The sequence below is a fragment of the Pipistrellus hanaki genome (assembly GCF_964339955.1).
Source record: "Pipistrellus hanaki genome assembly, contig: scaffold_36, whole genome shotgun sequence".
NCBI classification, from domain to species: domain Eukaryota; kingdom Metazoa; phylum Chordata; class Mammalia; order Chiroptera; family Vespertilionidae; genus Pipistrellus; species Pipistrellus hanaki.
In genome coordinates, this window is record NW_028182296.1 from 88,921 (window position 1) to 161,009 (window position 72,089).

Sequence of the window (72,089 nt, forward strand, 5' to 3'; positions counted from 1 at the left end):
GTGGGTGTGGGTGTGGGTGTGGGTGTGGGGGTGTGTGTGGGTGTTGTTGTGGGTGTGGGTGTTGGTGTTGTGGTGGGTGTGGGTTTGGGTGTGCTTGTTGGTGGGGGTGTGTTGGGGTGTGTGTGTGTGTGTGTGTGTGTGGGTGTGTGTGTGTATGTGTGAGTGTGGGTGTGGGTGTGGGTGTGGATTTGGGTGTGTGGTTGTGGGTGTGGGTGTGGGAGTGTGTTGGAGTGGGTGTGGGTGTGGGTGTGGGAGTGTGTGTGTGTGTGTGTGTGTGTGTGGTTGTTGTTGTGGGTGTGGGTGTTGGTGTTGTGGTGGGTGTGGGTTTGGGTGTGCTTGTTGGTGGGGGTGTGTTGGGGTGTGGGTGTGGGTATGGGTGTGGGTGTGGGTGGGGGTGATGGTGGGTGTGGGAGTGGGTGTGGGTGTGGGTGTATATGAGAGTGTGGGTGTGAGTGTGGTTGTGGGTGTGGTTGTATGTGTGAGTGTGGGTGTGGGTGTGTGTTTGTGGGTGTGTATGTGTGAGTGTGGGTGTGGGTGTGGGTGTGTATGTGTGTGTATGTGTGTGTGTATGTGTGAGTGTGGGTGTGGGTATGGGGTGGGGGTGCATGTCGGGTTGGGGTTGGGGTGGGTGTGGGTGTGGGTGGGTGTGGGTGTGCGTGTATGTGTGTGTATGTGTGTGTGTATGTTTGAGTGTTTGTTTTGGTGTGGGTGTGTATTTGTGTATATGTGGGTGTGTATGTGTGATTGTGGGTGTGGGTGTTGATTTGGGTGTGGGGGAGTGTGGGTGTGGGTGTGGGTGAGGGTTATGGTTATGGTTAAGGCTAACATTAGGGTTAAGGTTAGCGATAGGGTTAGGGTTAGGGTGAGGGAATATTGTCTTTCAACTCTGTTATAGAGTTTCATGCTACTTTTTCGTGATGTGTAATGGTTTCCAAAGCTACTTAAATATGGTAAATTTTCTATTTCATGGATTTCTGTATTGTATGACATACATTAGAGTTATGTGCTCCTTTAAGTACATAATATAGTTTTTATACATTGTTTAATGATCTCTTTAGTGTAATTAAGGTTTTCCTGGATCTTAGATAGCTTTTCTGCACTAACAACTGACTTGGAGCATTGTTTTTCTACATGTCTCATGCGAGTTCTTCCCTATTTACTGTTTTTATTTCTCTGAATTACTGTTTTCTTGTCGTTTCCAATATTAGTCCTTCCTGTCCAAGTATAAGCATTGGGAACATGGACAATCAGCTACCTAAACACTGTTTTGAACCTGAGAACCTCTGGAACATTGTCTCACAATTATGTTCTTGAGTTTAATGCTACGTTACAGTGAAGTCAAAAGCTTTCCAAAGCTGCTTAAATGTGCTTATTTCACTATTTCAAGGATATTCTGCCTTGCATGACACACATTTACAGTTCTACGCTCCTTTAAGTAAACAATATAGGATTCATACAATGTTTCATGTGATTTTAACTCTAATTTAGGATTTCCTGGATCTTAGATACCTTTTATAAACTAACAACAGACTTGGATAAGTGTTTTATACATGTTCTATGTGAGTTCTCATCTATTTACTGTTATTTTCCTAGAATTACTGATGTTTTCTCCTAGTTTCTAACATTAGGCTTTCTTGTCAAGGTATAAGCATTGGGAACATGGACAAACAACTACCTAAACAGTGTAATGAACCTGAAAAGCTCGGGAACATTGTCTCTCAACTATGTTATACAGTTTAATGATACATTTCAGTGAAGTGTAAGGCTTTCAAAAGCTACTTAATTTGCTTATTTCTGTCTTTCTAGCTTTGTGTGACATACATTTAAAGTTTTAGGCTCCTTTAAGTAAAAAATAAAGGATTCATACACTGTTTAATGTGCTCTCAACTCGAATTAAGAAATTCCTGGATGTTAGATACCTTTTCAACACTAAAAACTGACTTGGACAATCTGTTTCAGCTGTTCAAAACAAGATCTCATCAATTTACTGACATTTTCTTTGAATTATTTATGTTTTCATGTAGTTTCCTATATTAGGCCTTCTTGTCCAAGTATAAGCGCAATCCACATATAAAAACAACTTCCTACACACTGTTATGAACAAAAGAAGCTCGAGAACATTATCCCTCAACTATGTTATAGAGTGTAATGCTACATACAGTGAAATGTAAGGCTTTCCAAAGCTGTTCAATTTGCTCATTTCTCACTTTCAAGCCTTGTTTGACATACATGTAAAGTTCTAGGCTACTTAAGTAAATAAATGAGGTTTCATACACTGTTTAATGTGCTCTGAACACTAATTAAGGATTCCCTGGATCTTAGATGCCTTTTCTACACTAAAAACTGACTTGGAGAATCTGTTTCAGCTGTTCTAAACGAGTTCTCATCTATTTACTGACATTTTCTCTGAATTATTCATGTTTTCATGTAGTTTCCTACATTAGGCCTTCTTGTCCAAGTATAAGCACAGCCCACATATAAAAACAACTTCCTAAACACTATTATGAGCAGAAGAAGCTTGGGAACATTCTCTCTCAACTATGTTATAGAGTGTAATTCTACATTGCAGTGAAGTGCAAGGATTTCCAAAGCTGCTGAATGTGTTTATTTCTCTATTTCAATGGTATTCTGCCTTGTATGACACACATTTACCGTTCTAGGCTCCTTTAAGTAAACAATATAGGATTCATACCATGTTTCATGTGATCTTAACTCTAATTTAGGATTTCCTGGATCTTAGATACCTTTTATAAACTAACAACAGACTTGTAGAAGTGTTGTATACATGTTCTATGCAAGTTCTCAACTCTTTACTGTTGTTTTCCCAGAATTACTGATGTTTTCTCTTGGTTTCTAATATTAGGCCCTCTTGTCCAGGGATAAGCATTGGGACCATGGACAAACAACTACCTAAACACTATTATGAATCTGAAAAGCTTAGGAACATTGCCTCAACTATGTTATACAGTTTAATGATACATTTCAGTGAAGTGTAAGGCTTTCTAAAGCTACTTAATTTGCTTATTTCTCTCTTTCTAGCTTTGTGTGACATACATTTAAAGTTCTAGGCTCCTTTTAGTAAAAATTATAGGATTCATACACTGTTTATTGTGTTCTCAACTCGGAGTAAGGAATTCCTGGATGTTAGCCTCATTTTCAGCACTAAGAACTGACTTGGAGAAGCTGTTTCAGCTGTTCTGAATGAATTCTCATCCATTTACTGTCATTTTCTCTGAATTATACATATTTTCATATAGTTTCCTATATGAGGCCTACTTGTCCAAGTTAAGCATTGCCCACATATACAAACAACTTCCTATGTGAGTTCTCATCTGTTTACTGTTATTTTCCCAAAATTGGTGATGTTTTCTCGTGGTTTCTAACATTAGGCCCTCTTGTCCAGGTAAAAGCATCGGAAACATGGACAAACAACTACCAAACACTGTTATGAACCTGAAAAGCTCGGGAACATTGCCTCCACTATGTTATACAGTTTAATGATACATTTCAGTGAAGTGTAAGGCTTTCCAAAGCTACTTAATTTGCTTATTTCTCTCTTTCTAGGTTTGTGTGACATACATGTAAAGTTCTAGGCTCCTTTTAGGAAAAAATATAGGATTCATACACTGTTTAATGTGTTCTCCTCTCAAATTAAGGAATTCCTGGATGTTAGATACCTTTTCAACACTAAGAACTGACTTGGAGAAGCTGTTTCAGGTGTTCTAAATGAGTTCTCATCTTTATACTGTCATTTGCTCTGAATTATACATGTTTTCATCTAGTTTCCTATATTAGGCCTTCCTGTCCAAGTATAAGCACAGCCCACATATAAAAACAACTTCCTATGCACTGTTATAAACAGAAGAAGCTTGAGAACATTGTCCCTCAACTATGTTATAGAGTGTAATGCTACATTACCGTGAATTGTCAGTTTTTCCAAAGCTGTTCAATTTGCTCATTTCTCACTTTCAAGCCTTGTTTGACACACATGTAGAGTACTAAGCTATTTTAAGTAAATAAAAGTGGTTTCATACACTGTTTAATGTGCTCTTAACACTAATTAAGGATTTCCTGGATCTTAGATACCTTTTCTACACTAAAAACTTACTTGGAGAATCTGTTTCAGCTGTTCTAAACGAGTTCTCATCTATTTAATGACATTTTCTCTGAATTATTCATGCTTTCATGCAGTTTCCTACAGTGAAGAGTAAGGCTTTTCAAAGCTAAGTAATGTGCTTATTTCTCTCTATCTAGCTTTGTGTGACATACATTTAAAGTTCTAGGCTTCTTTAAGTAAAAAAATATAGGATTCATACACTGTATAATATGCTCTCAACTCGAATTATGGAATTCCTGGATGTTAGATACCTTTTCAGAACTATGAACTGACTTGAAGAAGCTGTTAGAGCTGTTCTAAAGGAGTTATCATTTAATTACTGTCATGTTCTCTGAATTATACATGTTTTCATATTTTTTCCTATACTAGGCCTTCTTGTCCAAGTGTAAACATTGCCCAAATCTCCAAACAAATTCCTATATAGTTGGAGAAAATGTTTCACCTGTTCTAAACGAGTTCTTATCTATTTACTGACATTTTCTCTGAATTATACATGTTTTCATGTAGTTTCCTATTTTAGGCCTTCTTGTCCAAGTGTAAGCACAGCCCACATATAAAAACAACTTCCTACACACTGTTATGAACAGAAGAAGCTCGAGAACATTGTCCCTCAACTACATTATATAGTGTATTGCTACATTTCAGTGAAGTGTAAGGCTTTCAAAAGGTACTTAATTTGCTTATTTTTCTCTATCTAGCATTGTGTGACATACATTTAGAGTTCTAGGCTCCTTCAAGTAAAAAATATAGAATGCGTACACTGTTTAATGAGCCTTCAACTCGAATTAAGGAATTTTTGGATATCAGATACCTTTTCAACACTAAGAACTCACTTGAAAAAGCTGTTTCAGCAGTTCTAAAGGAGTTCTCATTTATTAACTGTCATTTTCTCAGAAATATACATGTTTTCATATAGTTTCCTATATTAGGCCATCTTGTCCAATTATAAGCATTACCTACATTGCCCCTCAACTATAATATGTTATAGAGTGTAATGCTACATTACAGTGAACTGTAAGGCTTTCAAAAGCTGTTCAATTTGCTCATTTCACGATTTCAAGCCCTGTTTGACTCCCATTTAGAGTTCTAGGCTACTGTAAGTAAATAAAAAGATTTCATACACTGTTTAATATGCTCTTAAAACTAATTAAGGATTTCCTGGATCTTAGATACTTTTCTACACTAAAAACTGACTTGGAACATAAGTTTCAGCTGTTCTAAACAATTTCTCATCTATTTACTGAAATTTTCTCTGAATTATTCACTTTTTCATGTAGTTTCCTATATTAGGCCTTCTTGTCCAAGTATAAGCATAGCCCACATATAAAGACAATTTGTTTATTGCTCTATTTCAATGGTATTCTGCCTTGTATGACACACATTTACCGTTCTAGGCTCCTTTAAGTAAACAATATAAGATTCATACAATGTTTCATGTGATCTTAACTCAAATTTAGGATTTCCTGTATCTTAGATACCTTTTATAAACTAACAACAAACTTGTAGAAGTGTTTTATACATGTTCTAAGCATTGAGAACATGGAAAAACAACTACCTAAACACTGTTATGAACCTGAAAAGCTCGGGAACATTGTCTCTCAACTATGTTATACAGTTTAATGATACATTTCAGTGAAGTGTAAGGCTTTCCAAAGCTATTTAATTTAATATTTCTCTCTTTCTAGCTTTGTGTTACATACATTTATAGTTCTAGGCTCCGTTTAGTAAAAATATAGGATTCATACACTGTTTAGTGTGTTCTCAACTAGAATTAAGGAATTCCAGGATGTTAGATAACTTTTCAACACTACGAGCTGACTTGGAGAAGCTATTTCAGTTGTTCTAAACGAGTTCTCATTTATTTACTGTCATTTTCTCTTAATTATACATGTTTTCATATAGTTTCCTATATTAGGCCTTCTTGTCCAAGTATAAGCATTGCCCACATATACAAATAACTTTCTATACAGTGTTATGAACAGAAGAAGCTCGAGAACATTGTCCCTCAACTATGTTATACAGTGTAATGCTACATTACGGTGAACTGTAAGGCTTTCCAGAGATGTTCAATTTGCTCATTTCTCACTTTCAAGCCATGTTTGACACACATGTAAAGTTCGAGGCCAATTTAAGTAAATAAAAGAGGTTTCATACACTGTTTAATGTGCTCTTAACTCTAATAAAGGATTTCCCGAATCTTAGATACCTTTTCTACACTAAAAACTGAGTTGGACAATCTCTTTCAGCTGTTCTAAAGGAGTTCTCATCTACTCACTATCATTTTCTCTGAATTATTCATGTTTTCATGTAGTTTCTTATATTAGACCTTCATGTCCAAGCATAAGCATGGCCCACATATAAAAACAACTTACTACACACTGTTATGTACAGAAGAATCTTGGGAACACTGTCTCTCAACTATGTTATAGAGTGTAATACTACATTGCAGTGAAGTGTAAAGTTTTCTAAAGCTTCCTAATGTGTTTATTTCTCTATTTTAATGGTATTCTGCCTTGTATGACACACATTTTCTGTTCTACTCTCATTTAAGTGAACAATATAGAATTCATACACTGTTTCATGTGACCTTAATTTCAATTTAGGACTTCCTGGTTCTTAGATAACTTTTATAAACTAACAACAGATTTGGAGAAGTGTTTTATACATGTTCTATGCGAGTACTCATCTATTTACTGTTATTTTAACAGAATTAGTGATGTTTTCTCGTGGTTCCTAACATTAGGCCTTCTTGTCCAGGTATAACCATTGGGAACATGGACAAACAACTACCTAAACACTGTTATGAACATGAAAAGCTCAGGAGCATTGTCTCTCAACTATGTTATACAGTTTAATGATACATTTCATTGAAGTGTAAGGCTTTCCAAAGCTACTTAATTTGCTTATTTCTCTCTTTCTAGCTTTGTGTGATATACATTTAAAGTTCTAGGCTCCTTTAAGTGTTTACTGTGCTCTCTTATTGAATTAAGGAATTCCTGGATGTTAGATAACTTTTCTACACTAAGAACAGACTTGGAGAATCTGTTTCAGGTGTTCTAAACCAGTTCTCATTCAGTTACTGTCATTTTCTCTGAATTATTCATGTTTTCATGTAGTTTCCTATATTAGGCCATCTTTTCCAAGTATAAGCATTGCCCACATATACAAACAACTTCGTACACACTGTTATGAACAGAAGAAGCTCGAGAACATTGTCCCTCAACTACGTTATAGAGTGTATTGCTACATTACAGTGAAAAGTAAGGCTTTCCAGAGCTGCTCAATTTGCTTTTACTCTCTTACAAGCCTTGTGTGACACACATGTAAAGTTCTAAGCTACTTTAAGTAAATAAAAGAGGTTTCATACACTGTTTAATGTGCTCTTAACTCTAATTAAGGATTTCCCGAATCTTAGATACCTTTTCTACACTAAGAACTGACTTGGAGGATCTGTTTCAGTTGTTCTAAACAAGTTCTCATCTATTTACTTACATTTTCTCTGAATTATTCATGTTTTCATGTAGTTTCCTATATTAGGCCTTCTTGTCCAAGTATAAGCATTGCCCACATATAAAAAAAACTTTCTACACACTGTTATGAACAGAAGAATCTCGGGAACATTGTCCCTCAACTATGTAATAGAGTGTAATGTAATGGAGTGCTACATTGCAGTGAAGTGTTTGGCTTTCCAAAGCTGCTTAATGTGTTTATTTCCTGGATCTTAGATACCTTTTATAAACAAACAAATAATTGGAGAAGTGTTTTATACATGTTCTATGCGAGTTATCATCCATTTACAGTTATTTTTCCAAAATTACTGATGTTTGCTCGTAGTTTCTAACATTAGGCCTTCTGGTCCAGGTATAAGCATTGGGAACATGGACAAACCACTACCTAAACACTGTTAGGAACCTGAAAAGCTGGGGAACATTGTCTCTCAACTATGGTATAGAGCACATGTGTCAAACACAAGGCCCGCAGGCCAAATCCAGCCCGCCAGGCCTTGCAATGTGGCCCGCACCGCGCTGTCATCACTGCACTCCGCTGTCAGTTTATGACATTGTCAGTTTATGACTGTTCAATAAACCATTCGGCCCACGATTTAGGCTGGATTTTAGATTTTGGCCCCTTCTCTGATTGAGTTCGACAACCCTAGTATAGAGTTTAGTGATACATTTCAGTGAATTGTAAGGCTTTCCAAAGCTACTTAATTTGCTTATGTCTTTCTTTCCAGCTTTGTGTGACATACATTTAATGTTCTAGGCTCCTTTAAGTATAAAATATAGGATTCATACACTGTTTAATGTGCTCTTAACCCTAATTAATGATTTCCTGGATCTTAGATACGTTTTCTACACTAAAAACTGACTTGGAGAATCTCTTTCAGCTGTTCTAAATGAGTTCTCATCTATTTACTTATATTTTTTCTGAATTATTGAAATTTTCATGTAGTTCCTTATTACGCTCTCTTCTCCTAGTATAAGCATAGCCCACATATACCAACAACTTCCGACACAGTTATGACCAGAAGAAGCTCGAGAACATTGTTCCTCAACTATGATATTGAGTGTAATGCTATATTACAGTGAAATGTAATGCTTTCCAAAGCTGCTCAATTTGCTTATTTCTCTGTTTCAAGCCTCATATGACACACATGTAAAGTTATAGGCTACTTAAGTAAATAAAAGAGGTTTCATACACTGTTTAATGTGCTCTTTATTCTATTTAAGGATTCCCTGGATTGTAGATACCTTTTCTTCACTAAGAACTTACTTGGAGATTCGGTTTCAGCTGTTCTAAACGAGTTATCATCTATTTACTGACATTTTCTCTGAATTATTCATGTTTTCATGTAGTTTTCTATATTAGGCTTCTTGTCCAAGTATAAGCATAGCCCACATTTACAAACAACATTCTACACACTGTTATGGACCAGAGAAGATTGGGAATATTGTCTCTGAACTATGCACATGTGTCAAACACAAGGCCCGCGGGCCAAATCCAGCCCGCCAGGCCTTGCAATGTGGCCCGCACCGCGCTGTCATCACTGCACTCCGCTGTCAGTTTATGACATTGTCAGTTTATGACTGTTCAGTAAACCATTTGGCCCGCGATTTTGGCTGGATTTTAGATTTTGGCCCCTTCTCTGATTGAGTTCGACACCCCTATTTTAGAGTTTAATGCTACAATGCAGTAAATTCTCAGACTTTCCTTGGCTGCTTAATTGTGCTTATTTCTCTCTTTCAAGTCATGTGTGGCACACATTTTAAGTTCTAGGCTACTTTCAGTAAATAATATGTTTCATACACTGTTTAATGTGCTTTTATGTTTAATTAAAGATTTCCAGGATCTTAGAGATCTTTTCTCCAGTAACAACTGACTTGGAGAAATCTCATTCAGCTGTTCTATATGAGGTCTCATCGATTTATTCTTAATTTCTCTGTATTACTCATATTTTCTTGTAGTTTCATATATTTGGCCTTCTAATCCAAATATAAGCATTGTCCAATGGACAATCAACGTGCTACACACTGTTATTATGCTGACAAGCTATGGTTAGGATTAGGGTTAGGGTTAGAGGTAGTGTTAGGGCTACCGTTAGGGTTAGGGATAGAATTACGGTTAGGGTTAGGGCTACGTGTAGGGTTAGGTTTAGGGCTAGGGTTGGGGTTAGAGCTAGGTTTAGGGTTAAGGCTAGTGTGAGGGTTAGGGTTAAGGCTAGGATTATGGTTAGGGATAGGGTTAGGGTTAGTGTTGGAGTTATGGTTAGGGTTAGGGCTAGGTTTAGGGTTAGGGTTAGGGCTAGGGATGGGTTATTGCTAGGCTTAGTGCTAAGGTTATGGCTAGGGTTATGGCTAGGGTTAGGGTTAGGATTAGGGTTAGGGTTAGGGTTAGGGTTAGGGTAAGGGTATGGTTTAGGGCTAGGGTTAGCGTTCGGTTTAGGGCTAGGTTTAATGTTAGGGTTAGGGCTAGGGTTAGGGTTATTGCTAGGGTTAGAATTAGGGCTAGGTTTAGCGTTAGGTTTAGGGATAGGCTTAGGGTTATTGCTAGGGTTTGGGTTAGGGTTAGGGTTAAGGTTAGGGCTAGGGTTAGAGTTAGGACTAGGGTGAGGGTTATGGTTAGTGCTAGAGTTAGGGCTAGGTTTAGGGTTAGGGTTCGGGCGAAGGTTAGGGTTATTGCTAGGGTTAGGGTTAGGGTTAGAGTTAGGGTTATGGTTACAGCTAGATTTAGGGTTAGGGTTAGGGCTAGGGATGGGTTATTGCTAGGGTTAGGGCTAGGGTTAGAGTTAGGTTTAAAGCTTGGGTTATGGCTAGGGTTAGATTTAGTGTTAGTGTTAGTGTTAGGTCTAGGTTTAGGGTTAGGGCTTGGGTTATGGCTCCGGTTAGGGTTAGGGCTAGGGTGAGGGTTATGGTTAGTGTTAGGGCTAGGTTTAGTGTTAGGGTTAGGGCTAGGTTTAGGTTTAGCGGTAGTGTTAGTGTTAGGTTTAGGGCTAGGGTTAGGTTTATTGCTAGGGTTAAGAATAGGGCTCGGGTTAGAGTTAGGGTTAGAGTTCGGGTTTGGGTTAGGTGTGCGGTAGGGATAGGGTTAGGTTAGGTTTATTGCTAGGGTTAGGGTTAGGGTTAGGGCTCTGGTTAGGGTTATGGTTAGGTTAGGTTTAGGGCCAGGGTAAGGGTTAGGATTAGTGCGAGGGTTAGGTTTAGGGTTAGGGCTAGGGTTATGGCTAGGGTTAGGGTTAGGATTAGGGTTAGGGTAAGGGTTAGGGTTAGGGTTAGGGTAAGGGTATGGTTTAGGGCTAGGGTTAGGGTTCGGTTTAGGGCTAGGTTTAAGGTTAGGGTTAGGGCTAGGGTTAGGGTTACTGCTAGGGTTAGGGTTAGGGCTAGGTTTAGCGTTAGGTCTAAGGTTAGAGTTAGGACTAGCGTCAGGGTTATGGTTAGGGCTAGAGGTAGGGCTAGGTTTAGGGTTAGGGTTAGGGCTAAGGTTAGGGTTATTGCTAGGGTTAGGGTTAGGGTTAGAGTTAGATTTAGGGCTAGGGTTAGGTTCAGTGCTAGTGTTAAGGTTAGGGTTAGAGTTAGGGTTTGGGTTACGGTTAGGGTTACGGTTAGGGTTAGAGTTAGGCGTAGGGTTAGGGTTAGGGTTAGGGCTAGGATTAGGTTTAGGGCTAGGGTTAGGGTTACAGTTATGGTTAGGGTTAGGGTTAGGGCTAGGTTTAGGGTTAGGATTAGGGTTCAGGTTAGGTTTATTGCTACAGTTAGGGTTAGGGTTAGGGCTCTGGTTAGGGTTATGGTTAGGTTAGGGTTAGGGCTAGGGTAAGGGTTAGGATTAGTGCGAGGGTTAGGGTTAGGGTTAGGGCTAAGGTTGGGGTTAGGGTTAGGGCTATTGTTAGGGTTAGGGTTAGTGTTAGTGTTAGTTTGAGAGCTAGGCTTAGGTTTTGGGTTAGGGTTATTTTTAGGGCTTGGATTAGGGGTAGGGTTAGGGATAGGGTTAGGAGTAGGGTTAGGGTTAGGGCTAGGGTTAGGGTTAGGGTTAGGGCTAGTGTTAGGGTACGGCTAGGGTTAGGGTTAGCATTAGGGCTAGGGTTAGGATTAGGGTTAGAGTTAGGGGTAGGGTTAGGGTTAGGGTTATGGTTAGGGCTAGGGTTCCGGTTATGGTTAAGGCTAGGGTTAGGGCTAGGGTTAGGGTTAGGGTTAGGTTTATTGCTAGGGTTAGGTTTAGGCTTAGGATTATGTTTAGGGCTAGTGTTAGGGTTAGGGTTAGGGCTAGGTTTAGGGTTAGGGCTAGGGTTAGCCTAATTGCTAGCGTTAAGGTTAGGGCTAGGTTTAGGGTTATTGCTAGTGTTATGGTTAAGGTTAGGGCTAGGTGAGAGTTAGGACTGGGGTTAAGGTTATGGTTAGGGTTAGAGTTAGGGCTAGGTTTAGGGTTAGGGTTAGGGCTAAGGTTAGGGTTATTGCTAGGGTTAAGGGTAGGGTTAATGTTAGGTTAGGGCTAGGGTTAGGTTTATTGCTAGGGTTTAGCACAGGGATCGGGTTAGATTTAGGGTTCGAGTTAGGATTAGGGTTAGGGCTAGGGTTAGGGTTAGGGTTAGGGTTAGGTTTATTGCTAGGGTTAGGTTTAGGGTTAGCGTTAGGTTTAGGTTTAGGGTTAGGGTTATAATTATGGTTAGGGTTAGGGCTAGGTTTAGGGTTAGGGTTAGGGCTAGGGATGGGTTATTGCTAGGGTTAGTGCTATGATTCGGGTTAGGGTTAGGGCTAGGGTTATGGCTATGGTTAGGTTTAGGATTAGGGTTAAGTTTAGGGCTAGGGTTAGGTTTAGCGTTAGGGCTGGCGTTAGGTTTAGGGTTAGGGTTAGGGTTAGGATTAGGGTTAGTGTTAGGGTAAGGTTTAGGGCTAGGGTTAGGGTTAGGGTTAGGCCTAGGTTTAGGGTTATTGCTAGGGTTAGGGTTAGGGCTAGGTTTAGCGTTAGGGTTAGGTCTAGGGTTTGGGTTATTGCTAGCGTTAGGGTTAGGGTTAGGTTTAGGGCTAGGGTTAGAGTTAGGACTAGGGTTAGGGTTATGGTTAGTGCTAGAGTTAGGGCTAGGTTTAGGGTTAGGTTTAGGGCTAGGGTTAGAGTTAGGACTAGGGTTAGGGTTATGGTTACTGCTAGTGTTAGGGTTAGGGTTAGAGTTAGGGTTAGGGCTAGGGTTAGGGTTATGGCTAGGGTTAGGATTAGGGCTTGGGTGAGGGTTAGGGTTAGTGTTAGTGCTAGGTTTAGTGTTAGGGTTAGGGCTAGGGTTAGGGGTAGGTGTAGGGTTAGTGTTAGGTTTAGGGCTAGGGTTAGGTTTATTGCTAGGGTTAGGGATAGGGCTCGGGTTAGAGTTGGGGTTAGAGTTACGGTTAGGGTTAGGGTTAGGGTTAGGGTTAGGTTTATTGCTAGGGTTACGGTTAGCGTTAGGGTTAGGGTTAGGGTTACAGTTAGGGTTATGTTTAGGGCGAGGATTAAAGTTATGGTTAAGGTTAGGTTTATTGCTACGGTTAGGGTTAGGGTTAGGGCTCTTGTTAGGTTTATTTTTAGGTTAGGATTAGGGCTGGGGTTAGGGTTAGGATTAGTGCGAGAGTTAGGGTTAGGGTTAGGGCTAGGGTTAGTGTTAGGGTTAAGGCTAGGGTTAGGGTTAGGGCTAGTGTTTGGTTACGGCTAGGGTTAGGGTTAGCATTAGGGCTAGGGTTAGGATTAGGGTTAGAGTTAGGGGTAGGGTTAGGGTTAGGGTTATGGTTAGGGCTAGGGTTCCGGTTATGGTTAAGGCTAGGGTTAGGGTTATGGTTAGGGTTAGGTTTATTGCTAGGGTTAGGTTTAGGCTTAGGATTAGGTTTAGAGCTAGTGTTAGGGTTAGGGTTAGGGCTACGTTTAGGGTTAGGGCTAGGGTTAGTGTAATTGCTAGCGTTAAGGTTAGGGCTAGGTTTAGTGTTAGGGTTTAGGTTATTGCTAGGCTTAGCGTTCGGGTTCGGGTTAGTGTTAGGGTTAGTTTGAGAGCTAGGGTTAGGGTTTGGGTTAGGGTTAGGGTTAGGTTTAGGGCTAGTGTTAGGATTAGGCCTTGGGTTAGGGTTAGTGTTAGGTCTAGGGTTAGTGTTAGGGTTAGGGTTATGGCTAGTGTTAGGATTCGGCCTTGGGTTAGGGTTAGTGTTAGGGCTAGGGTTATGGTTAGGGCTAGGGCTAGGGTTAGAGTTAGGGTTAGAATTAGGGTTAGGGTTAGGGGTAGGGTTAGGGTCATGGTACAGGTTAGGTTTATTGCCACTGTTATGGTTAGGGTAAGGGCTAGGGTTAGGGTTATGGTTAGGTTAGGATTAGGGCAAGGGTTAGTGTTAGGATTAGTGCTAGGGTTAGGGTTAGGTTTACCGGTAGGGTTAGGGTTAGGGTTAGGGCTAGGGTTAGGGCTAGGGTTAGGGTTAGGGTTTAGGCTAGGTTTAGGTTTAGGGCTAGTGTTATGGTTAGGGTTGTGTTAGGGTTATGGTTAAGGTTAGGGCTAGGGTAAGGGTTAGTGTTACGGCTAGAGTTAGGCTTAGAGTTAGGGCTAGGGTTAGGTTTAGGGTTAGGTTAGGGCTAGGGTTCGGGTTATGTTTAGTGCTAGGGTTAGGGTTAGGACTTGGGTTATGGCTAGGGTTAGAATTAGGGCTAGGGTTAAGGTTAGGGCTAGGGTTAGTGTAATTGCTAGCGTTAAGGTTAGGGCTAGGTTTAGTGTTAGGGTTTAGGTTATTGCTAGGGTTATCGTTTGGGTTCGGGTTAGTGTTAGGGTTAGTTTGAGAGCTAGGGTTAGGGTTTGGGTTAGGTTTAGGTTTAGGTTAGGGCTAGGGTTCGGGTTATGTTTAGTGCTAGGGTTAGGGTTAGGACTTGGGTTATGGCTAGGGTTAGAATTAGGGCTAGGGTTAAGGTTAGGGCTAGGGTTAGGGTTATGTTTAGGTCTAGGTTTAGGGTTAGGTTTAGGGCTAGGTTTAGGTTTAGGGCTCGGGTTAGGTTTAGGGTTAATGCTAGCGTTAGGATTATAGCTAGGGATTTGTTATTTCTAGGGTTAGTGCTAGGGTTAGGGCTAGGGTTATGGCTAGGGTTAGGTTTAGGGTGAGGGTTAGGGTTAGGGCTAGGGTTAGGGTTAGGACTTGGGTTATGGCTAGGGTTAGAATTAGGGCTAGGGTTAAGGTTAGGGCTAGGGTTAGGTTAGGGTTAGGGTTATGTTTAGGTCTAGGTTTAGGGTTAGGGTTAGGGCTAGTGTTAGGTTTTTTGCTAGGGTTATGGTTAGTCCTAGGATTAGGATTAGGGCTTGGTTTAAGGTCAGTGTTAGGGCTAGGGTTAGGGTTAGTTTTAGTGCTAGGGTTAGGTTAGGACTATGGCTAGGCTTAGGGTTATGGTTATAGTTAAGGCTAGCATTATGTTTAGGGTTAGCGATAGGGTTATGGATAGGGTTAGGGTAAGGGTGAGGGTATATTTTCTTTCAACAATTTTATACAGTTTTATGCTTCTTTTCCGGGATGTGTAATGATTTCCAAAGCTACTTAAATATGGTAAATTTTCTATTTCATGGATTTCTGTCTTGTATGACATATATTTAGAGTTATGTGCTCCTTTAAGTACATAATATAGGTTTTATACATTATTTGATGATCTCTTTATTGTAATTAAGGTTTTCCTGGATATCAGATAGCTTTTCTGCACTAACCACTGACTTGGAGCATTATTTTTCTACATATCTCATGCAAGTTCTTGCCTATTTACTGTTTTTTTCTCTGAATTACTGTTTTCTTGTCGTTTCCAATATTAGTCCTTCTTTTCCAAGTATAAGCATTGGGAACATGGACAAACAACTACCTAAACACTGTTCTGAACCTGAAAGGTCTGGAACATTGTCTCTGAACTATGTAATAGAGTTTAATACTACATTGCAGAGAAGTGTAAGACTTTCCAAAGCTGCCTAATGTGTTATTTCTCTATTTCAAGGGTATTCTGCCTTGAATGACACACCTTTACCGATCTAGGTTACTTCAAGTAAACAATATAGGAATCATACACTGTTTCATTTGATCTTAACACTAATTCAGGATTTCCTGGATCGTAGATACCTTTTATAAACTAACAAGAGACTTGGTGAAGTGTTTTATACATGTTCTATGTGAGTTCTCATCTATTTACTGTTATTTTCCCAGAATAACTGATGTTTTCTTAGAGTTTCTAACATTCGGCATTCTTGTCCAGGTATAAGCATTGGGAACATGGACAAACAACTACCTAAACATTGTTCTGAACCTGAAAAGCTCGGGAAAATTGTCTCTCAACTATGTTATAGAGTTTAATGATACATTTCACTGAAGTGTGAGGCTTTTCAAAGTTCTTAATTTGTATATTTCTCTCTTTCAAGCTTTGTGTAACATATATGTAAAGTTCTAGGTTCCTTTAAGTAAAAAATATAGGATTCATGCATTGTTTAATGTGTTCTCAACTCGAATTAAGGAATTCCTGGATGTTAGATATCTTTTCAGCACTAAGAACTGACTTGGAGAAGCTGTTTCAGCTGTTCTAAACGAGTTCTCATTTATTTACTGTCATTTTCTCTGAATTATACATGTTTTCATATAGTTTCATATATTAGGCCTTCTTGTCCAAGTATAAGCATTGCCCACATAAACAAACAACTTCCTAAACACTTTTATGAATAGAAGAAGCTCGAGAACATTGTCCCTCAACTATGTTATAGAGTGTATTGCTACATTAAAGTGAACTATAAGGCTTTGCAAAGCTGTACAATTTGCTCATTTCTCACTTTCAAGCCTTGTTTGACACACTTGTAGAGTTCTAGGCTACTTTCAGTAAATAAAAAAGGTTTCATACAACTGTTTAATGTGCTCTTAACACTAATTAAGGATTTCCGGGATCTTAGATACCTTTTCTACACTAAAAACTGACTTGGAGAAGCTGTTTCAGCTGTTCTAAACGAGTTCTCATCTATTGGGTCGGCAACTAAGTAATTGCGGGTTTCACACATATATGGCTTCAGTTGAATTTTTAGGTTTGCAGACGTAGTACAAATGTAAAACACATTTTGTATTTGATAGTTGACTATTCAGCTGTTAATCAGTAAAAAAAGTTTTTTGATCTGTTTTGTAGTTTTTGTTTGGCGTTCGTTGAAAAATGGAAAATCAAAAGGAACATTTTCGTCATATTTTGCTTTTTTATTTCCGCAAGGGAAAAACGCATCACAAGCTCATAAAAAGTTATGTGCTGTTTATGGTGACGAAGCCTTAAAAGAACGGCAGTGTCAAAATTGGTTTGCCAAATTTCGTTCTGGTAATTTTTCACTCAAAGATGAAAGACGCTCTGGTCGTCCAGTTGAAGTTGATGACGCCCTAATCAAAGCAATAATCAATTCGGACTGTCACAGTACAACACGTGAGATTGCAGAGAAGCTTCATGTATCACATACATGCATTGAAAATCACTTAAAACAACTTGGCTATGTTCAAAAACTCGATACATGGGTTCCTCACGAACTGAAAGAATCACAGTTAACGCAACGCATTAGCAGCTGCGATTTGCTAAAGAAACGTAATGAAAATGATCCATTTTTAAAACGACTGATAACTGGCGATGAAAAATGGGTTGTTTACAACAATATCAAGCGGAAAAGATCGTGGAGCAGGCCAGGTGAACCAACTCAAACAACATCAAAAGCTGATATTCATCAAAAGAAGGTTTTGTTATCAGTTTGGTGGGATTACAAAGGAATTGTCTACTTTGAACTCTTACCACCCAACCGAACGATCAATTCTGATGTCTACATTGAACAACTAACGAAATTAAACAATGCAGTTGAAGAAAAGTGGCCCGAATTGACAAATCGAAAAGGTGTTGTATTCCATCATGACAATGCAAGGCCACACACATCTTTGGTCACTCGGCAAAAATTAATGGAGCTTGGTTGGGATGTTTTGCCAAATCCACCATATAGTCCTGACCTTGCACCATCTGATTACTTTTTGTTTCGATCTTTACAAAACTCCTTGAATGGTAAAAATTTCAATAATGATGATGATGTCAAATCGTACCTGATTCAGTTTTTTGCTAATAAAAAACAGAAGTTTTTTGAACGTGGGATTATGATGCTGCCTGAAAGATGGCAAAAGGTCATTGATCAAAATGGGCAATACATTAAAGAATAAAGTTATTTAGTTCCATGAAAAAATTGTCTTTGATTTTCTTTTAAAAATCCGCAATTACTTAGCTGCCGACCCAATATTTACTGACATTTTCTACGAATTATTCATGTTTTCATGTAGTTTCCTATTTTAGACCTTCCTGTCCAAGGATAAGCACTGCACACATATAAAAACAACTTCCTACACACTGTTATGACCAGAAGAAGCTTGGCAACATTGTCTTTCATCTAAGTTATAGAGTGTAATACTACATTGCAGTGAAGTGTAAGGATTTCCAACGCTGCTGAATGTGTTTATTTCTCTATTTCAATGGTATTCTGCCTTGTATGACACACATTTACTGTTCTAGGCTCATTTAATTAAACAATATGGGATTCATACAATGTTGCGTGTGATCTTAACTCTAATTTAGGATTTTCTGGATCTTAGATACCTTTTATAAACTAACAACAGACTTGGAGAAGTGTTTTATATATGTTCTTTGCCAGTTCTCATCAATTTACTTTTATTTTCCCAGAATTAGTGATGTTTTCTCACATTTCCAACATTTGGCCTTCTTCTCCAGGTATATGCATTGGGAACATGGATAAAGAACTACCTAAACACTGTTATGAACCTGAAAAGCTCTGGAACAATGTCTCTCAACTATGTTATACAGTTTAATGATACATTTCAGTGAAGTGCAAGGCTTTCTAAAGCTACTTATTTTGCTTATTTCTCTCTTTTTAGCTTTGTGTGACATACATTTAAAGTTCTACACTCCTTTAAGTAAAAAATATAGGATCCATACACTGTTTAATGTGCTCTCAACTCGAATTAAGGAATTCCTGCATGTTAGATACCTTTTCAACACTAAGAACTGACTTGGAGAAGCTGTTTCAGCGGTTCTAAACGAGTTCTCATCTATTTTCTGTCATTTTCTCTGAATTATTCATGTTATCATGGAGTTTCCTATATTACGCCTTCATGTCCAAGTATAGACATTGCCCACATATACAAACAACTTCCTAAACACTGTTATGAACAGAAGAAACTCGAGAACATTGTCCCTCAACTTTGTTATAGATTGTAATGCTACATTACATTGAACTGTAAGGCTTTAAAAAGCTGTTCAATTTGCACATTTCTTATTTTCAAGCCTTGTTTGACACACATGTAGAGTTCTAGGCTACTTTTAAGTAAATATAAGAGGTTTCCTACACTGTTTAATGTGCTCTTAACAAAATTAAGGATTTCTTGTATATTAGATACCTTTTCTATACTATCAATAAAAACTGACTTGGAGAAACTGTTTCACCTGTTCTAAATGAGTTCTCATCTATTTACTGACATTTTCTCTGAATTATTCATGTTTTCATGTAGTTTCCTACATTAGGCCTTCTTGTCCAAGTATAAGCACAGCCCACATATAAAAACAACTTCCTAAACACTGTTATGACCAGAAGAAGCTTGGGAACATTGTCTCTCAACTATGTTATAGAGTGTAATTCTACATTGCAATGTACTATAAGGATGGCCAAAGCTGCTGAATGTGTATATTTCTCTATTTCAATGGTATTCTGCCATGTATGACACACATTTATCGTTCTAGGCTCCTTTAAGTAAACAATATAGGATTCATACAATGTTTCATGTGGTCTTAACTCTAATTTAGGATTTCCTGGATCTTAGATACCTTTTATAAAGTAACAACAGACTTGGAGAGGGTTGTATACATGTTCTATGCCAGTTCTCATCTATTTACTTTTATTTTCCCATAATTAGTGATGTTTTCTCATAGTTTCTAACATTCGGCCTTCTTCTCCAGGTATAGGCATTGGGAACATGGATAAACAACTACCTAAACACTGTTATGAACCTGAAAAGCTCGGGAACATTGTCTCTCAGCTTATACTTGGACAAGAAGGCCTAATATAGGAAACTACATGAAAGTTCTATGTTATACAGTTTAATGATACATTTCAGTGAAGTTTAAGGCTTTCCAAAGCTACTTAATTTGCTTATTTTTCTCTTTTTAGCTTTGTTTGACATACATTTAAAGTTCTACACTCCTTTAAGTAAAAAATATAGGATTCACACACTCTTTAATGTGCTCTCAACTCGAATTAAGGAATTCCTGGATGTTAGATACCTTTTCAACACTAAGAACTGACTTGGAGAAGCTGTTTCCGCTGTTCAAAACGAGTTCTCATCTATAATATTTACTCTCATTTTCTCTGAATTATACATGTTTTCATGTAGTTTCCTATATGAGGCCTTCTTGTCCAAGTATAAGCAGAGCCCACATATAAAAACAACTTCCTACACACTGTTATGAACAGAAGAAGCTCGAGAACATTGTCCCTCAACTATGTTATAGAGTGTATTGCTACATTTCAGTGAAGTGTAAGGCTTTCAAAAGCTACTTAATTTGCTTAGTTTTCTCTATCTAGCTTTGTGAGACATACATTTAGAGTTCGAGGCTCCTTCAAGTAAAAAATATAGAATTCGTACACTGTTTAATGTGCATTCAACTCCTATTAAGGAATTCCTGGATATCAGATACCTTTTCAACACTAAGAACTGACTTGGAGAAGCTGTTTCAGCGGTTCTAAACGAGTTCTCATCTATTTTCTGTCATTTTCTCTGAATTATTCATGTTATCATGGAGTTTCCTATATTAGGCCTTCATGTCCAAGTATAGACATTGCCCACATATACAAACAACTTCCTAAACACTGTTATGAACAGAAGAAGCTCGAGAACATTGTCCCTCAACTATGTAATAGAGTGTAATGTAATAGAGTGCTACGTTGCAGTGAAGTGTTTGGCTTTCCAAAGCTGCTTAATGTGTTTATTTCCTGGATCTTAGATACATTTTATAAACAAACAAAAAATTGGAGAAGTGTTTTATACATGTTCTATGCGAGTTTTCATCTATTTACAGTTATTTTTCCAAAATTACTGATGTTTGCTCATAGTTTCTTACATTAGGCCTTCTGGTCCAGGTATAAGCATTGGGAACATGGACAAACCACTACCTAAACACTGTTAGGAACCTGAAAAGCTGGGGAACATTGTCTCTCAACTATGGTATAGAGTTTAGTGATACATTTCAGTGAATTGTAAGGCTTTCCAAAGCTACTTAATTTGGTTATGTCTTTCTTTCCAGCTTTGTGTGACATACATTTAACGTTCTAGGCTCCTTTAAGTATAAAATATAGGATTCATACACTGTTTAATGTGCTCTTAACCCTAATTAATGATTTCCTGGATCTTAGATACGTTTTCTACACTAAAAACTGACTTGGAGACTCTCTTTCAGCTGTTCTAAATGAGTTCTCATCTATTTACTTACATTTTTTCTGAATTATTGAAATTTTCATGTAGTTTCTTATTAGGCTTTCTTCTCCTAGTATAAGCATAGCCCACATATACCAAGAACTTCCTACACAGTTAAGAACAGAAGAAGCTCGAGAACATTGTTCCTCAACTATGTTATAGAGTGTAATTCTATATTACAGTGAAATGTAATGCTTTCCAAAGCTGCTCAATTTGCTTATTTCTCTCTTTCAAGCCTCGTGTGACACACATGTAAAGTTATAGGCTACTTAAGTAAATAAAAAAGGTTTCATACACTGTTTAATGTGCTCTTTATTTAAGGATTCCCTGGATCGTAGATACCTTTACTTCACTAAGAACTTACTTGGAGATTCGGTTTCAGCTGTTCTAAATGAGTTATCATCTATTTACTGACATTTTCTCTGAATTATTCATGTTTTCATGTAGTTTCTTATATTAGGCTTCTTGTCTAAGTATAAGCATAGCCCACATTTACAAACAACTTTCTACACACTGTTATGGATCAGAGAAGATTGGGAATATTGTCTCTCAACTATGTTTGAGATGTTTAATGCTACAATGCAGTAAATTCTCAGACTTTCCCTGGCTGCTTAATTGTGCTTATTTCTCTCTTTCAAGTCATGTGTGGCACACATTTTAAGTTCTAGGCTACTTTCAGTAAATAATATAAGTTTCATACACTGTTTAATGTGCTTTTTTTGTTTAATTAAAAATTTCCTGGATCTTAGAGATCTTTTCTCCAGTAACAACTGACTTGGAGAAATCTCATTCAGCTGTTCTATATGAGGTCTCATCTATTTATTGTTAATTTCTCTGTATTACTCATATTTTCTTGTAGTTTCTTATATTAGGCATTCTTATCAAAATATACGCATTGCACAATGGTCAAACAACGTGCTACACACTGTTATTATGTTGACAAGCTAGGGTTAGGATTAGGGTTAGGGTTAGGGTTAAGGTTAGGGTTAGGGTTAGGGATAGGGCTCGGGTTAGAGTTGGGGTTAGGGTTAGGGTTAGGGTTAGGGTTAGGGTTAGGGCTAGGGTTAGGGTTAGGGTTCAGGTTAGGTTTATTGCTACGGTTAGGGTTAGGGTTAGGCCTAGGGTTAGGGTTATGGTTAGGTTACGATTAGGGCTAGGGTTAGGGTTAGGATTAGTGCTAGGGTTAGGGTTAGGGTTAGGGCTAGGGTTAGGGTTAGGATTAGGGCAAGGGTTAGGGTTAGGGCTAGTGTTAGGGTTAGGGCTAGGTTTAGGATTAGCGTTAGGGCTAGGGTTAGGGTTAGGGTTAGGGTTAGAGTTATTGCTAGGGTTAGGGTTAGGGCTAGGGTTCCGGTTATGGTTAGGGCTAGGGTTAGAGTTAAGGTTAGGCTTAGGGATAGGTTTATTGCTGGGGTTAGGGTTAGGCTGAGGATTAGGTTTATGGCTAGCGTTAGGGTTAGGGTTAGTGCTAGGTTTAGGGTTAGGGCTAGGGTTAGTGTTATTGCTAGTGTTAAGGTTAGGGCTAGGTTTAGGGTTATTGCTAGGGTTACTGTTAGGGTTACGGTTAGTGTTAGGGTTTGGATTAGGGCTAGGGTTTGAGTTAGGAGTAGGTTTAGGGTTATGGATAGGGCTACAGTTAGGGCTAGGTTTAGGGATAGGGTTAGGGCTAAGGTTAGGGTTATTGCTAGGGTTAGGAGTAGGGTTAGTGTTAGGTTTAGGGCTTGGGTTAGGTTTATTTCTAGAGTTAGGGACAGGGCTCAGGTTAGAGTTAGGGTTAGAGTTAGGGTTAGGGCTAGGGCTAGGGTTAGGGTTAGGGTTAGGGTTAGGTTTATTGCTAGGGTTAGGGTAAGGGTTAGGGTTAGGGTTAGGGTTAGGGTTACGGTTAGGGTTAGGCTTAGGGCTAGGGTTAGGGTTATTGTTAGGTTTGGATTAGTGCTAGGGCAAGGGTTAGGGCTAGGGTAAGGGTTAGCGTTAGGGCTAGAGTTAGGCTTAGAGTTAGGGCTAGGGTTAGGGTTAGGGTTAGGGTTAGGGCTAGGGTTCCGGTTAAGGTTAGGGCTAGGGTTATTTTTAGGGTTAGGCTTAGGGATAGGTTTATTGCTATGGTTAGGGTTAGGTTTAGGATTAGGTTTAGGGCTAGAGTTAGGGTTAGGGTTAGGGCTAGGTTTATGGTTTGGGCTAGGGTTAATGTTATTGCTAGCGTTAAGGTTAGGGCTAGGTTTAGGGTTATTGCTAGGGTTAGGGTTAAGGTTACAGTTAGTGTTAGGGTTAATTTTAGGGCTAGGGTGAGAGTTAGGACTGGGGTTAAGGTTTTGGTTAGGGCTAGAGTTAGGGCTAGGTTTAGGGTTAGGGTTAGGGCTAAGGTTAGGGTTACTGCTATAGTTAGGGGTAGGGTTAGTGTTAGGTTTAGGGCTGGGGTTAGGTTAATTGCTAGGGTTAGGCACAGGGATTGGGTTAGAGTTAGGGTTCGAGTTAGGGTTACGGTTAGGGCTAGCATTAGGGTTAGGGTTAGGGTTAGGTTTATTGGTAGGGTTAGGTTTAGGGTTAGGCTTAGAATTATGGTTAGGGTTAGGGCTAGGTTTAGGGTTAGGGTTAGGGCTAGGGATGGGTTATTGCTAGGGTTAGTGCTATGATTAGGGTTAGGGTTAAGGCTAGGGTTATGGCTATGTTTAGGTTTAGGATTAGGGTTAAGAATATGGCTAGGGTTAGGTTTAGGGTTAGGGCTAGCATTAGGTGTAGGGTTAGGGTTAGGGTTAGGATTAGTGCGAGGGTTAGTGTTAGAGGTAGGGTTAGGGCTAGGGTTAGGGTTAGGATTAGAGCTAGGGTTAGGGTTATGGTTAGTGTTAGGGTTAGTTTGAGAGCTAGGGTTCGGGTTTGGGTTAGGGTTATTTTTAGATCTTGGGTTAGGGTTAGGGTTAGGGTTAGGGTTAGGGTTAGGATTAGGGTTAGGGTTAGGGGTAGGGTTAGGGTTAGGGTTCGGGTTAGTGTTAGGGTTAGTTTGAGAGCTAGGGTTAGTGCTTGGGTTAGGGTTAGTGTTAGGGCTAGGGTTAGGGTTAGGGCTAGAATTAGGGTTAGGGTTAGGGCTAGGTGTAGGGTTAGGTTTAGGGCTTGGGTTAGGGTTAGAGCTGGTTTAGGGTTAAGGCTAGTGTGAGGTTTAGGGTTAGGGCTAGGATTAGGGTTAGTGCTAGGGTTAGGTTTAGGGTTAGAGTTATGGTTAGGTTTAGGGCTAGGTTTAGGGTAAGTGTTAGGGTTAGGGTTAGGGATAGGGCTAGGTTTAGGGTTAGGTCTAGGGTGACAGTTAGGGTTAGTGCTAGGAATCAGTTATTGTTAGGGTTAGTGCTATGGTTAGGGTTAGGATTAGGGCTAGGGTTATGGTTAGGGGTATGTCTAGGATTAGGGTTAAGGTTAGGGCTAGGGTTTGATTTAGGGTTAGGGCTAGTGTTAGCTTTAGGGTTAGCGTTAGGGTTAGGTTTAGGGTTAGGGTTAGGGTTAGTTTGAGAGCTAGGGTTAGGGTTTGGGTTAGGGTTGTTTTTAGGGCTTCGGTTAGGGTTTGGGTTAGGGTTAGGGTTAGGGTTAGGGTTGGGTTAGGGCTAGTGTTAGAGTTAGGACTAGGGTTAAGGTTATGGTAAAGGCTAGAGTTAGGGCTAGGTTTAGGCTTAGGTTTAGGGCAAGGGTTAGGTTTATTGCTAGGGTTAGGGGTAGGGTTAGTGTTAGGTTTACTGCTAGGGTTAGGTTTATTGCTAGGGTTAGGCAGAGGGATCGGGTTAGAGTTAGGGTTCGAGTTATGGTTAGGGTTAGGGTTAGGGTTACCGTTAGTGTTAGGGTTAGGGTTATGGTTACGGTTCAGGTTAGGTTTGCTGTTTCGGTTATGGTTAGGGGTACGGCTAGGGTTAGGGTTATGGTTAGGTTAGGATTAGGGCTAGGTTAGGGTTAGTATTAGTGCTAGGGTTAGGATTAGGGTTAGGGCTAGGGTTAGTGTTAGGGTTAGTTTGAGAGCTAGGGTTAGGGTTTGATTTAGGGGATCTTTAGGACTTGGGTTAGGGTTAGGGTTAGGAATAGGGTTAGGGTTAGGGTTACGGTTAGGGTTAGGGTTAGAGCTAGGGTTAGGGTTACGGTTCAGGTTAGGTTTATTTCTAAGGTTAGGGTTAGGGTTAGGGTTAGGTTTAGGGTTAGGGTTAGGGCTAGGGTTAGGATTAGGGCTTGGGTTAGGGTTAGTGTTAGGGCTAGGGTTAGGAATAGGGTTAGAATTAGGTTTAGCGTTAGGGCTAGGTGTAGGGTTAGGTTTAGGGCTAGGGTTAGGGCTAGAGCTAGGTTTAGGGTTCAGGATAGTGTGAGGGTTAGGTTTAGGGCTTGGGTTAAGGTTAGTTTTAGGGCTAGTGTTAGGTTTAGGGTTAGAGTTATGGTTAGGGTTAGGGATAGGTTTAGGGTAAGGGCTAGGGTTAGGGATAGGGCTAGGCTTAGGGTTAGGGCTAGGGTGAGGGTTAGGGATAGGGCTAGGGATGGTTTATTGCTAGGGTTAGTGCTATTTTTATGGTTAGGGGTAGGGATAGCGTTATGGCTAGGGTTAGAGTTAGGACTAGGTTTTGCGTTATGGTTAGGGCTAGAGTTAGGGCTAGTTTTAGGGTTAGGGTTAGGGCTAAGGTTAGGGTTATTGCTAGGGTTAGGGTTAAGGTTAGAGTTAGGGTTAGGGCTAGGGTTAGGTTTCGTGCTAGTGTTAGGGTTAGGGTTACAGCTAGATTTAGTGTTAGGGTTAGGGCTAGGGATGGGTTATTGCTAGTGTTAGGGCTAGGGTTAGACTTAGGTTTAGGGCTTGGGTTATGGCTAGGGTTAGATTTAGGGTTAGGGTTAGGGTTAGGGCTAGGTTTAGGGTTATGGCTAGTGTTAGGGTTAGGGCTAGGGTGAGGGTTAGAGTTAGTGTTAGGGCTAGGTTTTGTGTTAGGGTTAGTGCTAGGGTTAGGGTTAGGGGTAGCGTTAGTGTTAGGTTTAGGGCTAGGGTTAGGTTTATTGCTAGGGTTAGGGATAGGGCTCAGGTTAGGGTTAGGGTTAGGGTTAGGGTTAGGTTTATTGCTAGGGTTAGGATTAGGTTTATTGCTAGGTTTAGGGTTAGGGCTAGGGTTAGGGTTATGGTTCAGGTTAGGTTTATTGCTACAGTTAGGGTTACGGTTAGGGCTCTCTTTAGGGTTATGGTTAGGTGGGGATTAGGGCCAGGGTTAGGGTTAGGGTTAGGCTTTGTGTTAGGTTTATTGCTAGGGTTAGTGTTAGGCTTATGATTAGGTTTAGGGCTAGAGTTAGGGTTAGGGTTAGGGCTAGGTTTAGGGTTAGGGCTATGGTTAGTGTTATTGCTAGCGTTAAGGTCAGGGCTAGGTTTAGGGTTATTGCTAGGGTTTTGGTTAGGGTTCCGGTTAGAGTTAGGGTTAGGGTTAGGGATATGATTAGAGTTAGGTCTAGGGTTAGGGTTATGGTTAGGGCTAGAGTTAGGTCTAGGTTTAGGGTTTGGGTTAGAGCTAAGGTTACGGTTATTGCTAGGGTTAGAGACAGGGCTCGGGTTAGAGTTATGGTTAGAATTAGGGTTAGGGTTAGGGTTAGGGTTAGGGTTAGGGTTATGGTTAGGTTTATTGCTAGGGTTAGGTTTAGGGTTAGGTTTAGGGTTAGGGTTTGGGTTAGGGTTACGGTTACGGTTAGGGTTAGGGCTATGGTTAGGGTTACGGTTCAGGTTAGGTTTACTGCTACGGTTAGGGTTAGGATTACGGCTAGGGTTAGGGTTATGGTTAGGTTAGGATTAGGGCTAGGGTTAGGATTAGGGTTAGGGCTAGGGTTAGTGTTAGGGTTAGTTTGAGAGCTAGGGTTAGGGTTTGGGTTAGGGGATTTTTAAGGCCTTGGTAAGGGTTAGGTTTAGGGATAGGGTTAGGGTTAGGGTTACGATTAGGGTTAGGGTTAGGGCTAGTGTTAGGGTTACGGTTCAGGTTAGGTTTATTGCTACAGTTAGCGTTAGGGTTAGGGTTAGGGTTAGGGTTAGGTTTAGATTTAAGGTTAGGGTTAGGGGTACGGTTAGGATTAGGGCTTGGGTTAGGGTTAGTGTTAGAGCTAGTGTTAGGGTTAGGGCTAGAATAAGGGTTAGGGTTAGGGCTAGGTGTAGGTTTAGGTTTAGGGCTAGGGTTAGTGCTAGAGCTAGGTTTAGGGTTAAGGCTAGTGTGAGGGTTAGGGTTAGGGCTAGGATTAGGGTTAGGGCTAGGGTTAGGGTTAGGGTTAGAGTTATGGTTAGGATTAGGGCTAGGGTTAGAGTTACGGTTAGGATTAGGGCTAGAGTTACGGTTAGGATTAAGGTTAGGTTTAGGGTTACAGTTAGGGTTAGGTTTAGGGCTAGGATTAAAGTTAGGGTTAGTGCGAGGGTAAGTGTTAGGGTTAGGGTTAGGGTTAGGGTTACAGTTAGGGTTAGGTTTAGGGCGAGGATTAAAGTTAGGGTTAGTGCGAGGGTAAGTGTTAGGGTTAGGGTTAGGGTTAGGGTTAGGGCTCGGGTTAGGGTTAGGGCTAGGAATGGGTTATTGCTGGGGTTAGGGCTAGGAATGGGTTATTGCTAGGGTTAGGGTTATGTTTAGGGCTCGGTTTATTGCTAGGGTTAGAGTTAGGACTAGGGTTAGGGTTACTGTTAGGGCTAGAGTTAGGTCTAGGTTTAGGGTTAGGGTTAGGGCTAAGGTTAGGGCTAAGGTTAGCGTTAGTGTTAGTGCTAGGGTTAGGGTTAGGGCTAGAATTAGGATTAGGATTAGGGCTAGATGTAGTGTTAGGTTTAGGGTTAGGGTTAGGGTTAGGGCTAGGTTATGGGATAGGGCTAGGGTTAGGGTTAGGGCTAGGGTGAGGGTTGGGGATAGGGCTAGGGATCGATTATTGCTAGGGTTAGTGCTATGGTTAGGGTTATGTTTAGGGCTAGGTTTATTGCTAGGGTTAGAGTTAGGACTAGGGTTAGGGTTATGGTTAGGCCTAGAGTTAGGGCTAGGTTTAGGGTTAGGGTTAAGGCTAAGTTTAGGGTTATTGCTAGGGTTAGGGATAGGGCTCGGGTTAGAGTTGGGGTTAGAGTTACGGTTAGGGTTAGGGGTAGGGTTAGGGTTAGGGTTAGGGTTAGGTTTATTGCTAGGGTTACGGTTAGGGTTAGGGTTAGGGTTACAGTTAGGGTTAGGTTTAGGGCGAGGATTAAAGTAAGGGTTAAGGTTAGGTTTATTGCTACGGTTAGGGTTAGGGTTAGGGCTCTTGTTAGGGTTATTGTTAGGTTAGGATTAGGGCTAGGGTTAGGGTTAGGATTAGTGTGAGGGTAAGTGTTAGGGTTAAGGTTAGGGCTAGGGTTAGGGTTAGGGTTAGGGCTAGGGTTAGGGTTATGGTTAGTGTTAGGGTTAGTTTGAGAGCTAGTGTTAGGGTTTGGGTTAGGGTTATTTTTAGATCTTGGGTTAGGGTTAGGGTTAGGGATAGGGTTAGGTTTAGAATTAGGATTAGGGTTAGGGTTAGGTTTTGGGTTAGTGTTAGGGTTAGTTTGAGAGCTAGGGTTAGGGCTTGGGTTAGGGTTAGTGTTAGGGCTAGTGTTAGGGTTAGGGCTAGAATTAGGATTAGGGTTAGGGCTAGGTTTAGGGTTAGGTTTAGGGCTAGGGTTAGGGTTAGAGCTAGGTTTAGGGTTAAGGCTAGTGTGAGGGTTAGGTTAGGGCTACGATTAGGGTTAGTGCTAGGGTTAGGTTTAGGGTTAGAGTTATGGTTAGGTTTAGGGCTAGGTTTAGGGTAAGGGTTAGGGCTAGCGTTAGGGATAGGACTAGGGTTAGGGCTAGGTCTAGGGTGAGGGTTAGGGTTAGGGCTAGGAATGGGTTATTGCTAGGGTTATTGCTATGGTTAGGGTTAGGATTAGGGCTAGGGTTATGGCTAGGGTTAGGTCTAGGATTAGGGTGACGGTTAGGGCTAGGGTTTGGGTTAGGGTTAGGGCTAGTGTTAGGTTTAGGGTTAGGGTTAGGGTTAGGTTTAGGGTTAGGGTTAGGGTTAGTTTGAGAGCTACGGTTAGGGTTTGGGTTAGGGTTGTTTTTAGGGCTTCGGTTAGGGTTTGGTTTAGGGTTAGGGTTAGGGTTAGGGTTGGGTTAGGGCTAGTGTTAGAGTTAGGACTAGGGTTAAGGTTATGGTAAAAGCTAGAGTTAGGGCTAGGTTTAGGGTTACGGTTAGGGCAAAGGTTAGGGTTATTGCTAGGGTTAGAGGTAGGGTTAGTGTTAGGTTTAGGGCTAGGGTTAGGTTTATTGCTAGGGTTAGGCAGAGGGATCGGGTTAGAGTTCAGGTTGGAGTTAGGGTTAGGGTTAGGGTTACGGTTAGGGTTAGGGTTAGGGTTACGGTTACGGTTCAGGTTAGGTTTATTGCTACATTTTGGGTTAGGGTTAAGGTTAGGGTTAGGTTTAGGTTTAGGGTTAGGGTTAGGGCTAGGGTTAGGATTAGGGCTTGGGTTAGGGTTAGTGTTAGGGCTAGGGTTAGGGTTTGGGCTAGAATAAGGGTTAGGGTTAGGGCTAGGTGTAGGTTTAGGTTTAGGGCTAGGGTTAGTGCTAGAGCTAGGTTTAGGGTTAAGGCTAGTGTGAGGGTTAGGGTTAGGGGTAGGATTAGGGTTAGGGCTAGGGTTAGGGTTAGGGTTAGGGTTAGGGTTAGGGTGAGGATTTGGGATAGGGCTACAGATGGGTTATTGCTAGCGTTAGTGCTATTTTTAGGGTTAGGGTTAGGGTTAGGGCTAGGGTTAGGGTTAGGGTTAGGGCTAGGGTTAGGGTTAGGGTTCGGGTTAGGGTTACGGCTAGGGTTAGGATTAGGGCTTGGGTTAGGTTTAGTGTTAGGGCTAGGGTTAGGGTTAGTGCTAGAATTAGGGTTAGGGTTAGGGCTAGGTGTAGGTTTAGGTTTAGGGCTAGGGTAAGGGTTAGAACTAGGTTTATGGTTAAGATTAGTGTGAGGGTTAGGGTTAGGGTAGGGTTAGGGATAGGGCTAGGGTTAGGGTTAGGGCTAGGGTGAGTATTTGGGATAGGGCTACAGATGGGTTATTGCTAGCGTTAGTGCTATTTTTAGGGTTAGGGTTAGGGTTAAGGCTAGGGTTATGGCTAGGGTTAGAGTTAGGACTAGGTTTAGCGTTATGGTTAGGGCTAGAGTTAGGGCTAGGTTTAGGGTTAGGGATAGGGCTAAGGTTAGGGTTATTGCTAGAGTTAGGGTTAGAGTTAGAGTTAGGGTTAGGGCTAGGTTTAGGTTTAGTGCTAGTGTTAGGGTTAGGGTTACAGCTAGATTTAGGGTTAAGGTTAGGGCTAGGGATGGGTTATTGCTAGGGTTAGAGCTAGGGTTAGAGTTAGGTTTAGGGCTTGGGTTATGGCTAGGGTTAGATTTAGGGTTAGGGTCAGGGTTAGGGCTAGGTTTATGGTTTGTGCTTGGGTTATGGCTCCGGTTAGAGTTAGGGCTAGGGTTAGGGTTATGGCTAGTGTTAGGGTTAGGGCTAGAGTGAGGGTAAGGGTTAGTGTTAGGGCTAGGTTTAGTGTTAGGGTTATGGCTAAGGTTAGAGTTAGGGGTAGGGTTAGTGTTAGTTTTAGGGCTTGGGTTAGGGTTATGGCTAGTGTTAGGTTTAGGGCTAGCGTGAGTGTTTGGGTTAGTGTTAGGGCTAGGTTTAGTGTTAGGGTTAGTGCTAGGGTTAGGGTTAGGGGTAGAGTTAGTGTTAGGTTTATTGCTAGGGTTAGGGATAGGGCTCGGGTTAGAGTTAGGGTTAGGGTTAGGGTTAGTGCTAGGGTTAGGGTTAGGGTTAGGTTTATTGCTAGGGTTAGGATTAGGTTTATTGCTATGGTTAGGGTTAGGGCTAGGGTTAGGGTTATGGTTCAAGTAAGGTTTATTGCTACGTTTAGGGTTACGGTTTGGGCTCTGGTTAGGGTTATGGTTAGGTTAGGATTTGGGCTAGGGTTAGGGTTAGGATTATTGCGAGGGTTAGGTATAGGATTAGGGTTAGGGGTAAGGTTAGGGTTAGGGCTAGTGTTGGGGTTAGGGCTCAGGTTTCTGTTATTGTTAGGGCTTGGGTTAGGGTTAGGGGTAGGGTTAGTGTTAGGTTTAGGGCTAGGGTTAGGGTTATGGCTAGTGTTAGGGTTAGGGCTAGGGTGAGGGTTAGGGTTAGTGTTAGGGCTAGGTTTAATGTTAGGGTTAGTGCTAGGGTTAGGGTTAGGGGTAGAGTTAGTGTTAGGTTTAGGGCTAGGGTTAGGTTTATTGCTAGGGTTAGGGACAGGGCTCGGGTTAGAGTTAGAGTTAGGGTAAGGGTTAGTGCTAGGGTTAGGTTAGGGTTAGGTTTATTGCTAGGGTTAGGATTAGGTTTATTGCTAGGGTTAGGGTTAAGGCTAGGCTTAGGGTTACGGTTCAGGTTAGGTTTATTGCTACGGTTAGGGTTACTGTTAGGGCTCTGGTTAGGGTTATGGTTAGGTTGGGATTAGGGCTAGGTTTAGTTTTAGGATTAGTGCGAGGGTTAGGGGTAGGGTTAGGGTTAGGGGTAGGGTTAGGGTTAGGGCTAGTGTTAGGGTTAGGGCTAGGGTTCCTGTTATGGTCAGGTCTAGGGTTAGGGTTAGGCTTAGGATTAGGTTTAGGGCTAGAGTTAGGGTAAGGCTTCGGTTAGGGTTAGGGTTAGGGTTAGGGTTAGGGTTAGGCTTAGGATTAGGTTTAGGGCTAGAGTTAGGGTTAGGTTTGGGGCTAGGTTTAGGGTTAGGGCTAGGGTTAGTGTTATTGTTATCGTTAAGGTTAGGGCTATGTTTAGGGTTAGGGTTAGGGGTAGTTTAAGGTTAGGGTTAGTGTTAGGTTTAGTTTGAGATCTAGGGTTAGGGTTTGGGTTAGCGGATTTTTAGGGCTTGGGTTAGGGTTGGGGTTAGGGATAGCGTTAAGGTTAGGGTTATCGTTAGGGATAGTGTTAGGATTAGGTCTTGGGTTAGTGTTAGTGTTAGGGCTAGGGTTAGGGTTAGGACTATGGCTAGGGTTAGGGTTAGGGTTAGAATTAGGTTTAGGGTTAGGGCTAGGGTTAGTGTTAGGGTTCAGGTTAGTTTTATTGCTACTTTAGTGTTAGGTTTAGGGTTAGGGTTCGGGATATGGTTTGGGTTATGGTTAGGTTAGGATTAGGGCTAGGGTTAGGGTCATGATTATTGCTAGATTTAGGTTTAGGTTTAGGGCTAGGGTTAGGGATATGGTTAGGGCTAGGGTTAGGGTTAGAGTTACACTTAGGGTTAGGGTTAGGGTTTGGGTTATGTTTAGTGCTATGGTTCCGGTTATGGTTAGGGCTATTGTTAGGGTTAGGGTTTGGCTTAGGGTTAGGTTTATTGCTAGGGTTAGGGTAGGCTTAGGATTTGGATTAGGGCTAGACTTAGGGTTAGGTTCACGGCTAGGTTTAGGGTTAGGGCTAGGGTTAGTGTTATTGCTAGCGCTAAGTTTAGGGCTAGTTTAGGGTTAGGGTTAGGGCTAGGGTTAAGGTTATTGCTAGCATTAGGGTTAGGGTTAGGGTTAGGGTTAGGTTTAGGTTTAGGGCTAGGGTTAGGTTTAGGGTTAGGGTTAGTGTTAGGTTTAGTTTGAGAGCTAGGGTTAGGTTTTGTGTTAGGGGATTTTTGGGGCTTGGGTTAGGGTTAGGGTTAGGGATAGGGTTAGGGTTAGGGTTAGGTCTAGTGTTAGGATTATGGTTTGGGTTAGGGTTAGTTTTAGGGCTAGGGTTAGGGTTAGGGCTAGGGTTAGGGTTAGGTGTAGTGTTAGGGTTAGGGCTAGGGTTAGGTTTAGCGTTAGGGCTAGGGTTAGGGTTCGAGTTAGGGCTAGGGTTAGGGTTAGGGTTAGGGCTAGGGTTCCGGTTATGGTTAGGGATAGGGTTAGGGTTAGGCTTATGCTTAGGTATAGGTTTATTTCTAGGGTTATGGTTAGGCTTAGGATTAGGTTTAGGGCTACAGTTAGGGTTAGGGTTAGTGCTAGTTTTAGGGTTAGGGCTAGGGTTAGTGTTATTACTGCCGTTAACGTTAGGGTAGGTTTAGGGTTATTGCTAGGGTTACTGTTAGGGTTACGGTTAGTGTTAGGGTTCGGATTAGGGTTAGGGTTAGAGTTAGGACTATGGTTAAGGTTATGGTTAGGGCTAGAGTTAGGGCTAGGTTTAGGGTTAGGGTTAGGGCTAAGGCTAGGGTTATTGCTAGGGTTAGGGTTAGGGTTAGGGTTAGGGTTAGGGTTCGTGTTCGGGTTAGGGCTAGGGTTAGGATTATGGCTTCGGTTAGGTTTAGTCTTAGGGCTAGGGTTAGGGTTAGGGCTAGAATAAGGGTTGGGGTTAGGGCTAGGTGTAGGTTTAGGTTTAGGGCTAGGGTTAGGGCTAGAGCTAGGTTTAGGGTTAAGACTAGTGTGAGGGTTAGGGTTAGGGCTAGGATTAGGGTTAGGGTTAGGATTAGGGTTAGGGTTAGGGTTAGAGTTATGGTTATGGTTAGGGCTAGGTTTAGGTTTAAGTTTAGGGCTAGGGTTAGGGATAGGGGTAAGGTTAGGGTTAGGGCTAGGGAGAGTTTTAGGGTTAGGGCTAGGGATGGTTTATTGCTAGGGTTAGTGCTATGGTTTGTTTTAGGGTTAGGGCTACGGTTTGGATTAGGGCTTGGTTTAGGGTTAGTGTTAGGGCTAGGTTTAGGGTTAGGACTAGGGCTCGGGTTAGGCTTAGGGTTAGAATTAGGGTTAGGGTTCGGGCAATGGTTAGTGTTAGGGTTCAGGTTAGGTTTATTGCTACGATTAGGGTTAGGGTTTGGGCTAGGGTTTGGGTTATGGTTAGGTAAGGATTTGGGCTAGGGTTAGGGTTAGGATTTGTGCTAGATTTAGGATTAGGGTTAGGGCTAGGGTTAGGAATATAGTTTGGGCTAGGTTTAGGGTTAGGGCTAGTGTTTGGGTTAGGGCTAGGTTTAGGGTTATTGCTAGTGTTAGGGTTAGGGTTACGGTTAGTGTTAGGGTTAGGGTTAGGGCTAGGGTTAGAGTTAGGACTAGGGTTAAGGTTATGGTTAGGGCTAGAGTTAGGGCTAGGTTTAAGGTTCGGGTTAGGGCTACGGTTAGGGTTATTGCTAGGGTTAGGGGTAGGGATAGTGTTAGGTTTAGGGCTATGGTTAGGTTTATTGCTAGGATTAGGCACAGAGATCAGATTAGAGTTAGGGTTCGAGTTAGAGTTAGGGTTAGGGCTAGGGTTAGGGTTAGGGTTAGGGTTAGGTTTATTTCTAGGGTTAGATTTAGGGTTAGGGTTAGGGTTAGGGTTAGGGCTAGGGTTAGTGATATGGTTAGGGCTAGGGTTAGGGTTAGGGCTAGTGTTAGGGTTAGGGCAAGGTTAGGTTTAGAGTTAGGGCTATGGTTAGGGTTAGGGTTAGGGTTAGGGTTAGTGCTAGTGTTCCAGTTATGGTTTGGGCTATTGTTAGGGTTAGGGTTAGGCTTAGGGTTAGGTTTATTGCTAGGGTTAGAGTTAGGCTTAGGATTAGTTTTAGTGCTAGAGTTAGGGTTAGGTTTAGGGCTAGGTTTAGGGTTAGGGCTATGGTTAGTGTTATTGCTAGCATTAAGGTTAGGGCTAGGTTAAGGGTTAGGGTTAGGACTAGGGTTAAGCTTATTGCTAGGGTTAGGGTTAGGGTTAGGGATTGGGTTAGGGCTAGGGTTAGGGTTAGGGTTAGGGTTAGGTTTAGTTTTAGGGTTAGTTTGAGAGCTAAGGTTAGGGTTTGGGTTAGGGTTATTTTTAGGGCTTTGGTTAGGGTTAGGGTTAGGGATAGGGTTTGGGTTAGGGTTAGGATTAGGGTTTGGGTTAATGTTAGGGTTACTGTTAAGGTTAGTTTGTGAGCTAGGGTTAGTGTTTGGGTTAGGGTTATTTTTAGGGCTTTTTTAGGGTTAGGGTTAGGGTTAGGGTTAGAGTTAGGGTTAGGTTTAGGGTTAGGGCTAGTGTTAGGGTTAGGGCTAGGTTTAGGTTTAGCATTATGGCTTGGTTTAGGGTTAGGGTTAGAGTTAGGGCTAGGGTTAGGTTTAGGGTTAGGGTTAGGGCTAGGGTTCCGGTTATGTTTAGGGTTAGGGTTAAGGTTAGTGTTAGGCTTAGGGATAGTTTTATTGCTAGTGTTAGGGTTAGGCTTAGGATTAGGTTTAGGGCTAGAGTTAGGGTTAGGGTTATGGCTAGATTTAGGGTTAGGGCTAGGGTCAGTGTTATTGCTAGCGTTAAGGTTAAGGCTAGGTTTAGGGTTATTGCTAGGGTTAGGGTTAGGGTTACGGTTAGTGTTAGGGTTAGGGTTAGGGCTATGGTTAGAGTTAGGACTAGGGTTAGGGTTTTCATTAGGGCTAGATTTAGGGTTAGGGTTAGGGCTAAGGTTAGTGTTATTGCTAGGGTTAGGGACAAGGCTCGGGTTACAGTTAGGGTTAGAGTTATGGTTAGGGTTAGGGCTAGGGTTAGGGTTATGGTTCAGGTTAGGTTTATTGCTACGGTTAGGGTTCGGGTTAGGGCTAGGGTTAGGGTTATGGTTAGGTTAGGATTAGGGCTAGGGTTAGGGTTAGGATTAGTGCTAGGGTTAGGATTAGGGTCAGGGCTATGGTTAGTGTTAGGGCTAGTTTGAGAGCTAGGGTTAGGGTTTGTTTTAGCGGTTTTTTAGGGCTAGGGTTAGGGTTATGGTTCAGGTTAGGTTTATTGCTGCGGTTAGGGTTAGGGTTAGGGCTAGGGTTAGGATTATGGCTTCGTTTAGGTTTAGTGTTAGGGCTAGGGTTAGGGTTAGGGCTAGAATAAGGGTTAGGGTTAGGGCTAGGTATAGGTTTAGGTTTAGGGCTAGGGTTAGGGCTAGAGCTAGGTTTAGGATTATGACTAGTGTGAGGGTTAGGGTTAGGGCTAGGATTAGGGTTAGGGCTAGGGTTAGGGTTAGGGTTAGAGTTATGGTTAGGTTTAGGGCTAGGTTTAGGGTTAAGTTTAGGGCTAGGGCTCGGGATAGGGCTAGGTTTAGGGTTAGGGCTATGGTTAGTGTTATTGCTAGCATTAAGGTTAGGGCTAGGTTAAGGGTTAGGGTTAGGACTAGGGTTAAGGTTATTGCTAGGGGTAGGGTTAGGGTTAGGGATAGGTTTAGAACTAGGGTTAGGGTTAGTCTTAGGGTTAGTTTTAGGGTTAGTTTGAGAGCTAAGGTTAGGGTTTGGGTTAGGCTTATTTTTAGGGCTTTGGTTAGAGTTAGGGTTAGGGTTAGGGATAGGGTTAGGGTTAGGGTTAGGGTTAGGATTAGGGTTTGGGTTAAGGTTAGGGTTAGTGTTAGGGTTAGTTTGTGAGCTAGGGTTAGGGTTTGGGTTAGGGTTATTTTTAGGCCTTTTTTAGGGTTAGGGTTATGGCTAGCGGTAGGGTTAGGGCTAGCGTGAGGGTTAGGGTTAGTTTTAGGGCTAGGTTTAGTGTTAGGGTTAGGGCTAGGGTTAGGGTTAGGAGTAGGGTTCTCATTTATTTACTGACATTTTCTCTGAATTATACATATTTTCATATAGTTTCCTATATTAGGTCTTCTTGTCCAAGTATAAGTATTGCCCACATATACAAACAAATTCCTATACACTGTTAGGAACAGAAAAAGCTCAAGAACATTGTCCCTCAACAATGTTAAAGAGTGTAATGCTACATTACAGTGAACTGTAAGTCTTTCTAAAGCTGTTCAATTTGCTCATTTCTCACTTTCAAGCCTTGTTTGACACACATGTAGAGTTACAGTCTACTTTAAGTAAATAAAACAGGTTACATACACTGTTTAATGTGCTCTTAACACTAATTAAGGATTTCCTGGAGCTTACATACCTTTCTACACTAAAAACTGACTTGGAGAATCTGTTTCAGCTGTTCTAAACGAGTTCTCATTTATTTACTAACATTTTCTCTGAATAATTCATGTTTTCATGTAGTTTCCTATATAAGGTCTTATTGTCCAAGTATAAGCATTGTCCACATATACAATCAACTTCCTACACACTGTTATGACCAGAAGAAGGTGGGAACATCGTCCCTCAACTATGTTATAGAGTGTATTGCTACATTTCAGTGAAGTGTAAGGCTTTCCAAAGCTACTTAATTTCCTTATTTCTCTCTTTCTAGCTTTGTGTGACATACATTTAAAGTTCTAGGCTCTTTTAAGTAAAAAATATATGATTCACACACACTTTAATGTGATATCAACTCAAATTAAGGAATTCCTGGATATTAGTCAGCATTTCAACACTAAGAACTGACTTGGAGAAGCTATTTCAGCTGTTCTAAATGAGTTCTCATCTATTACTGTCATTTTCTCTGAATTATACGTTTTCATGTAGTTTCCTATATTAGGCCTTCTTGTCCAAGTATAAGCATTGTCCACATATACAATCAACTTCCTACACACTGTTATGACCAGAAGAAGGTGGGAACATCGTCCCTCAACTATGTTATAGAGTGTATTGCTACATTTCAGTGAAGTGTAAGGCTTTCCAAAGCTACTTAATTTCCTTATTTCTCTCTTTCTAGCTTTGTGTGACATACATTTAAAGTTCTAGGCTCTTTTAAGTAAAAAATATATGATTCACACACACTTTAATGTGATATCAACTCAAATTAAGGAATTCCTGGATATTAGTCACCATTTCAACACTAAGAACTGACTTGGAGAAGCTATTTCAGCTGTTCTAAATGAGTTCTCATCTATTACTGTCATTTTCTCTGAATTATACGTTTTCATGTAGTTTCCTATATTAGGCCTTCTTGTCCAAGTATAAGCATTGGCCACATATACAAACAACTTCCTATACACTGTTATAAACAGAAGAAGCTCTAGAACATTGTCCTTCCACTATGTTATAGAGTGCATTGCTATTGTACATTTCAGTGAAGTGTAAGTCTTTCCAAAACTACTTAATTTGCTTATTTCTCTCTTTCAAGATTTGTGTGACATACATTTAAAGTTCTTGGCTCCTTTAAGTAAAAAATATAGGATTCATACACTGTTTAATGTGCTCTCAACTCTAATTAAGGAATTCCTGGATGTTAGATAACCTTTCAACACTAAGAACTGACTTGGAGAAGCTGTTTCAGCGGTACTAAATGAGTTCTCAGTTATTAACTGTCATTTCTCTGAAATATACATGATTTCATATAGTTACCTATATTAGACCTTCTTTTCCAAGTATGTATAAGCATCGCCCACATGTACAAACAACTTCCTACACACTGTTATGAACAGAAGAAGCTCGAGAACATTGTCCCTCAACTATGTTATAGAGTGTAATGCTATATTACAGTGAAATGTAAGGCTTTCCAAAGCTGTTCAATTTCCTCATTTCTCAATTTCAAGCCTTGTTTGACACACATGTAGAGTTCTAGGCTACTGTACGTAAATAAAAAGGTTTCATACACTGTTTAATGTGCTCTGAACACTAATTAAGGTTTTCCTGGATCTTAGATACTTTTCTACACTAAAAACTGGCTTGGAAAATCTGTTTCAGATGTTCTAAACGAGTTCTAATCTACTTACTGACATTTTCTCTTAATTATTTATGTTATCATGTAGTTTCCTCTATTAGGCCTTCTTGTCCAAGTATAAGCACAGCCCACATATAAAAAAAAAAAAACTTCCTACGCACTGTTATGACCAGAAGAAGCTTGGGAACATTGTCTCTCAACTATGTTATAGAGTATAATACTACATTGCATTGAAGGATTTCCAAAGCTGTTGAATGTGTTTGTTTCTCTATTTCAATGGTATTCTGAATTGTATGACACACATTTACTGTTCTAGACTCCTTTAAGTAAACAATTTAGAATTCATACAATGTTTCATGTGATCTTAGCTCTAATTTAGGATTTCCTGGATCTGAGATACCTTTTATAAATTAACAACAGACTTGGATAAGTGTTTTATACATGTTCTATCAGAGTTCTCATCTATTTACTGTTATTTTCCCAAGATTAGTGAAGTTTTCTCATAGTTTCTAAAATTCGGACTTATTGTCAGTGTATAAATATTGGGTACATGGACAAATAACTACCTAAAGACTGTTATGAACCTGAAAAGCTCAGGAACATTGTCTCTCAACTATGTTATTCAGTTTAATGATACATTTCAGTGAAGTGTAAGGATTTCAAAAGCTACTTAATTTGCTTATTTTACTCTTTCTAGCTTTGTGTGACAAACATTTAAAGTTCTAGGCTCCTTTAAGTAAAAAATATAGGATTCATACACTGTTTAATGTGCTCTCAACTCGAATTAAGGAATTTCTGGATGTTAGATACATTTTCACACTAAAAACTGACTTGGAGAATCTGTTTCAGATGTTCTAAACGAGTTCTCATCTATTTACTGACATTTTCTCTGAATTATTCATGTTTTCATTAGTTTCCTATATTAGGCCTTCTTGTCCAAGTATAAGCATAGCCCACATATAAAACAACTTCCTACACACTGTTATGACCAGAAGAAGCTCGGGAACACTGTCCCTCAACTATGTTATAGAGTTTTATGCTACATTACAGTGAACTGTAAGGCTTTCCAAAGCTGCTCAATTTTCTTATTTCTCTCTTTCAAGCCTTGTGTGACACACATATACAGATATGGCTTCCTTAAGTAAATAAAATAGGTTTCATACAGTGTTTAATGTGCTCTTAACTCTAATTTTGGATTTACTGGATCTTAGATACCTTTTCTACACTCACAACTGAATTGGAGAATCTGTTTCCCCTGTACTAAACCAGTTCTCGTCTATTTACTTTCATTTTCCCTGAGTTATTCATGTTTTCATGTAGTTTTCTATATTGGGCCTTCTTGTCCAACTATAAAAATTGCCACATATACAAACAACTTCCTACACACTGCTATGAACAGAAGAAGCTCGATAAAATTGACCCTCAACTATGTTATAGAGTTTAATGCTACATTACACTAAACTGTAAGGCTTTCCAAATTTCCTCAGTTTCCTTTTTCTCTCTTTCAAGCCTTGTGTGACACACATGTGAAGTTCTAGGATTCTTTAATTACATAAAAGTGGTTTCATACACTGTTTAATGTGCTCTTAACTCTACTTAAGGATTTCCTGGATCTTTGATACCTTTTCTACACTGACAACTGAATTGGAGAATTTGTTTCCCGTGTTCTAAACCAGTTCTCGTCTATTTACTGTCATTTTCTCTGAATTATTCATGTTTTCATGTAGTTTTCTATATTGGGCCATTTTCTACAGGTATAAGCATTGCCCTCATAAACAAACAACTTCCTAAACATTGCTATAAACAGAAGAAACTCGAGAAAATTGACCCTCAACTATGTTATAGAGTTTAATGCTACATTACAGTGAACTGTAAGGCTTTCCAAATTTGCTCAATTTCCTTTTTCTCTCTTTCAAGCCTTGTGTGACACACATGTAAATTATAGGCTTCTTTAAGTAAATAAAAGAGGTTTCATACACTGTTTCTTGTGCTCTTAACTCTAATTTAGGATTTCCTGGATTTTAGATACCTTTTCTATATTAAGACCTGACTTGGAGAACCTATTTCATCTGTTCTGAACAAGCTTTGATCTATTTACTGATATTTTCTCTGAATTATTCATGTTTTCATGTATTTTAATATATTAGGCCTTCTTGTCCAAGCATAAGCATAGCCCACATATGCAAACAACTTTCTACACATTATTATGAACAGAAGAAGCTCTGGAACATTGTCTCCCAACTATGTTATAGAGTGTAATACTACATTGCAGTGAAGTGTAAGGCTTTCCAAAGCAGCTTAATGTGTTTATTTCAAGGGTATTCTGCCATGTATGACACAAATTTACTCCTCTAGGCTCCTTTAAGTAAACTATATAGGATTCATGAAATGTTTCTTGTGATCTTAAGTCTAATTAAGGATCCTGGATCTTAGATACATTTTATAAACTAACAACAGACTTGGAGAAGTGTTTATACATGTTTTAAACGAGTTCTCATCTATTTACTGTTATTTTCTAAGAATTACAGATGTTTTCTTGTAGTTTTTAACATTAGGCCTTTTTTCCAAGTATAAGCATTGGGAACATGGAGAAACAACTACCTAAACACTGTTCTGAACCTGAAAAGCTCGGGAACATTGTCTTCAACTATGTTATAGAGTTCAATGATACATTTCAGTGAAGTGTAGGCTTTCCAAAGGTACTTAATTTGCTTATTTCTCTCTTTCAAGCTTTGTGTGACAAACATTTAAAGTTCGAGGCTCCGTTTAGTAAGAAATATAGGAACATACACTGCTTAATGTGCTCTCAACTTGAATTATGGAAATTCTGGATGTTAGATATCTTTTCTACACTAACAACTGACTTGGAGAATCTGTTATACCTGTTCTAAACGAGTTCTCATCTATTTACTGTCATTTTCTCTGAATTATTCATGTTTTCATGTAGTTTCCCATATTAGGCCTTCTTGTCCAAGTATAAGCATAGCCCACATTTACAAACAACTTCCTACACACTGTTATGGACCTGAGAAGATCAGGAATATTGTCTCTCAACTATGTTTTAGAGTTTAATGCTACAATGCAGTAAATTCTCAGGCATTACCCAGCTGCTTAATTGTGCTTATTTCTCTCTGTCAAGCCTTTTGTGACACACATTTAAAGTTCTAGGCTACTTTAAGTAAATAATAGAATTTTCATACACTGTTTAATGTGCTGTTATGTTTAATTAAAGATTTCCTAGATCTTAGATTACTTTTCTCCAGTAACAACTGACTTGCAGAAATCTGTTTCAGCTGTTTTATACGAGGTCTCATCTATTTACTCTTAATTTCTCTGTATTACTCATATTTTTTTGTAGTTTCATATATTTGGCCTTGATGTTCAAATATAAGCATTGCCCACATGGATAAACAACTTACTACACACTGTTATTATGGTGGCAAGCTAGGGTTACGGTTAGGGTTAGGGTTAAGGCTGGGGTTAGGGTTACGGTTAGGGAAAGGGCTAGTAGGGTTAGTGTTAGGGTTAGGGTTAGGGTTAGGGTTAGGGAATGGGCTAGGGCTAGGGTTAGAGTTACGGTTAGGGTTAGGGTTAGGGCTAGGGTTAGGGTTAGGGCTAGGGTTAGGGTTATGTTTAGTGCTAGGGTTTGGGTTAGGACTAGGGTTAGGGTTAGGTTTAGTGCTAGGGTTAGGGTTATGGTAAGTGTTAGGGCTAGGGTTAGGGCTAGTATTAGGGTTAGAGTTGGGGTTAGGGTTAGAGTTAGGGTTAGGGCTGGGCCAGGATTAGGTTTACCATTATGTTGAGGGCTAGGGTTAGGGTTAGCGTTAGCAATAGTGTTAGGAATAGGATTATGGTTAAGGTTAGGGTTAGGGTTAGGGTTAGGGTTAGGGTTAGGGTTAGGGTTAGGGTTAGTGTTAGGGTTAGGGCTAGGATTAGTGTTAGGGTTAGCGATATGGTTTGGGCTAAGGTTAAGGTTAGGCTAAGGGAATATTGTCTTTCAACTCTGTTATAGTTTCATGCTATTTTTCAGTGATGTGTAAGGCTTTCCAAAGCTACTTAAATATTTTTATTTCTATATTTCATTGATTTCTGTCTTGTACGACATACGTTTATAGTTATGTGCTCATATAAGTGCATAATATAGGTTTTATACATTGTTTAATGATCTCTGTAGTGTAATAAGGTTTTCCTGGATCTTAGATAGCTTTTCTGCACTAACAACTGACTTGGAGCATTGTTTTTCTACATGGCTTATGCGAATTCTTATCTATTTACTGTTATTTTCTCTGAATTACTGTTTCCCTGTAGTTTCTAACATTAGGCCTTCTTGTCCAAGTATAAGCATTGGAACATGGACAAACAACTACCTAAACACTGTTATGAACCTATAATGCTTGAGAACATTGTCTCTCAACTATCTTATAGAGTTTAATAATACATTTCAGTAAAGTGTAAGGCTTTCCAAAGCTACTTAATTTGCTTATTTCCCTCTTTCAAGCTTTGTGTAACATACATTGAAAGTTCTAGATTCCTTTAAGTAAAAAATATAGGACTCATACACTGTTTAATGTGCTCTCAACTCGAATTAAGGAATTCCTGGATGTTAGATAACCTTTCAACACTAAGAACTGACTTGGAGAATCTGTTTCAGCTGTTCTAAACGAGTTCTCATCTATTTACTGTCATTTTCCCTGAATTATTAATGTTTTCATGTAGTTTCCTATATTAGGCCTTCTTGTCCAAGTATATGCGTTGCCCACATATAAAAACAACTTCCTACACACTGTTATGAACAGAAGATGCTTGAGAACATTGTCCCTCAACTATGTTATAGAGTTTAATGCTACATTACAGAGAACTGTAAGGCTTTCCAAAGCTGCTCAATTTGCTTATTTCTCTCTTTCAAGCCTTGTGTGACACACATGTAAAGTTCTAGGCTACTTTAAGTAAATAAAAGATGTTTCGTACACAGTTTAATGTGCACTTAACTCTAATTAAAGATTTCCTGCATCTTAGATACCTTTTCTACACTAAGAACTGACTTGGAGAATCTTTTCAGCTGTTCTAAACGAGTTCTCATCTATTTACTGACATTTTCTCTGAATTATTTATGTTTTTAGGTAGTTTCCTATATTGGGCCTTCTTGTCCAATTATAATCATAGCCCACATATACAAACAACTTCCTACACACTTATGAACAGAAGAAGCTCCGGAACATTGTCTCTCAACTATGTTATAGAGTGTAATGCTACACTGCAATGAAGTGTAACACTTTCCAAAGCTGCTTAATGTGTTTATTTCTCTTTTCAATGGTATTCTGCCTTATATGACACACATTTACCGTTTTATGCTCCTTTAAGTAAACAATATAGGATTCATACACTGTTTAATGTTCTCTTAAATCTAATTAAGAAATAGCCGGATGTTTGATACCTTTTCAACACTAACAACTGATTTGGAGAATCTGTTCTAGGCTACTTTAAGTAAATAAAAGATGTTTCATACACGGTTTAATGTGCTCTTTACTCTAATGAAGGATTTTCTTTATCTTAGATACCTTTTCTTCACTAAAAACTGACTTGGAGAACCAGTTTCTGCTGTTCAAAAGGAGTTCTCATCTATTTACTGTCATTTTCTCTGAATTATTGATGTTTTTTTTTATGTAGTTTCCTATATTAGGCCTTCTTGTCCAAGTATAAGCATAGCCCACATTTACAAACAACTTCCTACATACTGTTATGGACCCAAGAAGATCGGCAATATTGTCTCTCAATTATGTTTTAGTGTTTAATGCTACATTACAATGAACTGTAAGGCTTTCCAAAGGTGTTCAATTTGTTTATTTCTGTCTTTCAAGCCTTGTGTGACACTCATTTAAAGTTCTAGGCTACTTTAATTAAATAATAGAATTTTCATACACTGTTTAATGTGCTGTTGTGTTTAATTAAAGATATCCTGGATCTTTGATTCCTTTTCTCCAGTAAAAATGACTTGGAGAAATCTGTTTCAGCTGTTCTATATGAGGCCTCATCAGCTTACTCTTAATTTCTCTGCATTACTCATATTTTCTTGTAGTTTCATATATTTGGCCTTGATATTCAAATATAAGCATTGCCCACATGGACAAACAACTTGTTATTATGCTGATAAGTTAGGGTTAGGGCTAGTGTTACGGTTAGAGTTAGGGTTAGGGTTAGGGCTAGGGTTTGGTATAGGGTCAGGGTTAGGGTTATTGCTAGGGTTAGGATTAGGGTTAGGGTTAGGGTTAGTGTTAGGGCTAGGGTTGGGGTTAGGGATAGAGTTAGGATTAGGGTTAGGGCTATGGTTAGGTTTACGAGTATGGTTAGGGTTTTGGTTAGGGCTAGGGTTAGGGTTAGGGTTTGGGCTAGAGTTAGGTTTGGGGCTAGGGTTAGGGTTAGGGTTAGGGCTAGCTTTAGGGTTATGGTTAGGGTTAGGGCTAGGCTTAGGGTCAGGGCTAGGGTTAGGGTTAGGGTTAGGGTTAGGGTTATTGCTAGGGATATGGTTAGGGTTAGTGATAGGGTTAGGGTTAGGGCTAGGGTTAGTGTTAGGGTTAGGTCTAGGGTTAGGATTAGGGTTAGGGTTAGGTCTAGGGTTAGGGTTAGGGCTAGGGTTAGGGTTACGGTTAGGGTTAGGGTTAGGGTTAGGGTGACGGAATATTGTCTTTCAACTCTGTTATAGAGTTTCATTCTACTTTTCAGTGGTGTGTAAGGGTTTCCAAAGCTACTTAAATATCTTTATTTCTCTATTTCATGGATATCTGTCTTGTACGACATACATTTATAGTTATGTGCTCCTTTAAGTACATAATATAGGTTTTATACATTGTTTAATGATCTCTTTAGTGTAATTAATGTTTTCCTGGATCTTAGATAGCTTTTCTACACTAACAACTGACTTTGAGCATTGTTTTTCTACATGTCTTATGCGAGTTCTTCTCCATTTTCTGTTATTTTCTCTGAATTACTGTTTTCTTCTCATTTCCAATATCAGTCCTTCTTGTCCAAGTATAAGCATGTGGAACATGGACAATCATCTAACAAAACAATGTTTTCAACCTGAGAAGCTTGGGAACATTGCCTCTCAACTATGTTATTGAGTTTAATGCTACATGACAGTGAAGTCAAATGTTTTCAAAGCTGCTTAAATGTGCTTATTTCTCTATTTCAAGGATATTATGCCTTGCATGACACCCATTTACAGTTCTAGGCTACTTTAAGTAAATAATGGAGGTTTCATACACTGTTAAATGGGCTCTTTTCTCTAAGGATTTCCTGGATGTTAGATACCTTTCTACACAAACAACTTATTTGAAGAAGTGTTTACTACATGTTCAATCCTAGTTTGTACACTGTTAAGAACTTGAGAAGCTCAGGAACATTATCTCCCAACTAGTCTATAGAGTTTAATACTTCGTTGCTGTGAAGTGTAAGGCTTTCTGAAGCTGCTTAATTGTGCTTCTTTCTATATTTCAAGAATATTCTGCCTTGTATGACACACATTTACATTTCTAGGCTCTTTTAAGTAAATAATCGAGGTTTCATACAATGTTTAAAGTTCTCTTAACTCTAAAAAGGATTTTGTGGATATTAGATACCTTTCTACACAAACAACTTACTTGGAGAAGTGTTTTCCACATGTTAAATCGAGTTCTCACACTGTTATGAACCTGAGAAGCACAGGAACATTGATTCTAGAGTTTAATACTACATAGCCGTGAAGTCTAAGGCTTTCCAAAGATGCTGAAATGTGCTTATTTCTCTATTTCAAGGCTATTTTGCCTTGTATGACACACATTTACAGTTCTAGGCTCTTTTAAGTAAATAATAGAGGTTTCATATACAGTTTAATGAGCTCTTTACTGTAATTAAGGAATTCCTGGATCATAGATTCCTTTTATACCCTAACAACAGATTTGAAAAAGTGTTTCCTATATGTTCTATGAAAGTTCTCATCTATTTACTGTTATTTTCCATGAACTGCTGATGTTTTCTTGTAGTTTCCAAAATTAGGCCTTCTTGTCAAGTATAAACATTCGGAATATGGAAAAACAACTTCCCACACACGGTTATGAACCTGAGTAGCTCGGGAACATTGTCTCTCACTATATTATAGAGTTTAATGCTACATTGCAGTGAAGTCTAAGGCTTTCTCGAGTTGCTGAATTGTACTTATTTCTTTCTTTCAAGTCTTATGTGACATACATTTACAGTTCTAGGCTCTTTTAAGTAAAAATATAGGAGTCATACCTTGCTTAATGTGCTCTCAACTCGAATTAAGGAATTCCTGGCTGTTAGACACCTTTTCTACACCAAGAGAATCTTTTTCCCCTTTTCTAAAGGAGTTCCCATCTATTTAATGTCATTTTCTCTGAATTATTCATGTTTCCATGAAGTTTCCTATATTTGGCCTTCTGGTCCAAGTATAAGCATTGCCATATATACAAACAGCTTCCTACACGCTGTTATGAACAGAAGAGGCTTGGGAAAAATGTCCCTCAACTATGTTATACAGTTTAATGCTACCTTACAGAGAAGTGTAAGGTTCCCAAAACTGCTCAATTTGATTATTTCTCTCTTTCAAGACTTGTGTGACACACATGTAAAGTTCTAGGCTTCTTTAATAAATAAAAGAGGTTTCATACACTTTTTAATGTGCTCTTAACTCTAATTAAGGATTTCCTGGAACTTAGATACCTTTTCTACACTAACAACTGTCTTGGAGAATCTGTTTCCCCTGTTTTAAACGAGTTCTCATCTATTTACCTTCATTTGCTCTGAATCAATCATTCAAGTTTTCCTGTAGTTTCATATATTGGGCCTTCTAGTCAAAGTATAAGCATTTCTACATATACAAACAACTTCCTACACACTGTTATGAACACAAGAAGCTCGGGAACATTGTCCCTCAACTATGTTATAGAGTTTAATGCTACATTACAGTGAACTGTAAGGCTTTCCAAAGATGCTAAATTTGCTAATTTCTACCTTTCCAGCCTCGTGTGACACACATGTAAAGTTCTAGGCTTCTTTAGGTAAATAAAAGAGGTTTCATACACTGTTTAATGTGCTCTTAACTCTAATTAAGGATTTCCTGGATCTTAGATACATTTTCCACCCTAACAACTGACTTGGAGAATCTCTTTCCCCTGTTCTAAATGAGTTCTCATCTATTTACTGTCATTTTCTCTGAATTATTCATGTTTTCCTGTAGTTTCCTATATTGGGCCTTCTAGTCAAAGTATAAGCATTGCCACATATACTAACAACTTCCTACACACTGCTATGAACATAAGAAGCTCGGGAACATTGTCCCTCAACTATGTTATAGAGTTAAATGCTCCATTACAGTAAAGTGTAAGGCTTTCCAAAGCTGCTCAATTTGCTTATTTCTCTCTTTCAAGACTTGTGTGACACAAATGTAAAGTTCTAGCCTTCTTTAGGTAAATAAATGTGGTTTTATACATTGTTTAATGTGATCTTAACTCTAATTAAGGATTTCCTGGATGCTATATACCTTTTCTACACTAACAACTGACTTGGAGAATCTGTTTCCCCTGCTCTAAAAGAGTTCTCATCTATTTACTATCATTTTCTCAGAATTATTCATGTTTTCATGTGTTTTCCTATGTTGGGCGTTCTTGTCCAAGTATAAGCATTGTCCACATATATAAACAACCTCTTTCACACTATTATGAAAAGAAGAAGCTAGTGATCATTGTCCCTCAACTATGTTATAGACTTTAATGCTACAGTACAGTGAACTGTAATGCTTTCCAAAGCTGCTCAATTTGCTTATTTCTCTCTTTCAAGCCCCGTGTGAGACACATGTAAAGTTCTATTTCTTCTTGAAGTAAAAAAAAGAGTTTTCATACACTGCTTAATGTGCTCTTAACTCTAATTAAGGATTTCCTGGAACTTAGATACCTTTTCCACCCTAACAACTGACTTGGAGAATCTTTTTCCCCTCTTCTAAAGGAGTTCCCATCTATTTACTGTCATTTTCTCTGAATTATTCATGTTTCCTGTAGTTTCCTATATTGGGCCTTCTTGTCAAAGTATAAGCATTGCCACATATACAAACAACTTCCTACACACTGTTATGAACAGAAGCTCGGGAATTGTTCCTCAACTATGTTATAGAGTTAAATTCTACATTACAGCAAACTGTAAGGATTTCCAAAGCTGCTCATTTGTTTATTTCTCTCTTTCAAGGCTTGTGTGACACACATATAAAGTTCTAGGCTTCTTTAAGTAAATAATAGAAGTTTCCTACAGTGTTTAATGTGCTCTTGACTCGAATTAAGGATTTCCTGGATATTACATACATTTTCTACAATAACAACAGATTTGTAGAATCTGTTACCCTTGTTCAAAACGAGTTCTCATCTATTTACTGTCATTTTTTCTGAATTATTCATGTTTTCATTGAGTTTCCAATAATATTCCTTTTTTTCCAAGAATAAGCATTGCCCACATATACAAACAACTTCCTACACACTGTTATGAACAGTAGAAGCTCGGGAACATTGTCCCTCAACTATGTTATACAGTTTAATGCTACATTACAGTGAACTGTAAGGATTTCCAAGCTGCTCAATTTGCTTCTTTCTCTCTTTCATTCTTGTGTGACACACATGTAAAGTTCTAGGCTTCTTTTAGTAAATAAAAGATTGTTCATAAACTGTTTAATGTGCTCTTAACTCTAATTATGGATTCCCTGGATGCTAGATACCTTTCTACACTAACATATGACTTGGAGAATCTGTTTCCGCTGTTCTAAATGAGTTCTCATCTATTTACTATCATTTTCTCAGAATTATTCATGTTATCATGTAGTTTCCTCAATTAGGCCTTCTTGTCCAAGTATAAGCATTGCCCACATATACAAACCACTTTCCTACACACTGTTATGAACAGAAGAAGCTCGGGAACATTGTCTGTCAACTATTTTATAGAGTTTAATGCTACAATACAGTGAACTGTAAGGCTTTCCAAAGCTGCTCAATTTGCCTATTTCTCTCTTTCAATCCTTGTGACAGACATGTAATGTTCTACGCTTCTTTAAGTAAATAAACAAGTTTTCATACACTGTTTAATGTGCTCTAAACTCTAATTAAGTATTTCCTGAATGCTAGGTTCCTTTTCTATTCTAATAACTGACTTGGAGAATCTGCTTCCCCTGTTCAAAACCAGTTCTCATCTATTTACTGTCATTTTCCCTGAATTGCTCATGTTTTCATGTAGTTTCCTATATTAGGTGTTCTTGTCCAAGTATAATCATTGCCCAAAGGTACAACCAACGTACTACACACTGTTATGAAGCGAAGTAGATCGGGAACATTGTCCCAAATCTATGTTATAGAGTTTAATGCTACATTACAGTGAACTTTAAGGCTTTCCAAAGCTGCTCAATTTGCTTATTTCTTTCTTTCAAGCCTTGTGTAACACACATGTATAGTTCTAATCTTATTTAAGTAAATAAAATGGTTTCATATACTGTTTAATGTGCTCTTAACTCTAATTAAGGATTTCCTGGATCTTAGATATCTTTTCTACACTAACAATTGACTTGCAGAATCTGCTTCCCCTGTTCTTAACCAGTTCTCATCTATTTACTGTCATTTACTCTGAATTTTTCATGTAATCATAAAGTTTCCTATATTAGGCCTTCTTCTCCATGTTTAAGCATTGCCCACATATACAAACAACTTCCTACACACTGGTATGAACAGAAGAAGCTCTGGAACATTGTCCCTCATCTATATTATAGAGTTTAACACTACATTACATTGAATTATTAGGCTTTCCAAATCTGCTCAATTTGCTTATTTCTCTCTTTCAAGCTTTGTGTGATACACATGTAATCCCTATGCTTCTTTGCGTAAATAAAAGAGGTTTCATACACAGTTTAATGTGCTCTAAACTCTAATTAAGTATTTCCTGAATGCTAGGTACCTTGTCTACAATAACAACTGACTTAGAGAATCTGTTTCTGCTGTTCTAAAAGAGTTCTGTTCTCTTTACTCTCACTTTCTCTGAATTATTCATGATTTCATGTACTTTCCTATATTAGGCCTTCTTTTCCAAGTATAAGCATTGCCCACATATACAAACCACTTCCTACACACTGTTATGAACCGAAAAAGCTTGGGAATATTTTCCCTCAACTATGTTATACAGTTTAATGCTACATTACAAGGAACTGTAAGGCTTTCCAAAACTTCTCAATTTGCTTATTTCTCTCTTTCAAGCCTTGTGTGACACACATGTAAAGTTCTAGGCTTCATTAAGTAAATAACAGAAGTTTCATACACTGTTTAATGTGCTCTTAACTCTAATTTATGACTTCCTGGATGCTACATACCTTTCCTACACTAACAACTAATTTGGAGAATCTGTTTCCCCTGTTCTAAACCAGTTCTCATCTATTAACTATCATTTTCTCGGAATTATTCATGTTATAATGGAGTTTCCTATATTAGGCCTACCTGTCCAAGTATAAGCATTGCCCACATATACAAACAACTTCCTACACACTGTTATGAACAGAAGAAGCTCAGGAACATTGTCCCTCAACTATGTTATAGAGTTTAATGCTACATTGCAGTGCAATGTAAGGCTTTCCAAAGCTGCTTAATTTTGCTTATTTCTCTTTTCAAGCCTTGTGTAACACACATTTAAAGTTCCTGGCTACATTAAATAAATAATAGAAGTTTCATACACTGTTTAATGTGCTGTCATGTTTAATTAAAAATTTCCTGGATATTAGATTTCTTTTCTCCAGTAACAACTGACTTGGAATAATCTGTTTGATGTGTTCTAAAGGAGGTCTCATCTATTTACTCTTAATTTCTCTGTATTACTCATATTTTCTTGTAGTTTCATATCTTAGGCCTTATTATCCAAATACAAGCATTGCCCACATGGACAAACAACTTGCTACACACTGTTATTATGCTGACAAGCTAGGGTTAGGGTTAGGGTTAGGGTAAGGATAAGGGTTAGGGCTAGGGTTAGGGTTAGCATTAGGGTTAGGGTTGTGGTTAGGGCTAGAGTTAGGATTAGGGTTAGGATTAGGTCTAGGGTTAGGGTTAGGGTTAGAGCTAGGGTTAGGGTTAGGGTTAATGCTAGGGTTAGGGTTAGTCTTAGGGCTAGGGTTGGCGTTAGGGTTAGGGTTAGGGTTAGGGTTAGGGTTAGGGCTAGGTTTAGGATTAGGGTTAGGGTTAGGGTTAAGGTTAGGGTTAGCGATAGGGTTAGGGATAGGGTAGGGATGGGGTTAGGGTGAGGGAATATTGTCTTTCAAATCTGTTATAGAGTTTCATGCTAGTTTTCCGTGATGTGTAAGGGTTTCCAAACTAATTAAATATGTTTATTTCTCTATTTCATGGATTTCTGTATTGTATGACATACATTTATAGTTATGTGCTCCTTTAAGTACATAATATAGGTTTTATACATTGTTTAATGATCTCTTTACTGTAATTAAGGTTTTTCTGGGTCTTAGATAGCTTTTCTACACTAACAGCTGACTTGGAGCATTTTTTTTCTACATGTCTTATGCGAGTTCTTCTCTATTTACTGTTATTTTCTCTGAATTACTGTTTTCTTCCAGTTTCCAATATTAGTCCCTCTTGTCCAAGTATAAGCATTGGGAACATGGACAAACAACTACCTAAACACTGTTTTGAACCTGAGAATCTCTGGAACATTGTCTCTCTACTATGTTATTGCGTTTAATGCTACATTACAGTGAAGTCAAAAGCTTTCCAAAGCTGCTTAAACGTGCTTATTTCTCTATTTCAAGGATATACTGCCTTGCATGACACCCATTTACAGTTCTAGGCTACTTTAAGTAAATAATGGAGGTTTCATACACTGTTAAATGGGCTCTTTTCTCTAATGATTTCCTGGATGTTAGAGACCTTTCTACACAAACTACTTACTTGGAGAAGTGTTTACTACATGTTCAATGCTAATTTGTACACTGTTAGGAACCTGAGAAACTCAGGAACATTGTCTCTCAACTATGTCATAGAGTTTAATACTTCCTTGCAGTGAATTTTAAGGCTGTCTGAAGCTGCTTAATTGTGCTTATTTCTATATTTCAAGGATATTCTTCCTTGTATGACACAGATTTCTATATCTAGGCTCCTATAAGTAAATAATCGAGGTTTCATACAATGTTTAAAGTTCTCTTAACTCTAAAAAGGATTTTTGGATGTTAGATACTTTTCTACTCAAATAAGTTACTTGGAGAAGTGTTTTCCACATGTTATATCGAGTTCTCACACTGTTATGAATCTGAGAAGCTCAGGAACATTGATTCTCACCTATATTATAGAGTTTAATACTACATAGCCGTGAAGTCTAAGACTTTCCAAAGATGCTGGAATGTGCTTATTTCTCTATTTCAAGGCTATTTTGCCTTGTATGACACACATTTACAGTTCTAGGCTCTTTTAAGTAAATAATAGAGGTTTCATACACTGTTTAATGAGCTCTTTACTGTAATTAAGGAATTCCTAGATCATAGATTACTTTTATAGCCTAACAACAGACTTGAAGAAGTGTTTCCTACATGTTCTATGCAGGTTCTCATCTATTTACTGTTATTTTCCCTGAATTAATGATGTTTTCTTATAGTTCCTATATTAGGCCTTCATGTCAAAGTGTAAACATTGGGAATATGGACAAACAATTCCCACACACGGTTATGAACCTGGGAAGCTCAGGAACATTGTCTCTCACTATGTTATAGAGTTTAATGCTACATTTCATTGAAGTGTAAGGCTTTCCAAAGCTACTTATTTTGGTTATTTCTCTCTTTCTAGCTTTGTGTGACATACATTTAAAGTTCTAGGATGCTTTAAGTAAAAAATATATGATTCATACACTGTTTAATGTGCTCTCAACTCGCATTCAGGAATTCCTGGATGTTAGATACCTTTTATACACTGAGAACTGACTTTCATTTATTTACTGTCATTTTCTCTGCATTATTCATATTTTCATGTAGTTTCCTATATTAGGCCTTCTTGTCCAAGTATAAGAATAGCCCACATATACAAACAACTTTCTACAAACTGTTATGAACAGAAGAAGCTCAGGAACATTGTTTCTCAACTATGTTATAGAGTGTAATACTACATTGCAGTGACGTGTAAGGATTTCCAAAGCAGCTTAATGTGTTAATATCTCTATTTCAATGGTATTCTGCCTTGTATCACACACATTTATCGTTCTAGGCTCCTTTTAGTAAACAATATAGGATTCATAACATGTTTCATGTGATCTTAACACTAATTAAGGATTTCCTGGATCGTAGATACCTTTTATAAACTAAGAACAGACTTGGAGAAGTATTTTGTACATGTTCTATGCGAGTTCTCATCTAATTACTGTTATTTTCCCAGATTTACTTATGTTTTCTCATAGTTTCTAACATTAGGCCTTCTTGTCCAGGTATAAGCATTGGGAACATGGACAAACAACTACCTAAACACTGTTATGAACCTGAAAAGCTCGGGAACATTGTCTCTCAACTATGTTATACAGTTTAATGATACATTTCAGTGAAGTGTAAGGCTTTCCAAAGCTACTTAATTTGCTTATTTCTCTCTTTCAACCTTTGTGTGACATACATTTTAAGTTCTAGGCTCCTTTAAGCAAAAAAAAAAAAAATAGGATTCATACATTGTTTATTGTAAAAAAAGGTTACACACACTGTTTAATGTGCTCTTAACTCTAATTAAGGATTTCCTGGATCTTAGATGTCTTTTCTACACTAACAACTGACTTGGAGAATCTGTTTCCTCTGTTCTAAAGGAGTTCTTATGTATTTACTGTCAGTTTCTCTGATTTATTCATATTTCTATGTAGTTTCTTATATTAGGCCTTCTTGTCCAAGAATAAGCATTGTCCACATATACAAACAACATCCTACACACAGTTATTTACTGAAGGAGCTGGGTAACATTGTCCCTCAACTATGTTATGGAGTTTATTGCTACAATACAGTGAACTGTAAGGATTTCCAAAGCTGCTCAATTTGCTTATTTCTCTCTTTCAAGCCTTGTGTAACACACATATAAAGTTCTAGTGTTCTTTACATAAATAAAAGAGGGTTCATGCACTATTTAATGTGCTCTTAACTCTAATTAAGGATTTCCTGGATCTTATATGTCTTTTCTACCCTAACAACTGACTTGGAAACTCTGTTTCCGCTGTTCTAAACTAGTTCTCATCTATTTACTGTCATTTTCTCAGAATTATTCATGTTATCATAGAGTTTCCTATATTGGGTCTACTTGTCTAAGTATAAGCATTGCCCACATATACAAACGACTTCCAACACACTGTTATGAACAGAAGCAGCTCGGGAACATTGTCCCTCAACTATGTTATAGAGGTTAATGCTACATTACAGTGAACTATAAGTCTTTCCAAAGCTGCTCAATTTGCTTATTTTTCTCTGTCAAGCCTTGTGTGACACACATGTAAATTTCTAGGCTTCTTTAGGTAAACAAAAGAGGTTTTATACACTGTTTAATGTGCCTTTAACTCTAATTAAGGATTTTCTGGATCTTAGATACCTATTCTACACTAACAACTGACTTGTAGAATCTGTTTATGCTGTTCTTAACCAGTTCTCATCTATTTACTGTCATTTTCTCTGAATTAATCATGTTTTCATATGGTTTCGTTTATTAGGCCTTCTTGTACAAGTATAAGCATTGCCCATATATACAAACAACTTCCTACATAATGTTAGGAACAGAAGAAGCTCGTGAACATTGTCCCTCAAATATGTTTTAGAGTTTAATGCTACATTACGGTGAACTGTAATGCTTTCCAAAGCTGCTAAATTTATTTATTTCTCTCTTTCACGCCTGTGTGACACACATATAAATTCCGGTGTTTTTTTTTAAGTAAATAAAAGAGGTTTTATACTCTATTTAATGTGCTCTTAACTCTAATTAAGAATTTCCTGGATCTTAGATACATTTTCTACACTAACTACTGACTTGGGAATCTGTTTACACTTTTATAAACCAATTCTCATCTAATATTTAGTGTCATTTTATCTGAATTATTCATATTTTCATGCAGTTTCCTATATTAGGCCTTCCTGTCCAAATATAAGAATTGCCCACTTATAGAAACAACTTCCTACACAATGTTATAGAGTTTAATGCTCCATTAAAGTGAACTGTAAGGCTTTCCAAAGCTGCTCAATTTTCTTATTTCTCTCTTTCAATCCTGTGTGACACACATGTAAAGTTCGAGGCTTCTTGAAATAAATAAAAGAGATTTCATGCACTGTTTAATGTGCTCTTAACTCTAATTAAGGATTTCCTTGATTTAGATACCTTCTCTACACTAACAACTGACTTGGAAAATCTGTTTACCCTGTTCTAAAGCAGTTCTCATCTATGTATTGTCATTTTCTCCGAATTATTCATGTTTTCGTGTAGTTTCCTATATTAGGCCTTCTTGTCCAAGTATAAGCATTGCCCATATATACAAACAACTTCCTACACAATGTTAGGAACATAAGAAGCTCGGGAACATTGTCCCTCAACTATGTTATAGAGGTTAATTCTACATTTCAGTGAACTGTAAGGCTGTCCAAAGCTGCTCAATTTCCTTATTGCAATCTTTCACGCCTTGTGTGACACACATGTAAAGTTCGAGGCATTTTTAAGTAAATAAAAAAGGTTTCATACACTGTTTAATGTGCTCTTTACTCTAATTTAGGATATCCTGGATCTTAGATACCTTTTCTACACTAACAACTGACTTGAGAATCTGTTTCCACTTTTATAAACCAGTTCTCATCTATTTAGTGTCATTTTCTCTGAATTATTCATGTTTTCATGTAGTTTCCCATATTGTCCAAGTATAAGAATTGCCCACTTATAGAAACATCTTTCTTTACACTGTTATAGAGTTTAATGCTACATTAAAGTGAACTGTAAGGCTTTCCAAAGCTGCTCAATTTTCTTATTTCTCTCTTTCAAGCCTGTCTGACACACATGTAAAGTTCGAAGCTTTTTGAAATAAATCAAAGATGTTTCATGCACTGTTTAATGTGCTCTTAACTCTAATTAAGGATTTTCTTGATTTAGATACCTTTTCTACACTAACAACTGACTTGGAAAATCTGTTTCCCTAAACCAATTCTCATTTATTTAGTGTCATTTTCTCTGAATCATTCATGTTTTCATGTAGTTTCCTATATTAGGCCTTCTTGTCCAAGTATAAGAATTGCCCACTTATAGAAACAATTTCCTACACACTGTTATAGACTTTAATGCTACATTAAAGTGAACTGTAAGGCTTTCCAAAGCTGCTCAATTTTCTTATTTCTCTCTTTCAAGCCTGTGTGACACACATGTAAAGTTCCAGGCTTCTTTAAGAAAATAAAAGAGGTTTCATACAGTTTAATGTGCTCTTAAATCTAATTAAGTACTTCCTGTATTTAGATACCTTTTCTACACTAACAACTGACTTGGAAAATCTGTTTTCCCTGTTCCAAAGCAGTTCTCATCTATGTATTGTCATTTTCTCTGAATTTTTCATGATTTCATGTAGTTTCCTATATTAGGCCTTCTTGTCCAAGTATAAGAATAGCCCATATATACAAACAACTTCCTACACAATGTTAGGAACATAAGAAGCTTGGGAACATTGTCCCTCAACTATGTTATAGAGGTTAATTCTTCATTACAGTGAACTCTAAGGCTGTCCAAAGCTGCTCAATTTCCTTATTTCAATCTTTCAAGCCTTGTGTGACACACATGTAAAGTTCTAGGAGTTTTTAAGTAAATAAAAGAGGTTTCATACACTGTTTAATGTGCTCTTTACTCTAATTAAGGATTTCCTGGATCTTAGATACCTTTTCTACACTAACAACTGACTTGGGAATCTTTTTAAACTTTTATAAACCAGTTCTCATCTATTTAGTGTCATTTTCTCTGAATTATTCATGTTTTCATGTAGTTTCCTATATTAGGCCTTCTTGTCCAAGTATAAGAATTGCCCACTTATAGAACACACTGTTATAGAGTTTAATGCTACATTAAAGTGAACTGTAAGGCTTTCCAAAGCTGCTCAATTTTCTTATTTCTCTCTTTCAAGCCTGTGTGACACACATGTAAAGTTCCAGGCATCATTAAGAAAATAAAAGAGGTTTCATACAGTTTAATGTGCTCTTAACTCTAATTAACGATTTCCTGTATTTAGATACCTTTTCTACACTAACAACTGACTTGGAGAATCTGTTTCCCCTGTTCTAAACTAGTTCTCATCTATTTACTATTATTTTCTCTGAATCATTCATGTTTGCATGTAGTTTCCTATATTAGGGCTACTTGTCCAAGTATAAGCATTGCCAACAAACAACTTCCTACACACTGTTATGAACAGAAGAGGCTCGGGAACATTGTCCCTCAACAATGTTTTAGAGTTTAATGCTACATTACAGTGAACTATAAGGCTTTCCAAAGGTGCTCAATTTGCTTATTTATCTATTTCAAGCCTTGTGTGACACACATGTAAAGATGTGTAAGTAAATTGAAGAGTTTTCAGAGGCATTCTTAGAAAAATATAAACATTGCCCACATGGACAAACTGGTTGCTACACACTGTTATTATGTTGGCAAGCTAGGGTTAGGTTTAGGTTTAGGGTTAAGGTTAGGACTAGGGTTAGGGTTAGGGTTAGGCTTAGTGTTAGGGCTATGGTTAGGGTTAAGGTTAGGGTTAGGGCTAGCGTTATGGTTATTGCTAGGGTTAGAGTTAGGTTTAAGGCTAGGGTTAGGGTTAGGGTTAAGGTTAGGGTTCGGGTTAGGGCTAGGGTTAGGATTAGGGTTAGAGTTAGGGTTAGGGCTAGGGCTAGGGTAGGACTAGGCTAGGGTTAGGTTACAGTTAGGATTAGGGCTAGGGTAAGGGTTAGGGTTAGGAATAGGGTTAGGGTTAGTGTTAGGGCTAGGGCTAGGGTTAGGGTTAGGGCTAGGATTAGGGTTAGGTTTAGGGTTAGGGCTAGGACTAGGGTTATGGATAGGGCTAGGATTAGGGCTAGTTTTAGGGTTAGGACTACGGTTAGGGATAGGTTAGGGCTAGGGTTAGGGTTAGGGTTAGGGCTAGCATTAGGGTTAGGGTTAGGGCTAGGGTTAGGGTTAGGATTAGGGTTAGGGTTATGGCTAGGGCTAGGGTTAGAGTTAACGTAATTTTTAGGGCTTGGGTTAGGTTTAGGGTTAGGGTTAGGGCTAGGGTTAGGGTTAGGGCTAGGGTTAGGGTTAGGGTTAGGGCTAGGTTTAGGGTTAAGGCTAGGGTTAGGGTTAGGGTTAGTGTTAGGGCTAGGGCTAGGGCTAGGGTTAGGGTTAAGATAATGGTTAGGGCTAGGGTTAGGTTTAGGGTTAGGGCTAGGGTTAGGGTTAACGTAATTTTTAGGGCTAGGGTTAGGATTAGGGTTAGGGTTAGGGCTAGGTTGAAGATTAGGGTTAAGTCTAGGGTTAGGGTTAGGTTTAGGGTTAGGGCTAGGGCTAGGGTTATAGATAGGGCTAGGATTAGGGATAGTTTTAGGGTTAAGGCTAGGGTTAGGGTTAGGGCTAGGGTTAGGGCTAGGGTTAGGGTTAAGTTTAGGGCCAGCATTAGGGTTAGGGTTAGGGCTAGGGCTAGTGTTAGGGTTAGGGTTAAGGTAATGGTTAGGGCTAGGGTTAGGTTTAGAGTTAGGGTTAGGGCTAGGGTTAGGCTTAGGACTATGGCTAGCGTTAGGTTATGGTTACGTTTAGGGCTAGGGTTAGGATTAGGGTTAGGGTTAGGGTTAGGACTAGGGTTAGGGTCCGGGCTAGGGTTAGGGTAAGGGTTAGGGCTAAGGTTTTGGTTAGTGTTAGGGCTGGGGTTAGGGTTAGGGTTAGGGCTTGGGTTAGGGTTAGGGTTAGGGTTAGGGTTACCAATAGGGTTAGGGTTAGGGTTAGGGTTAGAGTTAGAGTTAGGGCTAGGATTAGGTTTAGGGTTAGGGTTAGAGCTAGGGCTAGGGTTGAAGTTAGGGCTAGGATCAGGGCTAGTTTTAGGGTTAGGGCTAGGGTTAGGGTTAGTGTTAGGGCTTTGGTTAAGGTTAGGGTTAGGGTTAGAAATAGGGTTAGAGATAGGATTAGGGTTAGGGTTAGGGTTAGTGTTTGGGTTAGGGCAACTGTTAGGGTTAGGGTTAGGGTTACGTCTAAGGTTAAGTTTAGGGCTAGGGTTAAGGTTTGTGTTAGGGTTCAGGGTAGGGCTAAGGTTATGGTTAGGGTTAGGGCTAGGCTTAGGTTTAGGGTTAGGGTTAGTGTTAGGGCTAGGGTTAGGGTTAGGTTCAGTGGTAGGGTTTGGGTTAGGGTTAGGGCTAGGTTTAGGGTTAGTTTTAAGTGGTAGGGTTTGGGTTAGGTTTAGGACTAGATTTAGGGTTAGGGTTAGGGCTAAGACTAGGGTTAGGGTTAGGGCAAGGATTAGAGCTAGTTTTAGGGTTAGGGGTAGGGTTAGAGTTAGGGCAAAGGTTAGGGAAAGGGTTAAGGTTAGGGCTAGGGTTAGGGTTAAGCCTAGGGTTTCGGTTACGGTTAGCGCTTTGGTTAGGGTTAGGGTTAGGGCTCTGGTTAGGGTTAGGTTTAGGGTTAGCAATAGGGTTAGTGTTAGGGTTAGGCTAGGGTAGTGTTAGGGTTAGGGCAACGATTAGGGCTAGTTTTAGGGTTAGGGCGAGGGTTAGGGTTAAGTTTAGGGTTAGGGCAATGGTTATGGAAAGGGTTTGGGTTAGGGCTTGGGTTAGGGTTAGGCCTTGGGTTTTGGTTAGGGTTTTGGCTTCGGTAAGGGTTCGGGTTAGGGCTTTGGTTATTGTTAGGTTTAGGGTTAGCAATTGGGTTAAGGATAGGGTTAGGGAAAGAGTTGATTAGGGTTAGGTTTAGGCTAGGGTTAGGGCTAGTTTTATGGTTAGGGCTAGGGTTAGGGATAGGGTTAGGGCTAGGGCAACGGTTAGGGTTAGGGTTACGGCTCTGGTTAGGTTCAGGGCTTGGGTTAAGGTTAGGTTAGAGTTAAGGGTAGGTTTAGGGTTAGGGTTAGGGTTAGGGCTTTGGTTAGGGTTAGGGTAAAGGTTAGGGTTAGGGTTAGGGTTAGGGTTAGGTTTAGTGTTATGGCTAGGGCTAGGGTTAGGGTTAAGGTTATGGTAAGGGCTAGGGTTGGGGTTAGGATTAAGGCTAGGGTTAGGGATAGGGTTAGGTTTAGGGCTAGGGTTAGGTTTTGGGCAAAGATTAGGGTTAGAGTTAGCTTCTAACTTCCCACACACGGTTATGAATCTGAGAAGATCAGGAATATTGTCTCTCACTATGTTCTAGAGTTTAATGCTACATTGCAGTGAAGTCTAAGTCTTTCTCCAGTTGCCTAATTGTGCTTATTTCTCTCTTTCAAGCCTTATGTGACACGCATTTACAGTTCTAGGGTCATTTAAGTAAACAATATAGGATTCATACACTGCTTCATGTGATCTTAACTCTAATTAAGGATTTCCTGGATCTTAGATATTTTTTCAATACTAAGAACTGACTTGGAGAGTCTTTTTAACCTATTCTAAACAAGTTCTCATCTATTTTCTGAAATTTTCCTTGAATTATTCATGTTTTCATGTAGTTTCCTATATTAGGCCTTCTTGTCCAAGTATAAGCATAGCCCACATTAGCAAACAACTTCCTACACACTGTTATGGACCCGAGAAGATCGGGAATATTGTCCTTCAACTATGTTTTAGAGTTTAATGCTACAATGAAGTAAATTCTCAGGCTTTTCCAGACTGCTTAATTCTGCTTTATTTCTCTCTTTCCAGCCTTGTGTGACACACATTTAAAGTTCTAGGCTACTTTAAGTTAATAATAGAATTTTCATACACTGTTTAATGTGCTGTTATGTTTAATTAAAGATTTCCTGGATCTTAGATTTCTTTTCTCCAGTAACAACTGACTTGGAGAAATCTGTTTCAGCTGTTCTATACGAGGTCTCATCTATTTACTCTTTATTTCTCTGAATTACTCATATTTTCTTCTAGTTTCATATATTAGGCCTTCTTATCAAAATATAAGCATTGCCCACATGGACAAACAAGTTGCTACACACTGGCAAGCAAGGGTTAGGGTTAGGGTTAGGGTTAGGTCTAGGGTTATGGTTAGGGTTATGGTTAGGGTTAGGACTAGAGTTAGGGTTATGGCTAGGGTTAGGGTTAGAGTTAGGGCTAGGGTTAGGGTTAGGGTTAGGGTTAGGGTTAGGGCTAGGGTTAGGTTATGGTTAGGGTTAGGGCTAGGGTTAGGGTTAGGGTTAAGGTTATGGCTTGGGCTAGGTTTAGGGTTAGGGCTAGGGTTAGGGTTAGGGTTAGGGTTAATGCTAGGGCAACGGTTAGCGTTAGGGTTAGAGTTACGGATAGGGTTAGGGTTAGGGCTAGGGTTAGGATTAGTTTTAGTGCTAGGGTTAGGGTTAGGGTTAAGGCTAGGGTAATGGTTAGGGTTAAGGTTAGGGTTAGGGTAAGGGCTAGGGTTAAGTTTAGGCTTAGGGTTAGGGTTAGGGTTAGGGGTAGGGTTAGGGCTAGGGGTCGGATTAGGGTTAGGGCTAGGGTTAGGGTTAGATCTAAGGTTAGGGTTAGGTTTAGTTCTAGGGTTTGGGTTAGGGTTAGGGCTAGGGTTAGGGTTAGGGTTAGGGTTTGGGTTAGGGCTAGGGTTAGGGTTAGGCTTAGGACAACAGTTAGGGTTAGGGTTAGAGCTAGTGTTAACGTTAGCGTTAGGGTTAGGATTAGGTTTAGGGTTAGGGGTAGGGCTAGGGTTAGGGTTAGGGTTAGGGCTAGGGCTAGGATTAGGGTTAGGGTTAGGGTTAGGACTGGGTCTAGGGTTAGGGTTAGTGCTAGGGTTAGTGCTAGGGTTAGGTTTAGGGTTAGGGTTAGGGCTAGGGTTAGGGTTAGGACTATAACTAGGGTTAGGTTACAGTTAGGTTTAGGGCTAGGGTTAGGATTAAGGTTAGGGTTAGGGTTAGGACTAGGGTTAGGGTTAGGGCTAAGGTTAGGGTTAGGGTTAGGGCTAGGGTTAGGTTTAGGTTAGGGTTAGGGTTAGGGTTATGTTTAGGGTTAGGGTTTTGGCTAGGGCTAGGGTTAGGCTTAGGGCTAGAATTAGGGCTAGTTTAAGGGTTAGGACTAGGGTTAGGTTTAGTGTTAGAGCTTCGGTTGAGGTTAGGGTTAGGGTTAGCAATAGGGTTAGAGATAGGGTTAGGGTTAGCGTTAGGGTTAAGGTTAGGGTTAAGGCAACTGTTCGGGTTAGGGTTAGAGTTACTGCTAGGGTTAGGGTTACGGCTAGCGTTAAGGTTAGCGTTAGGGTTAAGGGTAGGGCTAGGGTTATGGTTAGGGTTAGGGCTAGGGTTAAGTTTAGGGCTAGGGTTAGTGTTAGGCCTAGGTTTAGGGTTAGGGATAGAGTTTGGATTAGCAATAGGTTTAGGGATACAGTTAGTGTGAGGGATAGGTTTAGGGTCAGGTCTATGATTAGGGTTAGTATTAGGGTTAGGGCTAGGGCTAGGGTTAGGGTTAGGGCTAGGATTAGGGCTAGTTTTAGGGTTAGGGATAGTGTTAGGGTTAGGGTTAGGGTTAGGGCAACTGTTAGGGAAAGGGTTAGGGTCAGGGCTAGGGATAGGGTTAGGGTTAAGGTTAAGGTTAGGTTTAGGGTTAAGTGTAGTGCTAGGGTTAGGGTTAGGTTTAGCAATAGGGTTAGTGGTAGGGTTAGGTTTAGGTTTAGCTTTAAGGTTTTGGCACGGATTAGGGTTAGAGTTAGCGGTAGAGTTAGGGCTAGGTTTAGGATTAGGGGGATGGAATATTGTCTTTCAACTCTGTTATACAGTTTCATGCTACTTTTCAGTGAAGTGTAAGGGTTTCAAAAGCTATTTAAATATGTTTATTTCTCTATTTTATGAATTTCTGTCTTGTATGACATACATTTATAATTATGTGCTCATTTAAGTGCATAATATAGGTTTGATAATTTGTTTAATGATCTCTTTAGTGTAATTAAAGTTTTCCTGGATCTTAGATAGCTTTAATACACTAACAACTGACTTGGATCACTGTTTTTCTACATATGTTATCCGATTTCTTATCTATTTAATGTTATTTTCTCTAAATTATTGTTTCCTTCTAGTTTCCAATATTAGTCCTTCTTGTCCAAGTATAAGCATTGGGAACATGGACAAACAAATACCTAAACACTGTTTTGAACCTGAGAAGCTCTGGAACATTGTCTCTCAACTATGTTATTCAGTTTAATGCTACATTACAGTAAAGTCAAAAGCTTTCAAAAGCTGCTTAAATGTGCTTATTTTGATATTTCAAGGATATTCTGCCTTGCAGGACAGACATTTACAGTTCTAGGCTCTTTTAAGTAAATAATAGAGGTTTCATACATTGTTTAATGAGCTCTTTACTGTAATTAAGGAATTCCTGGATCATAGATTCCTTTTATACCCTAACAACAGATCTGAAGAAGTGTTTCTTACTTGTTCAATGCAAGCTTGCATCTAGTTACTGTTATTTTCACTGAATTTCTGATGTTTTCTTGTAGTTTCCAATATTAGGCCTTCTTGTCAAAGTATAAACATTGGGAATATGGGCAAACAACTTCCCACACACGTTTATGAACCTGAGAAGATCAGGAACATTGTCTCTCACTATGTTATAGAGTTTAATGCTACATTGCAGTGAAGTCTAAGGCTTACTCTAGTTGCTTAATTGTGCTTATTTCTCTCTTTCAAGCCTTATGCGACACACATTTACATTTCTAGGCTCATTTAAGTAAACAATATAGGATTCATACGCTGTTTCATGTGATCTTAACTCTAATTAAGCATTTCCGGGATCGTAGAGACCTTTCACGAAGTAACAACAGACTTGGAGAAGTCTTTTATACATGTTCTATGCGAGTTCTCATCTATTTTCTCTTCTTTTTCCCAGAATTATTTATGTTTTCTCACGGTTTCTAAAATTAGACCTTCTTTTCCAGGCATAAGCATTGGGAACATGGACAAAAAACTTCCTACACACTGTTCTGAAAAGAAGATGCTCGGGAACATTGTCCATCAACTAAGTTATAGAGTTTAATGATACATTACTGTGAAATGTAAGGCTTTCCAAAGCTAAGAAATTTGCTGATTTCTCTCATTCAAGCCTTGTGTGACACACATGTAAAGTTCTATTCTTCTTTAAGTAAATAAAGGAGGTTTCATACACTGTTTAATGTGCTCTTAACTCTAATTAAGGATTTCCTAAAATTTATATAGCTTTTCCTCACTAACAACTGACTTGGAGAATCTGTTTCCCCTGTTCTAAACCAGTTCTAATCTATTTACTGTCATTTTCTCTAAATTATTCATGTTATCATGGAGTTTCCTATATTAGGCCTCCTTGTCCAAGAATAAGCATTGTCCACATATACAAACAACTTCCTACACACTGTTATGAACAGAAGAAGCTCGGGAACAGTGGCACTCAACTATGTTATAGAGTTCAATGCTACATTACAGTAACTGTAAGGCTTTCCAAAGCTGCTCCATTTGCTTATTTCTCTTATTCAATCCTTGTGTGACAACCCTGTAAAGTTCTTGTCTACTTTAAGTAAATAAAAAAGGTTTCATACACTGTTTAATTTGCTCTAAACTCTAAATATGGATTTCCTTGATGCTAAATACCTTTTCTACACTAACAACAGACTTGGGGAATTTGTTTCCACTGTTCTAAACCAGTTATCATCCATTTACTGTCATTTTCTCTGAATTATTCATGTTTTCCTATAGTTTCCTATAATAGGCCTCCTTGTACAAGTATAAGCATTGCCCACATATACAAACAACTTCCTACACACTGTTATGAACAGAAGAAGCTTGGGAACAGTGGCCCTCAACTATGTTATAGAGATTAATGCTACATTATAGTGAACTGTAAGGCTTTCCAAAGTTATGAAATTTGCTGATTTCTCTATTTCAAGCCTTGTGTGACACACATGTAAAGTTCTAGGCTTCTTTAATAAATAAAAGATGTTTTATACACTGTTTAATGTGCTCTTAACTCTAATTAAGGATTTCCTGGATGCTAGATACCTTTTCTACACTAACAACTAACTTACAGAATCTGTTTCCCCTCTTCTAAACCAGTTCTAATCTATTTATTGTCATTTTCTCTAATTATTCATGTTATCATGGAGTTTTCTATATTAGGCCTTCGTGTCCAAGTATAAGCATTGCCACATATACAAACAACGTCCTATATACTGTTATGAACAGAAGAAGCTCGGGAACATTGTCCCCCTACTACGTTATAGAGTTTAATGCTACATTACAGTAAACTGTAAGGCTTTCCAAAGCTGCTCAATTTGCTTATTTCTCTCTTTCAAGCCTTGTGTGACACACATGTAAAGTTCTAGTATTCTTTAAGTAAGTAAAATAGGTTTCATAAACTGTTTAATGTGCTCTTAACTCTAATTAACGATTTCCTGGATGCTAGATACCTTTTCTACACTAACAAGTGACTTGGAGAATCTGTTTCCGTTGTTCTAAATGAGTTCTCATCTATTTACTATCATTTTCTCTGAATTATTCATGTTTTCATGTAGTTTCCCAGATTGGGCCTTCTTGTGCAAACATAAGCATTGCCCACATATACAATCAACTTCCAACACACTGTTATGAACAGAAGAAGCTCGGGAACATTGTCCCTCAACTATGTTATAGTGGTTAATTCTACATTACAGTGAACTGTAAGGCTTTCCAAACTGCTCAATTAACTTATTTCTCTCTTTCTTTCTTTCTTTTTTTTTTTTTTTTAATATATTGCATTGATTTTGAACGGAAAGGGAGGGACAGAGATAGTTAGAAACATTGATGAGAGAGAGTCATCGATCAGCTGCCTCTTGCACACCCCCTACTTGGGATATGCCCGCAACCAAAGTACATGCCCTTGACCAGAATCGAACCCAGGACCCATCAGTCCTCAAGCCGACAATCTACCCATTGGGCCAAAGCGGTCTCCGCTATTTCTCTCTTTCAAGACTTGTGTGACATACACGTAAAGTTCTAGGCTCCTTGAGTAAATAAAAGAGGTTGCATACACTGTTTAATGTGCTCTTAACACTAATTAAGTATTTCCTGGATGCTAGATAACTTTTCTACACTAACAACTGACTTGGAGAATCTGTTTCCCCTGTTCTAAACCAGTTCTCATTTATTTACTGTCATTTCCTCTGAATTATTCATGTTTTCATTTAGTTTCCCATATTAGGCCTTCTTGTCCAAGCATAAGCATTGCCCACGTATACAAACAACTTCCAACACACTGTTATGAACAGAAGAAGTTGGGGAACATTTTCCCTCAACTATGTTATAGAGTTTAATGCTACAGTACAGTGAACTGTAAGGCTTTCCAAAACTGCTCAATTTTCTTATTTCTCTCTTTCAAGTTTGTGTGACACACATGTAAATTTCTAGGCTTCTTTAAGTAAATAAAAGAGGTTGCATACACTATTTAATGTGTTCTTAACTCTAATTAAGTATTTCCTGGATGCTAGATACATTTTCTACACTACCAACTGACTTAGAGAATCTGTTTCCCCTGTTCTAAACCAGTTTTCATCTATTTACTGTCATTTTATCTAAATTATTAATGTTTTCATGTAGTTTCCTATATTGGGCCATCTTGTTCAAGTATAAGCATTGCCACTTATATAAAAACTTCCGACACACTGTTATGAACAAAAGAAGCTCAGGAACATTGTCCCTCAACTATGTTATAGAGTTTAATGCTACATTACACTGAACTGTAAGGCTTTCCAAAGCTGCTCAATTTGCTTATTTCTTTCTTTCAAGCCTTGTGTGACACAAATGTAAAGTTCTAGGCTTCTTTCAGTAAATGACAGAGGTTTCATACACTGTTTAATGTGCTCTTAACTCCAATTAAGAATTCCCAGGATATTAGATATCTTTTCTACACTAACAACTTACTTGGAGAATCTGTTTACCCTGTTCTAAACGAGTTCCCATCGATTTACTATCATTTTCTCTGAATTATTCATGTTTTCCTGTAGTTTCCTATATTGGGCCTTTTTAACAAAGTATAAGCATTGCCATATATACAAACAACTTCCTACACACTGTTATGAAGAACAGAAGGTCGAAAACATTGTCCCTCAACTATGTTATAGAGTTTAATGCTACATTACAGTGAACTGTGAGGCTTTCCAAAGCTGCTCAATTTGCTTATTTCTCTCTTTCAAGCCTCGTGTGGCACAAATGTAAAGTTCAAGGCTTCTTTAATAAATAAAAGAGGTTTCATACACTGTTTAATGTGCTCTTAACTCTAATTAAGGGTATCCTGCATCGTAGATACCTTTTCCATCCTAACAATTGACTTGGTGAATCAGTTTCCCCTGTTCTAAACCAGTTCTCATCTATGTACTGTCATTTTCTCTGAAATATTCATCTTTTCCTGTAGTTTCCTAAATTGGGCCTTCTTGTCCAAGTATAAGCATTGCCACAGATACGAAAAACTTCCCACATACTGCTATGAACAGAAAAAACTCGGGAACATTGGACCTCAACTATGTTATAGAGTTTAATACTACATTACAGTGAACTGTAAGGCTTTCCAAAGCTGCTTAATTTTCTTATTTCTCTCTGATAGCCTTGTGTGACACACATGTAAAGTTTTAGGCTTCTTTACATAAATAAAAGAGGTGTCATACACTGTTTAATGTGCTCTTAACTCTAATTAAGGATTTCCTGGATCTTAGATACCATTTCTACACTAACACCTGACTTAGAGAATCAGTTTACCCTGTTCTAAACCTGTTCTCTTCTTTTTACTGACAATTTCTCTGAATTATTCATGTTTTCATGGAGTTTTCTATATTAGGCTTTCTTGTCCACGTATGAGCATTGCCACATATACAAACAACTTCCTACACACTGTTATGAAAAGAAGCTCGGGAACATTGTCCTTCAACTATGTTACAGAGTTTAATACTATTTTACAGTGAACAGTAAGGCTTTCCAAAGCTGCTCAACTTTCTTATTTCTCTCTTTCAAGCCCTGAGTGACACACATGTAAAGTTCTAGACTTCTTTAAGTAATCCTAGAACAGAAGAAGTTGGGGATCATTTTCCCTCAACTATGTTATAGAGTTTAATGCTACATTAAAGTGAACTGTAAGACTTTACAAATCTGCTCAATTTGCTTATTTCTCTCTTTCAAGCCATGTGTGACACACATGTAAAGTTATCAGGTTCTTTAAGTAAATAAAATAGGTTTCATACACTCTTTAATGTGCTCTTAATACTTCATTCAAGCCCTAATGAAGTATTTCCTGGATTTTAGATACCTTTTCTACACTAAAACCTGACTTGGAGAATCTGTTTCAGCGGTTCTAAACTAGTTCTCATCTATTTACTATGATTTTCTCTGAATTATTCATGTTTTCATGGAGTTTCCTATATTAGGCCTTCTTGTCCAAGTATGATCATTGCTCAAATATACAAACAACTTCCTACACACTGTTATGAAGAAGCTGGAGAACATTGTCCCTCAACTATGTTATAAAGTTTAATGCTACATTACAGTAACTGTAAGGATTTCCAAAGCTGCTCAATTTGCTTATTTCTCTCTTTCAAGCCCTGTTTTAAACACATGTAAAGTTATAGGGTTCTTTAAGTAAATAAAAGAGGTTTCATACACTGTTTAATGTGCTCTTAACTCTAATTAAGGATTTCCTGGATCTTAGATACCTTTTCTAAACTAACAACTAACTTGCAGAATCTGTTTCCCCTGCTCTATACCAGTTCTCATCTATTTATTGGATTTTCTCTGAATTATTCATATTAACATGGATTTTCCAATATTAGGTCTTCCTGTCCACGTATAAGCATTTACCGCATATACAAACAATTTCCTACACACTGTTATGAACAGAAAAAACTGGAGAACATTGGACCTCAACTATGTTATAGAGTTTAATACTACATTAAGTGAACTGTAAGGCTTTCCAAAGCTGCTCTATTTTCTTATTTCTCACTTTATTCCCTTGTGTGACACACATGTAAAATTTTAGGCTTTACGAAAATAAAAGAGGTTTAATACACTGTTTAATGTGCTCTTCACTTATCTTAAGGTTTTCCTGGATTTTATATGCGATTTCAACACTAACAACTGACTTGGAGAATCTGTTTCCCCTGTTCTAAACCTGTTCTCATCTATTTGCTGTCTTTTTCTCTGAATTATTCATGTTTTCATGGAGTTTCCTATATTAGGCCTTCTTGTCCAAGTATAAGCATTGCCCACATATACAGACAGCTTCCTACACACTGCTATGAACAGAGGAAGCTCAAGGACATTGTCCCTCAACTATGTTATAGAATTTAATGCTACATTACAGTGAACCATAAGGCTTTCCAAAGCTGCTCAACTTTCTTGTTTCTCTCTTTCAAGCCCTGTGTGACACACATGTAAAGTTCTAGGCTTCTTTGAGTAAATAAAAGAGGTTTCATACACTGTTTAATGTGCTCTAAACTCTAATTAAGGATTTCCTGGATCTTACATACCTTTTCTACACTTACAACTGAATTGGAGAATCTGTTTCCCCTTTTCTAAACCAGTTCTCATCTATTTACTGTCATTTTCTGTGAATTATTCATGTTTTCACGTAGTTTTCAAAATTGGGCCTTCTTGTCCAAGTATAAAAATTGCCACATATACAAACAACTTCCTACACACTGTTATGAACAGAAGAAGCTCAAGAACATTGTCCCTCAACTTTGTTATAGAGTTTAATAGTACATTACAGTGAACCTTAAGGGTTTCCAAAGCTGCTCAACTTGCTTATTTCTGTCTTTCAAGCCTGTGTGACACACGTGTGAAGTTCTAGGCTTCTTTGAGTAAATAAAAGAGGTTTCATACACTGTTTAATATGCTCTTAACTCTACTCAAGGATTTCCTAAATCTTAGATTCCTTTTCTACACTAACAACTGACTTGGATAATCTGTTTCCTCTGTTCTTAACAAGTTCTCATGTCTTTATTGTATTTTTTCCTGAATTATTCATGTTTTCTTGTATTTTCCTATACTACGCCGACTTGTCCAAGTATAACCATTGCCGACATATACAAACAACTTCCTACACACTGTTGAGAACAGAAGAAGCTCGGGAACATTGTCCCTCAACTATATTATAGAGGATAATCCTACATTACAGTGAAATTTAAGGCTTTCCAAAGCTGCTAAATTTGCTTATTTCTCTCTTTAAAGCCTTGTGTGACAAACATGAAAAGTTCTAGTCACCTTTAAGTAAATAAAAACAGTTTCATGCACGGTTTAATGTGCTCTTTACTCTAATTAAGGATTTCCTGGATCTTAGATACCTTTTCTACACTAACAAATGACGTGGAGAATCTGTTTCCCCTGTTCTATACCAGTTCTCATCTATTTATTGTCATTTTTTCTGAATTATTCATTTTATCATGGAGTTACCTATATCCGGCCTTCTTGTCCAAGCATAAGTATCGCCCGCATATAAAAACAACTTCATACACACTGTTATGAAAAGAAGAATCTAGGGAACATTGTCTCTCAACTATGTTATAGAGTTTAATGCTACATTACGGTGAAGTTTAATGCTTTCCAAAGCGGCTGAATTTTCTTATTTCTCTATTTCAAGCCTTGTGTGACACACATGTAAAGTTCTAGGTTCTTTAAGTAAATATAGAGGTTTCATACATTGTTGAATTTGCTCTTAACTATAATTAAGGATTTCCTGGATCTTAGAAACCATTTCTACACTAACAACTGACTTGGGAATCTGTTTCCTCTCTTCTAAAAAAGTTCTAATCACTTTACTCTCATTTTCTATGAATTGTGCATGTTATCATGGAGTTTCTTACGTTAGGCCTTCTTGTCAAAGTATAAGCTTTGCACACATATACAAACAATTTCCTACACACTGTTATGAACAGAAGAAACTGGAGAACATTGTCCCTCAACTATGTTATACAGTGTAATGCTACATTACTGTGTACTGTTAGCCTTTCCAAAGCTGCTCAATTTGCATATTTCTCTCTTTCAAGCCTTGTGTGACACAAAGGTAAAGTTCTAGGCAACTTTTAGTAAATAAAATAGGTTTCATCACTGTTTTATGTACTCTTAACTATAATTAAAGATTTCTTGTGTCTTAGATACCTTTTCTACATGAAGAACTGACTTGGAGAGTCTGTGTCAGCTGTTCTAAACCAGTCTCATCTATTTAATGACATTTTCTCTGAATTATTCGTGTTTTCATATACTTTCCTATATTAGGCCTTCTTGTCCAAGTATAAGCATAGCCTACATATAGAAACAACTTCCTACACACTGTTATGAACAGAAGAAGCTCGGGAACATTGTCTCTCAACTATGTTATATACTGTAATACTACACTGCAATTAAGTTTAAGGCTTTCCAAAGCTGCTTAATGTGTTTATTTCTCTGT